Below are 72089 nucleotides of genomic sequence, written 5' to 3'. Positions count from 1 at the left end.
CCTTGACCTCGTGTCATGCTAAACCATGGAAATGTGTCCTTGGATACAATTGTCACAAGATGGTTTTGTGAGTTATTCCTAATTAACTCTCACTGGCACTAGAATGGTACACTCAGCTGAGATTCAGAAACTATTGCACGTCTCGCTAAGGGCCAAGTTAACTTGTTAACTTGAAAAACTGTATTGAGATCTTTGAGCGAGCATATGCAGGGGCTAACATAAAAAATAGTCAAGAATAGTTCTCCGATACTCAACAAATCGCAATGCGTTTGTGACAACCCGAACCTTTTTCCATTACCGTTAGTCAATTTCCATTAATAAATTTTGAATTTTATTAATTTCCTGTCAAACTTCTTGGTTTAGAAAATCATCTAGTTTTATATAATTAAATTTATATACGAGTCGGAACCAAAAATCGCGCGAAAAACCTGAATCTTCTTGAAAAATCAAACAGTTTTCGGCCTAAGTGAGTTTACGGCCGTAAACCCATGTACTGTCGTACACTCGTTTACGGCCATTGTCGGGTGGACCCCACCACCGACCATGAAAACCCTTATAAATGCGAGACTTTATCCCTCGTTCACACTTTTCTAGCCGGACACACTCTCCTTCTCTCTCTAAACTCTTGACCGTGCACCCCAAAAACACACTTATTCTTCCGAGAATCATCGAAAATCACCGTTGGGAGTCATTTTGGAGCATCTTCATTGACCGTACACCAGTTCACGGACTGTACACCCTTGTTCTTGAATGTACGACTGTACACCCTTAAAGTCTGCAAATCTTCATTGACCGTACACCAGTTCACGGACGTACACACTTCAAACCTTCAAAGGCTGTACACCCTTCGAGAGGAGTTCACGGCCATAAACAGTTCACGGCCATAGACAGTTCACGACCGTAAACCCCATTCACGGCCGTACACACTTCCTAAGTGGTGCATTAGACTGAAAACCCACTTTCCTCGATTCAATCAAGTCCCGGTAACATTCGTTAATCGAAAGCAAGTGTTTTTCTAACACTTTATCTAACGAAATAGCTAATTTAGATACATATACATATTTAACTGTTATTAGGATTCCGTTAAGTGCCACACTACAACTCGAGGGTCTTCATTTCAGTCCGTTAATTCTACGTTTGCATGCAACTAACAGTGAGTTCATAGCCCTATGCCTTTACTGTTTTTAACGTTTTCAGGGGGAATACAAGCCAAACATAAATGATTTTGTGAAACTTATACAAAAAGGATTTCAATAAACTTAAAACGGATGCAATTGATACAATCATACAGTTTCTATACTTTTATAAAGCATATAGATATTTTATCTCTTTTGTATTATGCAGAGCATAAGGGAAGTTTTCATCATAATTTCAGAACTTTCAATGTAAAACATGAATTGAATGCATGAAGGAACACATAAACTATAATACGTATAGTTTATGGAACAACTGACATATCAATGTACAAAACATAGATTCAATGCAATTAAATATATAAACTATATAATGTGTAGTTTATGAGATATATAGAAAGCAAGTTAAATTCAATGGATTCATTTTATTCTACACCAAACCGTGAGTATAGCATTTTATGAGTGAGCATTCTTCACGTACTTACCTAGGTACTAACAAAAGTCCTAAGATTATAACCAGAATCTCCTGGCAGGAGAACGTGAGTTTGTGTATAGATCTATACGGGATTGACAATCCCGCACCATAACTACTAGCTACAGTTAAGACAGCAGGCATGGGTGACAAAGCCATTTCATTTCCGACACCTGAAGAACGTCATTCAGGCAATTCAATGGTCAAGTATGGTTATAACAACTCATAAATTTGGTATCAAGAATATACGATTAATGTATGAATGGTAATAACTTTAATTAGTTTTATTATAAAGTAATAGAACTACTATACATATTAAAGTTTTCCGAGCTTACTATACATACTGGTGATTGTTGGATTAATGTCTAAGTCCATAACTATATTTGGTATGTACTTGACCCGACCCGGCATGGTCCATTTGGGTTGCACTTCACCAGCACAATTTATATGGATAGTCTTTTGAGAATAGTATATTTATGATTTATATTAATATATTATAAGTTCTAATATATTAATATGGAATCATATTATTTAATTAGTATTGATCAAGAATTAATTTAGAATTAATTAAGTGATCAAAAAGAACTAATTAAATATGGACTCTTATATATATGGAATGGGCCAAGTTCATTTAGGTTGGGCTAAGCTTTCATGGATGGTCCATGGAGCTTTTAACCCATGGATCCTATGTAAATGAAAGGTCATGGGTATTAGGGTTTAGATGGATGTAACCCTAATCCTCCATAATATATAAAGGGGTCCTTGGCTCACAAAATTGGCACAAGTGTGTGAAAATAAGAATGGGCCGATTTTAGTGTGCATACATATTCTCTCAAGTTCTTCCAGGGTATTTTGGTGATTTGTGATTCCATTTGAGGCTTCCACACTATTGGGGCTAAGCTCTTAAAGCTTGAAGACATCAAGCTACATCAAAAGGTATGTCATCTAACTAGAACTTTGTAGTATAGGTGCTTCATAATATGCTAGTTAGGATGAAACCTTGGAATAGTTAATATTTGCATGTATAATAGAGAAAACATAGATCCAAGGTTTATAGGGTTGCATGTACACCATAGGAGTGGTAGTATACTAAAACCCAACAGTGGTATCAGAGCCATGGGTTGTTTTCTGTTATATTGATGAAAATGTTTTATTTTCAAGTTGAAAAAAAAAGGAAAAAAAACATGACGTTTGTCAAATTTTAAGATAATTACTTGTTGTGTGAAAAACTAATTATTTGTAAAATTTGAATCATTTGCTATATGAGTTGAATTAGGTCAAATTTAGTAAAAGATAAAATGATATGATTATTTTATTAGTTTTAAAAGTTTGATCTAAATGTTTTAAGGAGTTACATATTTTGTCATAAAATTTTGGAGCTCAAAAGTTTTTTTTAAAGTTGTGATCTTAAGGGTTTTTGAAACTTCCATAAGTTATGGATATGAAAGTTTTTTTTTAAAAAAAAAAAATTGATTCAAAGTTTTTATGGAGTTACAAAATTTGGTGTTAATGTTTTAAAGAGTCCATAACTTGTTCTTAAGTTATGGAACATGGAAAGTTCCATCATAAAACACCATTAATTCCATAAGTTATGGAATCCAAAGGTTTTCAAGAATTACAAAACTTGCCCTCAAGTTTTGGAATTTGAGAAAAGTTTTTAATGAAAAAAAGAATTGAATTCTAAAACTCTTGGGTTCATAACTTAAACAATTAATTAAATGGTTTTAATTTTGAGTTTAATAATTGGAATTATGATGTTTTGTTGAATAGTTCAAATTAACTCTTATGGACTTTATTAATAGTTAATTAAAGCGTTTAATTAAAAGAATATTATTAATCCATAAATATATCGTTTGAGTTTAATTAAATTAAAAGTCTAGTTTAATTAATAGATTAAGCCACCAAGTATTTTAAATGTCTAAAATACACCCTTATACTATTATAATATTAAAAGTTTAATATATTATATGTATAAGAGCAAGTCGTCTTACCATTAGTAGGCATCATTCACGAAGCCGGTCTATAAGGGGGGTATAAGGTTACTGCCTATAAAATGACAGTTTAATGGGTGTCCACTCTCACTCGCCGCTTCCTTGACCGGTGGAGGGTCGTTAGCCGAACAGGTACGACAAGGACTATAATTCTCCCTTCATTATAAGTATAATGATAAATACTAAGTAACTAAACACTTATAAATTCCCAATCTTAGTTACTTAGGAAAATGTGAATAAGGTGCTAATCCATGAAATTACACTTTGCCCTTTGTTTAAGCTGTTAGTGGAGCGTGTGTGGTTAACCGGCACACTAACCTGGACTTAACAAGGTAGGCAAAGGGTAACTTAATATTTATCATAGTATCGTTGGAGCGTGTGTGGTTAACCGGCACATCGATTGAGGGGTAAATATTAAGGGTACCAATTATATTTGCATGGTTACTTCACACCTTGTTTTGTGATCCTCGGCATCCCAGTCACAAAACCTGAAGGGCACACTCGAGATTGAAACATGTCATTGAAAAGTTCAATGAATCTCAAAAGAATCTAGGAGTTTCAAAACCAATTAAAACCTAATAATACATTTTGTTTATCTTGGTGGAAATTGGTGAATCGTCATTCACCTACATTCAAATATTTTATAGCTTGGATTACGACATCCCTCTTCCAAGTTATAAAATAGTTTGTTGGGTCCTAGCCTTAATATATCATATTGGGTGTTATATTAAGGACTTAAATCAACTTTACGTGAATTTCTCCCATTGTTGATGTCTGGTTTAGACAACAATGATCTTCCCAAACCAAGCTTTCCTAATGAATATGACTTCCCGAGTTTGGCTCATGGAAGTCGTACTTTTCTTCCTCCACCTCCTCCGATTATTCTCCCTAACCCACAAGTTTAAGGTCACTAAAGCCCTAATGGCAAGCAAGGTCTATGTGTGATCACATCTTAAAGATGAAGTCACATATTGACAAGCCGAGAGAGTTAGGTGTCAAAGTCTTGAGAAAGTTGGATGTTCAATCACTTTCTAAGTCACATAGTGAGTTCCTTTGGGACTACTATGAAACAGACTATGACATGAACCTTAATGATCATATCTATTTGCTTGGTGCTGCTGAATCAGCAATGATTTGGAACGATAGTAAAGAAAATTTGATTAGAAGATCAACTTCCCAAAAACTTTATGGAGAGTGACAATGGTGACACTGGAAATCCAGAAAAAGCATTCTCTTCCCAATGGAAAAGGATTGACCATAGTCAACCCGGTTGACCAAATGGTAAAGAGAAAGGCTAAGTCTGAGATAGTCCCATTACCAAAGGGTCCATATGTTTATTTTGCCAAAGGAAGGGGCGTTGATTGCAAAGCTGCCAAATTTACCTAAGGATGTTAAAGTCAATAAGTTTGACTCTACATCAGGTAGAGCCCATTATCTAACTCTGTTAAGTTCTATTCTGAGATCCTCATTACATGATGTGTCTGGGTCACATGTTGATGTTTTAAGAATCAAAGAATAGAGATAAATCTTAAAGGAAGTATATGCTGATTCTGATCGCGAAGATGGATTTCGATCGCATCAGAATTTTTAGCAGTTGCTTAAGAAGTTATGATATATTGCTAAGGAATAGATAACAACAATTTTCCATGTGGATTGTAAGGATAAGTTTTTCCACAAAGTTTTAAAATAAAAGAAAATTGTTTAATTTTATTTATTTGAAGTATCCTTACAATGACATTTGTGGAAAATTGTTGCTTATATGATTCCACCGACAGCAATATTGGAAAATGGATTTGATTCTTTCATTTGTGGTAGTGTCTAAATTTACCAAATCAGTAAAGTTCCTCATCGCCCAAGTTTCAATTGGACCGAAACTTGGAATCATGCAAGTTGAATAGTATGATGAATGAGAACTTTCAAGCATTGGAAAATCAAGAATAATTACTTGTTCACATGGATGTGTGAGTCAAGTGAAGGACTAAAGGGATCGAGTACACATTCTTGTGCACTGGTCATGTCCACCACAAAGCTCGTTAAGACTATTTGATTTACTAAAGTTTAGTAAATATGGTTATACTTACAAGTTTAAGTATAATTCTGAAACATTGGAAAAGTCTCAATGTATGGCAGAACGAATGGAAAGAATCAAATTAGGCAGAAAGATAAAAGTTTCTCAAATCTGAAAAGATAGGAGAGTACTTTAGTATCATGTTTGTGATCATCTTAATGATTTAGAAATCATATCACAATTAGTCCTCTAAAGGTCATATTAGTGCATTCTTATGACTAAGAAGAGCAGTCATGAATTGTTGAAATGGTTAGATCAGGAAGATGAGTCATACTTCGTTCCAAAACAATTCTTAGAGTCATACTCCAAGATTGTAACTTGAGTCACATATCTTAAAGAAAATTTTAAAACACTTGTCAAATGTAAGAGTAAAAGTGTCCTACTCTTATACATTTGAAATTGGTAAGCTGTGATGTTTTGGATAAAACAAAGACCAACTAAGGCCAATTGTGTGAAGTGTTTGTCTTGATAAAGAATCCGCACTATCTCTTGAATATTTGGCAAGATAGTCTTATATGTCAAGAGGATAGTGGGAGTCTTAAAGATCCTAAAAAGAATTTCAAGAACTAATCAAGAATAAAACCTGAGGTGTCACACCCCGAAACCGATGGCGAAAACGTTCCGGGGCGGAGGACGTCATGTAAAGTATCACAACCAATGTATATAGCAAGCATAGTAAACACAACCATTACATTACATAGAAATTTTTACATTCGTTTGAAGGCAAAGTAATACATGTTTTATAGATACATTAGTTTAAACAAAAGTAAAGACGTGACTTCTATATGCTCCGTCTTCTCCAAAAGAACGCGTGATACCTGTCTAACGGGAACTTGAGAATACAAGCAGTTTTAAAATATCAGCATAAAGCTGGTGAGTTCATAAGAGGTTAGTTTCTGGTGAAAGAATCAATTTTCCTTTAGTTTTATGAATGAGTTGTTATCCAAGAAAATCCCATATTTTCTTATAAAAGAAGTTTGGTTATCCATTAGTTAAGCAGTCTGTTTATGAAAAGTTAACTTATCCCAGGAAAAACCCTTATTTTCCTTAAAAGTTGGTGGTTGGTTATCGATTCGGAATAAAGTGTACAAGTATCTACCATACTCTTAACGTTTAAGTGAAGTATCCTGAAAGCTTGTTTATCCTTGAAAAGTAAAATAGTTTTAACACGTATATAAAACTAATAAGTAGGTAGTTTTATTTCATAAAACTATAGAAGAAAGAAAGGAATCTGTGACCAAAGTTAGTTTGTTTAATACGTACAGTGAGTCGTATAACCATACTGATTTGACCCGTGACCTCCTTGACGTTCTTCAGGCATCGTTCGATTTCCAAAATTTGTCACCACGGGCGTGCCCGCCTAACTGTAGCTAACAGTTAAGGTGTGGGATTTTCAGTCCCGAATAGATCTATCTACAAATTTCATGTTCTCCCTCAAGGAGACTCTGGTTATACTTCCGGAGAGGATTTACTGGTACCCCGAAGGGTATGACGAAGACAAGTCTCAGAAGCTAGTATTAACTAATTCGCGTGATAATTGGTCGTTATCGAGTTTCGAAATCGTTTGGAACAAAGTAGAAATAATTAAATACAGGGTAATTATTTAGCATGATACACTAGATTAAACATGAATAAACTAAATCAGACATAGTTTATATACATTGACTTTGCATGAAATCTGAATCCGTAAAACAAGTAGTAAAGATCCCAAATTATTTAAGTTTCCACGCTGTTTTGAAAACTATGTAATTATATTCAGAAAACGTCCCTTATGCTCCACATATTACAAAAGGGATACAGTATCTAAAGTTTGTCAGGAAATCGTATAATTACATCAGTTTTTAAGTTACGAAAACCTTTATAATTTGCTTGTATTCCTCCCCCCCCCTGAAAACATGAAAAACTCGGAAAAAGTGTAGGGGTATGAACTCACCAGACGAGAAATGTGCCGATTAGGATGCTAAGTATCAGTTTAGGGCTTTAACACGCGCAAGGTTCCTATGTAACATAAGGAGATACATAATTGTATCTAATTAGACTTTGAACTACTAATTAAATAGGATATTACATTCCGAGGCGCGAAAACACTTTATCTTAAATGTTAGGAATGATCTGGGTTGTATCTAAGGGAATGTAGGGCCTAGATATGGAGTTTGCTCTTCAAGAGTAAACTCTTAGAAGAGTTTTTGGCCCAATGACCATATCCCCATGAGTTTACGGCCGTACACTCATGGGTGGTGTGTTCTTGGATGCTTAAAGGTCTTACAACACTTGGGGAATTAAGCTAGGTTCAATTCTAGGGCATAGGAAGTGGTTAAGTCCTCAAATGGACCATTTATAGGAGTTTATGGTCGTAAACATAGAGTTTACGGCCGTAAACTCTTACTTGTCTCCTCACTTCATGTTTTAATTGTTCTAGGGTTGATTCAATGGCTTAGGAAGTGATCAGGACTTGAAATGACCTTGGAAATGGAGTTTGCTGCTCTTGAAGGACACTTGGGGAGTTTACTACCGTAAACACATGGGTTTACGGCCATAAACTCATACTTGGTCCAAACTTGCATGATTTAAGGTCTCAAATGAAAGAATAAAAGGTCCTTTGCATTAATCCAAGCCATAAGGGGAAGTTAGGGCACCACTTGACCTCCTTAGAGGAGTTTACGGCCAAGGGACCATTCCTTGGGGGGATTATGGCCGTAATCTCCTAAGGTCAAGGTTTATTTGGTGCTTAAGGTCCCTACTTCGATGGTGGTTGATTCTAGACATTGTTCCAAGCCATAGGAGGTGTTTAAGGGCAATTTAACACCTTAAAAAGGTGTTTACGGCCTATGAAGGGGTGTTTACGGTCCAAGCATGCTCTTGAGCCGTAAACTCATGTTTACTCCCCAAATGATAAGATTTTGGTGTTCTAAGTCCACTCATGCAAGCCCCTAAGTCATAGCTAAGCACTAGGAGTGATTTGGGAGGGTTTTGGGGGTTCAAAACCCTATTTATGGGTGTTTGTGGTTTGGGGTTGTTCCTGGGCCGTAAACACATGATTTTCATACATTTGGATGATTTAAACACGGATTTGCATGATAAACAAGCTAAATAACAAGCTAGGATAGGTCACTTACCAATTTAGAGCTTGAAAAGGGGTGTTTTTGGATCAAATTCGAGTTGTAGAGAGAGAGTGTTATGAGTGGGAAAAAAAGCTTCAAATGAAGTCCACCCACCCTTATATAGGGTTTGAGTCTGTGGCCCGGTGGAAATCTACCTGATACTGACGTTAAATGGAGCTTATGGTCGTACCCGATTAAATGTTCGTAACTCGACGTGATTCTGAATTTGAAACCTTTAAGAGAAAATATCGAGGGTGTTTCACGTGTTTTTAATGCATTCCAACACTTATGAAGTCATAATAATAGTCACAATTAATTAATCTAATTTAAAAATGTCAACGGAAAATTTAATAAAAACGGGTTTTATTAACGGAAACGGGTTACAGTGATGGAATAAATTTCAGGTTGTCACATGAGGTTCTTCACTAGCACACGACTTGAGGTTTATAACCTATCGTGTTGACATATTCTGTGCCCATTCCAGTTAAAGTTGGCTTTGCATAGGAGTTCTGAAAGTTCTCAATTGGTTGCATAACAACTTGGAAGCAATGGCAGGCCCTGTACTGCCAGGTGGCAAGAAGTTAAGATTGCATAAGTTCAGTCCATATGAGTTTGGATTTGTCATTATCCTTGTCCTGTGACTATGGTTTTGATGATTCACATGGATAAGAACACATACACCATAAAATATAAGGGTCATAAGGTTTCTCTCTGATTCATGAAAATGATGGTGAGGAAACACTTCCACCAAGTAGATTTGAAGTAGATGACAAAAGGTCTAAACAATTGAGACTATGATTACGGCATCCCTTTTCATAGTTCTGAAATTGTTTAGACACACATGCATGCTATCTAAGGAAAGCTGTATGATTTTGATAAAGTTTTATCAAAGCATCTCGTATCAGAAATCTGAACTTTGGTAAGAAAGTCAATAAAGTATTGATTTCTAGAAGTCCAACTGATTTCTGAGTTCATGTCAAAGCTAGTGGTAGCATAAGTGTTATGCTAATAATCATCATGTTAGTGGGAGCATGATAATTATTGTTAGTGTTGCAAGTTAGCAATGTTAATTATAGAAAACAAAAGTTTCAATTCGTGAGGCTGCAGGGATTGAAAGAGTTGTTTTGCTATAATTAAGGGAGAGGATATACTTCATCTCAGTTCTAAAGGCTTAGATTGAGACCTTAATCATCTTTAGTCAAGAATATATATATATACATATGAATTTCATGTTGGATTGGTTCAACTTAAGGAAATTCTATATATTGCGTTTTCAAAATTCGATTATGATTACGGCATCCCTCTTCATAGTCAACTTTTGAAAACATGGCAAATAAAAATATTGTAGCAAAAGACTGGTCTAGAATCTTGTCTTTATGTGAGACATCATGAATCGTGTACCATTTGCTTTGGGTACAGGATCAATTGCATGTGCTATAATATTTGTCATTTCTAAATTTTTCCAAATGCCCAGAGGCATTAAGAAGGTAAAAGGTCTAGAATTGGATATGACTAAAATGATTAAGCAATTGTCGAGGACAATCTGAGGTTTACCAAAGATTGGTTGCTCAGGGACAGTTGGAAGTATAGAGCTAATTTTGGAAGGACCATATTGACATATTCTGAAAAGAGGCATCTCTTATTCAGAAGTGATAGTCAAAATGAGAATATGGAGTTGTCTCCATAGGTGGAAGTTATTTGTGTAAGATTAGAAAACTTAATGCAAGAATCATGTCCAAAGCAATGTACTTTGAATATGAGACTTAGTTTCCATGGAGTTGATCTCCATTAGAATACCTTATAATGACTGTTGACAAGTTTTTGTGACTTTGTACATATTTATTACAGGAGGGTCAGTGCATATAAGTTTAAAATCTAAACAGATTTCGATAAATGATAGGAATTTGAAATTCTCACATTTTTCGATAAGGATTTGGGAGTGTGAAATTAGAATCATTGAAATTATGTTCAATTGGTTTATTTCACAAAGTAAGGATCATAAACAAACATAGAGTGCATACTTGGTGTATGGCAAAGCTATTGTTTAAGAAAAACATAGTGTAGATGCTTGGAGCATGGGACAACTAGTGTTTTTAATTCAAGTATAAAGTTGATAAAACCGAAACAATGAATAATGAGTAATCAGTATGGTGATAAATAAAAGTGTTTATTTATATTCATAGGGTTTGATACCATATTTGATTCATTTATTCTTGTGTTTCACTTTGCATGTTCTGACTTCCAGAATAACTAAGTCGCTCTTCCTGAATGATTAAGTTATTCAAACCATCCACAGTCGGTCATATGTTGGAAGTAGATATGAATCAAGACTGTCATGGGTTGGTTTGTAGAGGTCCAAGTTGGTGGACAAAGTGGTGCTACAACACTCATGAGTGCTCATAAGTTCTGAGTATTGGATTCAACCCACTCTCATTTGAATCACTTCATGGATTTTATCACGAGTGATCATGAGACGATAATATCTTATATTCTTAAAACCTAGAGATATGAGTTGTTACTATGAGTTGGTTATACATTGATTGCACGAAAACGCATTGGTAACTCGATGTTATAAAACGTGCCTTTGTGTATGATTCAACAAGTAGTAGAACAAGCAATATGAGTCGAAGTTTATCCATTCCTTTTACCTTCGGGATAAAAGCGATATTTGTGGGCCCCTCGATGATTTAACGATGACACATGTGAGTGCTTAGCCAAGCCAGGACTGATTTGATTTGTTCAATCAGTCAGTCATCATAAATCGAAAATCGGGAAACAACAAATGGATAGAGAGAATGATTATAATCCATGTCTCAGTCCATATGATATCTAGAATGGAGGAATATATGATCCCTTATCTAATGGACAAGTCATTGACAAGGTCAGAGTTCAACAGCGGATTTAAGAGCTACGATTGCTAGTTACGTTTTGAAGTCATACTCAATAATAGTTTTAGACTTATCCAAGTGGGAGACTATTGGATTAATGTCTAAGTCCATAACTATATTTGGTATGTACTTGACCCGACCCGACATGGTCCATTTGGGTTGCACTTCACCGACACAATTTATATGGATAGTCTTTTGAGAATAGTATATTTATGATTTATATTAATATATTATAAGTTCTAATATATTAATATGGAATCATATTATTTAATTAGTATTGATCACGAATTAATTTAGAATTAATTAAGTGATCAAAAAGAACTAATTAAATATGGACTCTTATATATATGGAATGGGCCAAGTTCATTTAGGTTGGGCTAAGCTTTCATGGATGGTCCATGGAGCTTTTAACCCATGGATCCTATGTAAATGAAAGGTCATGGGTATTAGGGTTTAGATGGATTTAACCCTAATCCTCCATAATATATAAAGGGGTCTTTGGCTCACAAAATTGGCACAAGTGTGTGAAAATAAGAGTGGGCCGATTTTAGTGTGCATACATATTCTCTCAAGTTCTTCCAAGGTGTTTTGGTGATTTGTGATTCCATTTGAGGCTTCCACACTATTGGGGCTAAGCTCTTAAAGCTTGAAGACATCAAGCTACATGAAAAGGTATGTCATCTAACTAGAACTTTGTAGTATAGGTGCTTCATAATATGCTAGTTAGGATGAAACCTTGGAATAGTTAATATTTGCATGTATAATAGACAAAACATAGATCCAAGGTTTATAGGGTTGCATGTACACCATAGGAGTGGTAGTATACTAAACCCAACAGTGATAACCAAGGTTTTTCATGTAAAAAGAGGTTTCTTATTCAATCAAACAAAGGCACAACACATTCAATGGTAACTAGACGTATGAACTATTACGATATAAGATTTAATCACAAACATGTTAGAAAATAATGGATTTTCTTGGAAGCATACGAATACATTCATTGACTCATTAACCGATTTTCCTCTCAAAAACATGCCTATGAACTCACCAACTTTATGTTGATACTCTTTCAAAACTGCTTGTATTCTTAGGAAATCAATAGGCAGTTACCTCCTGGAGTTTTGAGAAGACGGGGCGTATAGAGTCACGTCTGTTTCTTTTGATTATACTTTTGAAGTGTATAAACGTGAATCATAACGATGTAAATATTTTACTTAATTAATGTAATGGTTGTGTTTACTTTGATTACTGTAATGCAATGGTTGTGATACTATACATGACATCATCCACCCCCGAACGTTTCCGCCATTCCGGTTTGGGGGTGTGACAGATTGGTATCAGAGCTCTTATTTATAGTGAACTAAGTATACCGAACCTTACATGGTATACAACTATAAACACCAAGGGGCCAAAGTGCTCTGAACTAAAAGTATACTTTTAAAATATAAGTATTTTATAAGAAGTATACAAGTATACATAAGTACCAGAAACAATATCATGAGTAGAACAAAACAAAAGTATTTGGATGTTTGACACTGGGTTTAACCTGGATAGTTATGTAATCATGTCTGGGATCAATATACCCTGCTCACCTATATTTATTTGAGACATGATCAACATGTGTTTGGGAGTGATCATGGTGTTGCAACAAGCCTAAAACTTACCAAGATATATACATTAAGATATCGATAGAACAGAGCATACAACTTAAAATACTATAGGATTATTTTAGCTAGAGTCGAATACAGTATAGAGATTCATTCCAAGTGTTGCTACTTATTTCTTCCTAGCGATAGTTTACTTGCATTGGTAACCATCCTCTCTTTATCCCTTAGTAGAACACTTTATCTATCAGGATGAGATATATCTTGTTTCATATCTCTTGATTTAAGATCTAGGGGACTTACCATCCTCTTCTTCCTAATTATTTTTCTAGAAAAAGATGCCTCCCAGAAAGAGACCCAATATAAAGAACAACGACCCTCCGACGCCACCACCTCCTCAGTTCGATCCTACCATATTCCAGGCAGCAGTTACATCCGTCGTGACTGCAGTAATGGCGCAAATAAACCCCGATGGGGCTAGCGGATCCGGAGGTGGTACTCATCCCCATAATCTCGGCGATCAAGGACATCAAAGGGAGTGTTCCTATAAGGACTTCATGAACGCGAAACCCAAACCCTTCGATGGAAATAGAGGAGTCATTGCCTTAACCCAATGGTTCGAGAAGATCGAATCCATTTTCAAGATTTGTGCATCTTCAAAGGCAAACAAGGTGAAGTTTGCCGCATGCACCTTCACCGACAGAGCGTTAACTTGGTGGAATAGTCGGTTCAAATCCCTAACCCTGCCGGTAGCAAATGCCATGGGTTAGGAAAGCTTAAAAGAACTCATGCTTGCTGAGTACTGCCCAAGAGGCGAGATGCAGAAGTTAGAGCACGAGCTCTGGAACCTGAAGATGAAGGGTTCCGACATTGCCGCTTACACACCTAGATTCTGCGATCTGGCTCTTCTCTGTCTGGGGATGGTCACCCCTGAAAGCAAGAAAATAGAGAGATACATTTGGGGATTGACTCCCCTAACACAAGGAAATATCTTGGCTGTTAAGCTTACCACATTTTACAGCGCCAAGTGCCTGGCACAGACCCTGATAGATCACGGGGTTGATCTTGGTGAAGTGACAGCCGCTCCCGAACCACTAAAGGAGAGTGGTGGGAAAAAGAAATTATGGAACAAGCATAAGGGCTAGTCTTTGCAGGAGCCCTTCAAGAAACAACAAGTAGTGGCAGTTCATGTCGCTACCACTCCTGCTTCTATTCGCACTACTCCAACAACTCCCAGCCGCTATGCTGGAAACCTACCTTTGTGCAACATGTTGAGAGAAAAACTTTGTGACACACTTGAACCAACGTTAGAAGAAGTATATTGCGGAATATTTAATCTCGAATGATCTAAAAGCTCAACAATAATATTTAGAGTTAGATGGTTAGAGAGTTAGTTGCGGAAAAGTAAAGAAATGGAAATGACAACAATTGTTATATCAAGTATACACATAAGTTGATTCATAACGAGGAATGCATTCAAGCTAAGTTAATAAGTGAGATCAAACTTAGTGATTAAGTCACAAAAGACGTGCTCCGAAGAGAGATTGTAATCGGTTATGTGAGAGTAAGAAGTGTGAGTAAGAGAGATAGAAAAGATAACTTCAGAGATGTGTATTCAGAATAATAGATACGTGTGTTAATACAAGAGAATGAGCTCTATTTATAGAGACTCAAGAAGTTACATTAGATTCACTCTCTAAGAGTAGCCATGCAAGGCATATTGGACAATAGAGAGGATTATAGTAAGACAAAATGAACTAAGTAACAAAGAGTGACTGCGGTAGATAGAGACTCCGGATGCGGTTGCTGATTAAGGAGCTTGACTGCGGGTCCTTGTCGGCTGCGGTAGCTGAAGTTTAAGAGGTTCACTTTTTATGATTCAACAATTTGCCCGTAAGTGACCTCTTTAGCTTTTGTTCAGCTATCAAGTTTAAGAAACTTGATTAGGATCCACCAAAACTTCCTGATGTTTTCCAACCAGATGATTCTCCTTAAAATCTCAAACTTGACTTCTGTAGTAGTGTGCTTCGATTTTTCAACTGCATTTCGGCAGATATCAAGTTGCTTCCTGGTGAGGCGATGCATGGCAGTCATAGGAATGAAGTATTTGACATTATCGATCTTCCTTTTGAAAATGACTCCGAGTTCAGGGAAGTTGGTTGCACCTAAGGATCTTTCTTCATAGCCTTCGGAAGGCATTGGTGCAGGGTCGAGTGGTGTCAGATCAAATTTATTGGCAATGGTGGGGTAGATGTCTGCGTCGATTTTAGCAAAATCACAGACTGTTTCCTTAAAAAAAAAGTATTGGCCCTTTCAAGCGCAATCTTCATCTTCAGGTGCTTCTCCGACTTGTTCTGGAACACCTTTGCAATGAGAAAGACTTCTTCCGGATTCATACAAGGGAAGTCAGCTTGGGTGCGGACATAGTCGTGTTCCCTTCTAGTGAGAGTATACTGGATGAAGTCAGCCTTCTTGAACTTCTGAATCTTGTAGTTCTTGACTGCGGATGGTCTATCGTTAGACCATCTTTTCTCAATGGGAGAGGCATGCTTAGCATAAAAAAGATTAAGTCTCTCAAATTTCATTGGCAGTCTTTTGAGGTCTGGAAGGCTGCGGTCGAATTGCTCAAATAATGTGAAGCATCTGGCATTTGGAGAGATTGGGACATCCCAGTAGCCATCCGAAGGGGGTTCAGTATAGGTGAAGTGAGGTCTGTAATCGTCATCCATCAGTATGCGGTGAGGATTGATCCAAGAGTTTATCAAGGATTCATCCATGATAGTATCAAAACTGCATTCTCTCCATATGAGCTCCGCAAGTTTACCTGCCTTCCAATCTTTTTTCCTTTGGGTGGTGGCAGGAGAGTCATTTGAGCTTGGAGAGGACATGTGCTCCGCAAGATTTTTGAAGTGAGGGGGAGTCTCTGGTTTCTCAGGAGTGATCTCTTCTTGCGGTGGAGTGTTATGAGGTGGAGTATGATGAGATGGTTGCGGTGTAGGAATTTTTTCTGTAATGATGGGGGGACTTTGATGTTGTGAGATGGAGTGATTGGAGTGATGGACTTCTTCTTCACTTCCCCCTCTTGAGGAAAGCAACCCAGGAGCTTCCTCAAGCCAGTCTCGAAGGCCATCAACTTTGGCAAAAACTTCTTGAAATTGAGCTTTGAGGGCATCTGCCAGTTGTTGATTGTTGGGGATGGTGGAGTTGAAGAGCAGTCGGTGAATTTCCTTGGTGAGTTGAAGGATTTCAGGACGATGGAAATTTGTGGACAAAGATCGCTGCAGGCGGTTGATGGTAGCTTGAAGGACTGAGATAGTGGACTCATAGGCAGTGTGAGTCTCAGCTATCATCTTTTGAGATTAGGAGGCTTGATCCGCAATGGCTGCTTGAAGGTCTTTCTTGATTGCGGTTACCTCAGAGATGAGGCGTTCCGCAACAGCCATGAAGTCCTTGTGATCTTGTTGTCGATTGTTGTCAAGGGACCGGATTCCCATTTCTACTTTGAGGGAGATACGGTCAGCAGCCAATCTCTCACGAGTTTACAAGCGCTCTATCCGTTCAATCAATGACTGCGGTCCGATGGTGTCTTCTGGTTGCGGTTGAGTTGGCTTGACCGCAACAAGGATTTGATCAATCTTTGCTTGTAGGCTAAAAAATTCTTTCCGAGTGACAGCATTCTTTTTCTTTTTCTTCTTCTCTTTGGGCTTTGAAGTTGAATGGTGAGAGCCACTGGATTCTTCTTCTTCATCAAACATCATAAGATCATTATCAGAGGGAGAGGGTTTGTTTACCTCTTGTAGATCAGCATCATCGAGACCGAAGGTGGGAGCAGAGCTCACTTCTATTGCGGTTCCTTCGTCTTGTGATTCTTGGACAGTGGGAGTGCGAGGAACTTTGGAAGTATTTTGATCAGCAGGTGCTTCCTGAGCCTTGTGGAGAGTTTCGACCATCTCAGACATCCAGTCTTGAACTTTCAATTTGGTGGCTACGGTATTGGCATTGTTAATTGCATTTGCCCAATACTTAGCCACAATTTGGATTTGTTGTTCCTTCTGTTGCTGTTGCTTGATTTGTTGATCTTTGTGTGCTTGGAATTCCCTACGGAAAGCGGTATAGTTCTGAATGTCGGCTTCAGATACCGGATTGTAGTTCAACCAAGAGTCATTCGAGTCTTCACCGTCAAATCCTTTGTATCGCACCGAAGTGTCCTTCGGGTCAACGGATCCTTGCACATTTGTGCTCACCGTGCCTAAACCACCTGTTACAGATGTAAGCAAAGTAGGATTTCCTGAGCTTCCTTAGTCTCCTTGACCCGTAGTCAAGTTTGGCCTCAGCTCAGTTCCGGCATGGGCAAAAGAGGTTCCCTGCGGTTGGAAAGGCGTTTGAAGTGTATGGGTTACGTTCAAGAGGATGGAGTTCAACTCCTCAGGTGAAAAGAAATGCAGTCGGGAAGCCCTGGAGACCTTAGGGTGAGAACCAGTATTATCCTCTTGGGATAGAACTAGGGGGAGTCTCCACGATGTAGTGAATCAGACTCACTTTCTGAGCTTGAGTGGTGTTCGATGGTGGTGTTGAATGGGTCTGCGGCCACCCCAAGGACTACCGGAGCCTTTTGAGAGGCTGAGGTATCAGTCCGGTAGCGCATATGCCTAGTGGGATCGGTTTTGCGTTTCTTGAAGATTACAATGGGTTGATCATCCTCGTTAGAGTCACTTCTGGAGATATGTTTACTTGGTTCGACTATAGTGATCATTGGTGGAGTTTTTCTTTTCTGGGAGGGCTTGGAAAGCTTGGAAGCATCCTTTTTAGGAGTTCCTTGTTTCTTCTTGGAGGCCAATTGCTTTCTTCTTTGGGAAAGATTGGAGACAGTAGTGGAAGAAGGGACTGCGGTGCCTTCAGGGTTAATGATTGCGGATGGATTTTGAAGAGACGAGGTAGGAAGGTATGGGTCAATACCTTCGGTAGCCTCAATGTGATTTGAGACATCAGCAGTCTCAATACCGAGGGTAGAAAGAATGTGGGTAGGAAGTCTTCGAATTGTTCCAAAAATAGATTGATCAGATGAGGGATTGTACTGTGACAACCCGATATTTTTCAAGTCAATGTAACATTCGAAAAGTCAAGTATAATAAACTATTTGAAATCAATAAAATTAGCGTCAAAAATGAAGTGTTCTGAAAACTACATTGGGATGCATAAAGTGTTAGATATTGTGCCAAAGTTTCTAAAAACATAAAGAACACTTAAATCCGAGTTATAACGAAGGAGTTATGACCAATCGAAAATCCACGACACACCCGGTAAAACACTACTAAACGTAAAAAGTGAAACTTCAATAAAATGTTTTTCAGCCTTAGGTATCTAAACGAAAATCATAGATTTCGTTAAACCGTGAGCATACATAAAGCGAACGCCCAAATCTGACTTCGTATGATGAAGTTATGATTTTTCTAAGTTTCGGAACAGCGGTAGACAGCTAAAAATTCGGAATAAAGATCGAGCTATTTTTAGCCAACGCAACCTAAACGAGAATTGAATATCTCTACAATAGTAGTACAATGGTAAAAAGACAGACGAAAACGGACATCGGATGAAGAAGTTATGGATTTTTAACGAAATTTTCGTGTCCCGGCCTATTAAATAAAATATAATTAAAAATAAAATCAAAACTAGCCAACGAAGTCTAAATGAAAGTTGTAGAGTATTTTCTCACCTTCGCGTTCATATAAATAACGTAAAAATCGGAGCTCGTATGAGGAAGATACGGATTTCACAAGTTCGAGGTGCCCAAACCGAGAGGATTTACGCCCATCGTACCCTCGTATGCCCAGCGTACTCGGATGCTAGGCTCCGGATCGACCACGTCGCCCCCCCCCTACGCCTCTACGTCGTCCCGTCCGAAGTCTGGCAGTCGAAGACGCGGTCATGCATGACGCACGAGTACGCCCCGCGTACCCTCGTAAGCCCAGCGTACCGAGGGCCTCCCGCCACTATAAAAGGGATGCGAGGGTTCCGGGAATTTGTGCTCAATTTCTCTCCTTGTCTTGCGTTTTCACTCCGTTTTGCGTGCAAGAAATATCCCGAAGCCCCGGTTTTCATACCCAAGCCCCAAAGGAAGTTTTACGCCCTCAAGATTCCCGAGAATCCCGAGAAATCCGTTGTCTCCTGTCAAAGTTCTGCCCGATTTTCGTCTCACTTTCTTCAATCTATCAGGTGAGTTCATACCCCTACTTTTTCACGTCTTTTCATGTTTTAGGGGGGGAAATACAAGTGCAATACGAGAAAACATATCGCTTTATACAGATTCAAATACAACATCTACATTTTTAATAACTTCGATATCAACATTATACTTTACATGCAAAGTTAGTATTACATCGAGTTTTATCACCAAATGGAACACACTTCCGGAAAAACTATAATGGGTATAGTTTGCGAGTTATTCATTACATCTTTACGTAAACATTGTGAAAATGAAATACTTTCATCTACAAGAAATATAGACTTTCTTTTCGTAAATCTTTTAATACTAAGTGTTGTGAGATATTCAACATCAACGTACTCACAAGTACGCATTTCAAGTCCTGTATTATAAACCATAATCTCTTGGAGGGAGACCGTGATACTTGTGTATAGATCTATACGGGGTTGACAATCCCGCACCTAAACTGTTAGCTACAGTTAGAACGATGGGTCTGGGGTGACAAACGTCATAACACTACAACGCCTGAAGAGCGTTGTCACAGGCAGTCTGGGTCAATAGCATGGTTATAAAACTCACACGGAAGTATTAAAATAAGTTTGATTTATGAGACTCTTGAATGCATTCAGTAAATACATTATTTGAATATAAATACATTTTCACCATTTCAGTATGAAAGACACTATTGCACTTCAGCCTTTGGAACTTTTCAAACTATATGTAGAAAATATTGGATTTTCTGGGAAACACGTTCAGTTATTTTTTTACTAAAGGACATAAAAATTCCAGTACAAAAACGCTTATGAACTCACCAACTTAATTGTTGACACTTTTTTCAAAACTACTTGTATTTCTCAGGGAATCAGTAATACAGGTAACCATCAGCTTTTGGAGAGGGAACGCTAAGGCGTCTATTATCAAAACGTTTTGAATCATCATATTTGTAACATTATTTTGAAACATGTATTACACGCAACAATGTAAGTTTTTATTATATTTATGATGGTTGTGTTACTTTCTTTACAATATTCAACTGTTATGGTACTACGTGAAGTCATCCGGCCCCGAATGTTTCCGCCATTCTGGTTTGGGGGTGTGACAGATTGGTATCAGAGCATTGTTTACAGTGAACTAAGTATATCGAACCACATAAGATATACAAACTATAAATGCAAAAAGGACTAAAACCCTATGATTTAAAAACGTTTTCATAAACAATACTTTTAAATTAAAGTGATAGACATTTTTTTTTATAAAAGCATAAATACATGCATACAAAGAGTCATTTTCATAGTAGAACTATACAAGAAGTATTAAGACAAGTTACGACACTACGACTAGGCCTTGGGGTATGTAATCAAATCGAGAATGAATATAGCCTGATCAACTATATTTATCCTCGATGTGACCAACGTATGCCGAAGAATGGTCGTAGTAAGCAACAAGTCGAAAACTTACCAAATTTAAATAGTAGCATCAAACTCGCAAATTTGAAATACTATAGGAGTATTTTAAAACCATAAAAACTATAATAATAATGAGAACCCCAATGGTTAGTTAAATTTAGAATATCGTCGAATAAAACTTATCCTTATCAAAAATTTCCCTTCTTACTCCCAAGTTCTATATATAATTCTCTTACCCCTATTCTCGACCAGGGGAAATGGCAGGTCTTCACATTCCCGGGGATCCCTACTACCCTAACCAGGGTAATGGAGGCTGGATTGAAGAAGAACCCGAAGAAGAATCCGAAGAGGATGAGGAACCTATAGAACTGGAGGAAGAGGATGACTCTGGGACAGATACAGAACCAGAAGTAATCAACCCACCCGTAGCTCAACCTCCCGCAGTTAGGAGAAACTTTCAAGGACCAACTCCCGTATGGGGAAGCCACTTGCACCATTGGAGCCAAAAGCAAGGATTACGTCCTCCCTACGGTATGTGTCGGGGACTTCTACGACGTCAGGAATAGAGGTTCAGCCGACCGAGCACTCCCAGTCCTAGTGGGCAAACTAGCCAACCAGTCCTATCAATCCGGGGTTCAAGCTAACCGGCTTCGTGAAGTCAACGTGGAAGTACAAGTTCACACTTCCGACATCCGTCGACTGGACAGGTTGCAGGATGAAGCCCAACTCCGCACCGACGCACTCCAAGCACAACTGACTGCAGCACTCTCTGAGATAAGGGAGCAGCAAGCCGCCTTCGATAGGCGTCTCATGGAAGCAAAGCAATCAGACACGGAGTCGAGCTCCAAGCGCAGCCTACGGTGCAAGTAGTACTTGCCCAAATCCCAAAATTTTGATATAGAATAGGAACTCGGCTAAATGTCTTACGTTTCTTAACTTCTGTATCGGAGACCCTTAGAGGGGTCGAAATTTTCTTAACTCCAAGTGTAACCCAACTTATGTTTAATATATATGAAGAAATTCCTTTGTGTGTTAATTCTTCGAATACTACTCAGATTCATAAATTTATCTATCACTGTGCAAACATTTATTATGAATAAAACTTTAAACTTTGGGTAGGTCAGTCAAATTCATTCATAAAAATAACAAGTTTATTAACACACAGCTTCCAATCATTAAAGGCTTACATTCTTCGTTATATTTCTCTAACAGAACAATGCCGCCCCGTAGATCTACACGCCGTGTCAACAACGAAACACCTCTACCACCACCACCTCCATCAATGGACGCTGCTACCTTTCAAGCTGCCGTAACAGCTGCCGTAACCGCAGCAATGGCACAAATGAGTAACAATGGATCAGGAGGAGGAATAAATAGCTCCACTAATGGTCAAAACCATGGTCGTTCCGGGGAATGTACCTATAAGGACTTCTCCAACAGCAAACCCGTCCCCTTTAATGGAACTGGGGGAGTGATGGCTCTATCCCAATGGATAGAGAAAACGGAAGCTGTGTTCGAGATATGCTCATGCCCCGAAGAAAGCAAAGTAAAATTTGCCGCCTGTACCTTCTTTGAACGAGCCCTAACGTGGTGGAATGGCCACGTCAAGTCACTAACTCTGGTGGTGGCAAACTCAATGGGTTGGGAGAACCTGAAACGGATGCTACTACGAGAGTACTGCCCAAGGGGCGAGATCCAGAAACTTGAAGAGGAACTTTGGGAATTGACTATGGTAGGCTCGGACATCACAAGCTATACAAATAGGTTCAGTGATTTGATGATACGTTTCCCAGGAATGATGATTCTGGAAAGCCAAAAGGTGGAAAGGTATATTTGGGGGCTGTCGCCCCAGCTTTGAGGAAGTGTGCTAGCTTCCAATCCCACGACATTCGACAGCGCCAAGGAATTGGCACAATCTCTCGTTGATCATGGGGTCTGCCAAGATGTCATGACAATCGTCCCGGAACCAACCAAAGGAAGCAACAACAAAGACAGCAATGCCAACAACAACAACAAGAAGAAGTTTTGGAACAAGAGGAAAGGCCAAACTTCGCAAGAACCATCAAAGAAACAAATAGTGGCGGTCCATGCCGCTACTACCCCCACCATTGTTTCCGCTACCCCCGCGCCGACAAAACAATATGCGGGGAATCTGCCAAAGTGCAACAAATGCAATTACCATCACAACGGTAATTGCCGGGAGATGCACTGTAAAAACTACGACAGAAAGGGGCACACTGCTCGTTTCTGTAAGGCACCGGCGCGACCCATCACCCAAGTTCCTGGTACTGGAGTAAGCCAGGCATGTTATGGGTGTGGGGAAACTGGGCACTTCAAGAGGGATTGCCCTAAGGCAAAGAATTTTGGCGATGTAGGAAGAGTGCTGACAATAGGGCAGAACGAGGCAATAGCCGATCCCACAGTGGTTACGTGTACGTTTCTCCTCAACGACATTTATGTATGCATACTCTTTGACTGTGGAGCGGAGAGAAGTTTTGTGAGTCATAAATTCAAGCACTTACTAAATCAAAAACCCCAAGCACTCAATAAAACATTTACAGTAGAAATGGCAAACGGTAAAACAGAAAGCACAAATGACTTGTATGTAGGCTGCACACTAGCTCTAAATGAACACTTTTTCCAAATCGATCTGATGTCGATTACTATAAGAAGTTTTGATGTCATCATCGGTATGGACTGGTTAAGCCTTCACCATGCCGATATACTTTGTCATGAAAGGGCCGTTCGACTCAATCTGCCAAGCGGCACAACTCTTGTCATTTATGGTGACAAACCTAGTACAATTTACAAATCATCTCTTGCGTCAAAGCCCAAAAATACCTTCGCAAGAAATATCATGCCTTTCTAGCCCACGTGGTAGACAAGAAACGCAAAGTGAAGGACATTAAATACATTCCGAAAGTCTGCAATTTCCCCGACATTTTCCCTGAAGATCTTCCAGGAGTCCCACCAGAACGTCAAGTCGAGTTCAGGATCGACTTGATTCCCGGAGCAACCCCAGTAGCAAAATCGCCATACCGTCTAGCACCGGCTGAAATGCAGGAGTTATCCAGCCAGCTGAACGAACTTCTAAGCAAAGGATTCATTAGACCGAGCTTCTCACCATGGGGAGCACCGGTCCTGTTCGTAAAGAAGAAGAACAGATCTTTTCGCATGTGCATCGATTACCGAGAGCTGGACAAACTCACGATCAAGAACCGATATCCCTTACCACACATAGACGATCTATTCGACCAACTACAAGGAGCGAGCTACTTCTCAAAGATCGACTTAATATCTGGGTACCACCAGCTGCGAGTCCTGGAAGGAGACATTCCCAAAACGGCATTCCGAACACGCTATTGTCACTACGAGTTTGTAGTGATGCCCTTTGGTTTGACAAATGCACCGGCGGTGTTCATGGACTTGATGAACCGAGTATGTCGTCCTTTCCTGGACAAATTTGTGATCGTATTCATAGATAATATACTCATCTATTCAAGGAGCAAGGAGGAACATAGCCAACATCTCCGACAAGTCTTAGAGACATTAAGGACAGAAAAGCTTTACACAAAATTCTCAAAGTGCGAGTTTTGGATTCGGAAAGTAGATTTTCTAGGTCACGTGGTCAGCAAGGAGGGGATACACGTGGACCCTTCCAAAATCAAGGCAGTCGAGAACTGGACGACTCCAAGGACTCCAACGGAAATCCGACAATTCTTGGGCCTCGCCGGGTACTACCGAAGGTTCATACAAAACTTCTCGAAGATTGCTAAGCCACTTACCACCCTGACTCAGAAGGGTGTAACCTTCAGCTGGGGAGAGAAACAAGACGTTGCATTCCAAACATTAAAGCGAGCCCTATGTAGTGGACCTATATTATCTTTGCCAGAGGGAACAGAAGACTTTGTGGTCTACTGTGATGCGTCAAACCAAGGACTTGGATGTGTCCTGATGCAACGAGGGAAGGTCATCGCATACACCTCGAGACAGCTCAAGACGCACGAGGTCAATTATACCACGCACGATCTAGAACTAGGAGCCGTCGTTTTTGCTCTAAAGATCTGGAGGCACTATCTCTACGGCACGAAATGTACAATCTTTACCGACCATAAAAGCCTTCAACACATCTTCAGTCAGAAGGAACTCAACATGAGACAGAGACGGTGGGTAGAACTACTAAACGATTACGAATGTGAGATTCGTTATCACCCGGGAAAAGCTAACGTGGTTGCGGACGCTTTGAGCAGAAAGGAGTACTCAGGCCACCGAGTAAGAGCATTAACAATGACCATCCACTCACACCTATCCGCACAAATCAAAGAAGCACAGGAAGAAGCCTTGAGGCCAGAGAACGTGGCAGGTGAAGCATTGAGAGGGATGGACAAAAACCTTGAACTCAGGAATGACGGAGTTCGTTGTTTCATGAACCGGATCTGGACACCAAAATTTGGTGGATTCAGGGATGTTGTCATGAACGAAGCTCATAAAACTCGCTACTCCATACATCCCGGCTTAGACAAGATGTACTTAGACCTCAAGAAGTTGTATTGGTGGCCGAACATGAAAGCCGAAATAGCTACCTATGTAGGCAAATGTTTGACTTGCGCCAAAGTCAAGGTGGAATACCAAAAGCCATCGGGATTGTTGCAACAACCGAAAATACCCGAGTGGAAGTGGAAGCGGATAACCATGGACTTCATAACCAAGTTACCCAAGACGGCAAGCGGACTCGACACCATCTGGGTGATCGTCGACAGATTAACCAAATCCGCGCACTTCCTACCAATCAAGGAAACGGATAAACTGGAGAAACTAACTAGAACGTACATCAGAGAGATTGTACGAGTGCATGGTGTACCAATATCTATTATCTCGGACCGAGATAGTAGATTCACCTCGAGGTTCTGGCAGTCGCTACAAAAATCTCTAGGAACGAGGTTAGACATGAGTACCGCTTATCACCCACAGACCGACGGCCAGAGTGAGAGAACCATTCAAACCTTAGAAGATATGCTAAGAGCTTGTGTGATCGATTTTGGTAAGGCATGGGACACCCATTTACCATTGGTCGAGTTCTCGTACAACAATAGTTATCACACTAGCATCAAAGTTGCCCCATTCGAAGCCCTGTAAAGCCGTAAGTGCAGATCACGTATGTGCTAGGTTGAAGTGGGTGACACCCAACTAGCAAGAGGACAAGCAACTAACAGCACTCTCACTGGACCAGAAATCATAAGGGAAACTACGGAAAAGATTGTTCAAATCCGGGAGCGACTGAAGGCTTCCAGAGACAGACAAAAAAGTTATGCGGACAAGAGAAGGAAACCCTTGGAATTCCAGGTTGGAGACCGGGTACAACTGAAAGTCTCACCCTCGAAGGGATTAATACGTTTCGGAAAGCGTGGGAAACTAAACCCAAGGTATATCGGACCATTCGAGATCCTTGCCAGGATCGGCCCAGTGGCATACAAACTTCGATTACCGCAGGAACTCAATAACGTACACCCTAGCTTTCACGTATCGAACTTAAAGAAGTGCTTGCCTGATGAGACCCTCGTTATCCCTCTAGACGAAATTGAAATCAACGAGAGTCTCCAATTTATGGAAGAGCCAGTAGAGATCATTAATCGGGAAATTAAGAGAACTAAACAAAGTCGCATATCCATTGTGAAGGTCCGCTGGAATGCCAAGCGAGGACCTGAATACACCTGGGAACGCGAGGATCAGATGAAACAGAAGTACCCGCATCTTTTTACTAGAACTCTACCTTAGATTAAAATTTCGGGATGAAATTCCCTCTAACAGGGGGATTATGTGACAACCCGATATTTTTCAAGTCAATGTAACATTCGAAAAGTAAAGTATAATAAACTATTTGAAATCAATAAAATTAGCATAAAAATGAAGTGTTCTGAAAACTTAATTGGGATGCATAAAGTGTTAGATATTGTGCCAAAGTTTCTAAAAACATAAAGAACACTGAAATCCGAGTTATAACGAAGGAGTTATGACCAATCGAAAATTCACGACACACCCGGTAAAACACTGCTAAACGAAAAAAGTGAAACTTCAATAAAATGTTTTTCAGCCTTAGGTATCTAAACGAAAATCGTAGATTTCTTTAAACCGTGAGCATACATAAAGAGAACGCCCAAATCTGACTTCGTTTGATGAAGTTATGATTTTTCTAAGTTTCGGAACAGCGGTAGACAGCTAAAAATTCGGAATAAAGATCGAGCGATTTTTAGCCAACGCAACCTAAACGAGAATTGAAGATCTCCACAATAGTAGTACAATGGTAAAAAGACAGACGAAAACGGACATCGGATGAAGAAGTTATGGATTTTTAACGATATTTTCGTGTCCCGACCTATTAAATAAAATATAATTAAAAATAAATTAAAAACTAGTCAACGAAGTCTAAATGAAAGTGGTAGAGTATTTTCTCACCTTCGTGCGCATATAAATAACGTAAAAATCGGAGCTCGTATGAGGAAGATACGGATTTTACAAGTTCAAGGTGCACAAACCGAGAGGATTTACGCCCAGCGTACCCTCGTACGCCCAGCGTACTCGGATGCTAGGCTCTGGATCGACCACGTCGCCCCCCTACGCCTCTAAGCCGTCCCGTCCGAAGTCCGGCAGTCGAAGACGTGGTCATGCATGACGCACGAGTACGCCCCGCGTACCCTCGTACGCCCAGCGTACCGAGGGCCTGCAGCCACTATAAAAGGGATGCGAGGGTTCCGGGAATTTGTGCTCAATTTCTCTCCTTGTCTTGCGTTTTCACTCCGTTTTGCGTGCAAGAAATATCCCGAAGCCCCGGTTTTCATACCCAAGCCCCGAAGGAAGTTTTACGCCCTCGAGATTCCTGAGAATCCCGAGAAATCCGTTGTCTCCTGTTAAAGTTCTGCCCGGTTTTCGTCTCACTTTCTTCAATCTATCAGGTGAGTTCATACCCCTACTTTTTCACGTCTTTTCATCTTTTAGGGGGGGAAATACAAGTGCAATACGAGAAAACATATCGCTTTATACAGATTCAAATACAACATCTACATTTTTAATAACTTCGATATCAACATTATACTTTACATGAAAAGTTAGTATTACATCGAGTTTTATCACCAAATGGAACACACTTTCGGAAAAACTATAATGGGTATAGTTTGCGAGTTATTCATTACATCTTTACCTAAACATTGTGAAAATGAAATACTTTCATCTACAAGAAATATAGACTTTCTTTTCGTAAATCTTTTAATACTAAGTGTTGTGAGATATTCAACTTCAACGTACTCACAAGTACGCATTTCAAGTCCTGTATTATAAACCATAATCTCTTGGAGGGAGAGCATGATACTTGTGTATAGATCTATACGGGATTGACTATCCCGCACCTAAACTGTTAGCTACAGTTAGACCGGCAAATCTGGGGTGACAAACGTCATAACACTACAACGCCTGAAGAACGTTGTCACAGGCAGTCTGGGTCAATAGCATGGTTATAAAACTCACACGGAAGTATTAAAATAAGTTTGATTTACGAGACTCTTGAATGCATTCACTAAATACATTATTTGAATATAAATAGATTTTCACCATTTCAGTATGAAAGACACTATTGCACTTCAGCCTTTGGAACTTTTCAAACTATATGTAGAAAATATTGGATTTTCTGGGAAACACGTTCAATTATTTTTTTACTAAAGGACATACAAATTTCAGTACAAAAACGCTTATGAACTCACCAACTTAATTGGTGACACTTTTTTCAAAACTACTTGTATTTCTCCGGGAATCAGTAATACAGGTAACCATTAGCTTTTGGAGAGGGAACGCTAAGGCGTCTATTATCAAAACATTTTGAATCATCATATTTGTAATATTATTTTGAAACATGTATTACACGCGACAATGTAAGTTTTTATTATATTTATGATGGTTGTGTTACTTTCTTTATAATATTCAACTGTTATGGTACTACGTGAAGTCATCCGCCCCCGAATGTTTCCGCCATTATGGTTTGGGGGTGTGACATGTACCTTTTGAGATCCTTGGTGACAAAGAAGTTGATGTCACTGCCCATGTTGATCCCTACATCCGTATGAAGGTTTGAAATGCAGAGGGACCAGAACCTTACAAAAGTGAGTTCGGCTGGGTTCTCCCTTGGGCTCTCCTTGGGAATGTATTCAAGAAAGTCATCCCATAGGATCTTCCCGTAATTCACGTCATGACCTGTGACCATACTCCACACCAGCTCTAGAAGTTTGAGTCCCATATTATATGTGCCTCAGGTTCTGCCGGATATACTGCGGATGACGAAATGGCAAACGAATTGCCAGACCGCAGGCAGTTGGTTTTTCTTGAATTCCCCAATTTCTCTAATCTTCTTCTGATATCCCATTTGGTAAAGTGCAGAAGTAACGTCCGCCATAGATGGGGTGAAAATCTTGATGGAGGGATGAACAAGGAGGTTAATGGCAGAAAGAAACTTTTCTTTGGACAGAATGACCAAAGAATCGTTCACCAGGTTAAGATGAACTTCTTGTGGGTTTTCGAGTGGGCGATAGGCTGAGAAGGAACATTTGAAAAGGGTTGAGATTGGGACAACGTCTGTGAAAGTATCGAAGGGGTCAAACAGGGGGTGATTCTTCAGAAATTTCATCATCAGCTTGATTGGAGCATTGTAGGATGAATGATCTTCGAACAGTACTTTGAAGTTGCTTGAAGCAATCGTGGGAGAGTCTGAACCAGTAGGATTCACTGATCCAGATGCCTTGGATTGTTTCTTGGATATACCGGATTTCACCATTGTAGAAAAATAGAGTGCTTGAAGGAATTTGAGAGGAAGGATTCAATGTTCAGATAGCATAAAGTGGTTTTGGGGAAGAAGAAGGTTTTATAGAGGGACGAATTTCAACTGTAACTAGTTTTTACCCTAGGTAAAAAGAAAGGATAAGCTAAAGGTCCTTTTGGGGGGAATCTTTTGAATTGGAAATTAAATCTCAGCCACATAAAATGAAACGGTTTTAAAAAGTTTTTGAGATTTATCAAAAAGGATTTGCATTTAATGAAAAATCAGATGTACATCATCACGTCAGGTGATCGTGTGGTGAGGGGAAAAGAAGTTGTAACGGATGGGACGTGCTGGGTATGAGGAAAAGACAGATTAAGGATGTGTTTATGGAAAAACGTTCCTTTTGTCATCATACCTAAAATAGGTCTGACACAAGGTCTATAAAAAAGGAGAATGAGACAGTTTCTCAAGGAATGTTTTTATTTAATGTTTTATTTAATGAAGGATCATTAAATAGCACACTATGTTTTTTTTTGTTTTACAAAAGAATGTAACAGTCTGAAAATCAATTAATGTGACTGCGGATGGACACATCATTACAGATGGATCATATGATGTATCATTGCGAATGGATCATATGACGTCGGATGGATGACTGCGGTAGATGAACTGAGATGAACACTTGGAGCAAAGATTAGTAATAACGAACAATAAGGACCTTTGAAGTATAATTATGATATATGGTTGCGGTACATAGAATATACCAAAACCATCTAACATAAATAACTTCAAATAGAACTGCAACGGAGACCAAGGATGGTCTGCGGTACCTATCAATTCAAAAAGAATTGTGGGTCCGGATTCATCATTCCTAACATTTGTAAGAACGTGTTGAGTTTGGTAGAGTCAAGTGCCTTAGTAAATACATCAGCAATCTCTTCATGAGAATGGACAAAAATTAGTTCAATGTTACCTTTCAGAATGTGGTCTTTGATGAAGTGATACCGTAGTTCAATAGGATTGTGAGAAATCGCTATAGCACTTTCAGAGTCACAGTAAATTGGTATTCGCAGTATTCAGTAGTCGTAGTCTAACAGTTGTGTTTTCATCCATAAGACTTGAGAGCAACAGCTGGCTGCGACCACATATTCAGCTTCTGCGGTAGACAATGAGACACAGTTTTGTTTCCTTGAGGACCAGCTGACTAGTCTTCCACCCAGAAATTGACATCCACCTGAGGTGCTTTTTCGATCCAGTTTGCATCCGGCATGATCCGCATCGGTAAATGCTTGAAGGCTGAAGTCATTTCCTGCGGGGTACCATAGACCAAGAGATTTGCTTCCTTGCAGATACCGAAGAATTTGTTTGGCTGCGGTCATATGAGACACTTTTGGGTCAGCCTGATACCTCGCACATACACCAGTTGCAAAGCCAATGTTTGGTCGGCTTGCGGTGAGGTACATTAGAGAGCCTATGGTACCTCTATAAGTCTTGCGATCCACAGATTCGCCTGAGGGATCAGCAGAGATCTTATATCCGAAGGCCATGGGGACCTTAGCCGAAGAACAGTTGTCCATAGAATATTTCTTCAACAGCTCAATGGTGTATTTCTCTTGATGAATGAATATCCCTTGCCGAAGTTGTTTCACTTGAAGTCCTAGAAAGAAGTTAATCTCTCTATTCATGCTCATTTGGAACTTGTTGGTCATGAGCCTAGCAAATTCATCCACCATTCATTGATCAGTCGATCCGAAGATGATATCATCCACATATATTTGTACAAGCATAAGGTGGTCACCATTTGCTTTTCTAAATAAAGTGGGATCAATCACTCCTCTTTTGTAACCTGAAGAGACAAGAAATTCAGAAAGAGTCTCATACCAAGCTCTAGGGGCTTGTTTTAGATCGTAGACTGCCTTTTCAAGTTTGTAGCAATGGTCTGGGAATTCAACTCTTTCGAAGCCTGGAGTTTGCTGAAGATAAACCTCTTCTTTTAATTCCCCATTGAGAAATGCACTCTTAACGTCCATTTGGTATACCTTGACGTTTTTGTGGGCTGCGTATGCTAAGAAGATTCGGATGGCTTCCATTCGTGCCACTAGAGCATACGTTTCATCATAGTCAACACCTTCAAGTTGACTGTAGCCCTTTGCAACTAGCCTTGCCTTGTTTCTGACTACCGCACCAGAGTCATCCAGCTTGTTCTTGAATACCCATCTTGTGCCAACAACGGTGTGGCCTTGAGGTTTTGGAACGAGTTGCCATACCTTGTTCCTTTTGAATTCTTCCAGTTCTTCTTGCATTGCGGAGATCCAGTCTGGTTCGAGTAATGCTTCTTTGATCGATCGAGGTTCGAATGAGGACATGAACGCTGCGTAGTGGCAGTGATCGGATAAGTCCTTGGATGACCGAGTCTGGATCCCTGCAGATGGGTTGCCAATAATTTCACCTGGTGGGTGGTCTCTTGTCCATACATGTAGACGAGGTTGTAGATGATCAACAGCTGCGGTAGAGGGAATGTCTTCAATATCAGAAGTTTCTTCGGTTGAAGATGGCAGTTCCCCCTGGATTTGAGAACATCCTACAGAATCATCTTGGTTTGTTGTAACGAGAATGGAATTTTCTTGAGCAGTTTGGAGAGGTTCCCCCTGGATTGCTAATGGGAGTTCCTCTGGAACCTGAGAAAGTTCCCCTGGACTGCGGATGGGAGAGTGATAATCCTTGAATCGGTTCTTGTGTCAATGTTCTCTACGAGTTCATCATCCGAGTCCGAAGATACGTTTGATGGTAATGATTCTCTGCGGATAGGAACTTGAGCAGCATCAAGTACTGGAACCTCGATGGTTGTTGCTTGATCCGGAGTAGAGCTTTCCCCCTCAACCGGAGAGGTGAAAGTATTGAGACACGCTATTTCGAATAGAGATGGACCAGAAACATCAGAGTGTTGTTGTTGAGCGGCCGGTGACACAAGAACTTCGGATAGTTTCGCCGTTTCAACAGGGTCGAAAAGATCGTCATAATTGACTTCAACTAGATTTAAAGGACCGGAAGAGACAGGAATATCGCTTTCCATGATTGCGGTGGTTTCAGTGGATGGAGGGGCGTTGCGGATGTGAGAATCATCAAATTTCACATCGAAGCTTTCATTGATTTGCCTTGTACGTCTGATGAGAACTCGATAAGCAACCTTGTTAGTGTAGTAGCCAAGAAAGATGCCTTCATCCGACTTCGGTGCAAATTTGTTAAGCTGATCTCTGTTGTTGATCACAAACCATCTACACCCAAAGATATGAAAGAAGCATACATTTGGTTTGCGGTTGTTAAGGCCCTCATACGGTGTTTTCTTGAGACGTTTGAACACAATGCTTCGGTTTTGTACAAAGCATGCGGTTGCTACTGCTTCAGCCCAGAAGTAGAGAGGAAGGTGTGCAAAGTTGAGCATGGATCTGGCTGCTTCGACTAGTGTGCGGTTCCTTCTCTCTACTACTCCATTTTGTTGTGGTGTATAAGGAGCTGAAAAGTTGTGAGTGATGCCTTTGGACACCAAGAAACTGTTGAGAGGATGATTAGTAAACTCAGTTCCATTATCACTGGGGATACGTCTTACTGGCAGCTTGATCTGAAGTTCTATTTCCTTGATTAAGTTGATGAGAATTTGCGGTGTTTCTGACTTGAGTATGAGGAAGAAAACCCATGTGAAGCGTGTGAAGTCATCTACTATAACCAGTATGTACTTTTTGTGATGGAGACTGGCTACGGTTGATGGACCGCAGAGATCAATGTGCAGGAGCTCAAGTGGTTCAGAAATTGAAGAGTCAATCACCATGGGGTGACTTGCTTTGGATTGCTTACCACATTCACATGCAGGACAGAGAGTATCATTGCTGAACTTGAGAATAGGGAGTCCTCTGACCAGTTCTCGAGTGACCAAAGTGTTGATGTATCTGAAGTTGAGATGAGCTAGCTTGCGGTGCCATAGCCAGCTGACTTCGGATACAGCTTTGGAAAGGAAACATAACTGCGGTTTGCCTATGATCAGAGAGACATCCAGAGGATACATAGTACCCTCAGATCGAGACTTGATCAAACATGTTCTCCTATCACTTGTCATTACATAACAAAATTGATCATCAAATTCAACTCGATGGCCTGCCTTACATAGTTGGCCAACACTGATGAGATTGTGTTTAAGGCTTTCTACATAAGCAACCTTTTGAATAGAGAAGTTCTCCGTAGTGAGTACACCGTAACCTCGGATGATTCCATTCACATTGTTGCCGAATGTAACATTTCCACCCTTGCAAATTGGCCTGAAATCCTGAAGGTATTCTAACCTTCCGGTCATGTGCAAGGAGCAGTCACTGTCGATTAACCATTCATCTTATTGTTCCTCCTTGCACAAATCCTGAGAATTACACGGTTAGTTTAGGCATCCAAACTAGTTTGGAGCCTGGAACAACAGATGAGTTTCTGAATGATGCATGGACCGAGGTTGCAGGGACTGGTTTCGTGTTAACTTTTAATCCTAGTCCTAGGTGTTTGTGTAGTTTTGGAGTGTTGTCTATTTTTGAAGAGTTACGAGGTGTCTGATTCCAACTAGATTTAACATAGGACAAATCTTTTTGGCAACTACACTGACATTCACAGGTTGAGATTTTGTCTTTTGTTCTGACACCACGTTTGGTCAGCGGTCTAAAGGATGAGTTGTTGGGCTTGTGACTAGTCCGAGGTTGAAAAGTTTTGACATGAGTGTTGTTTGGTTTCTGAAAAGTTTGTTTTGAAAAATGTTTAGCACGTGTAGATCTTTGTGTCCTTTTTGTTGGATTTGGTAGAATACCCTTCCATTTGTTAAAATTTTGATGTGACTTTAAAAGTGTTGGAGTGGGTATGATACCTTTCCATTTCGGATCATCTGAGGAATAGATTTGAAAAACATTGTTTCGAAAAGACTTTACACCTTTTTGGGTTGTGTCAGATTAATTAGGAATGACTGTTGAAACTGTACATTCCTTTTTGTATGTTTTCTTGATTGTAGAGTTTTTTGAAAAATAATGAGACAAAACAAATTTTTCTGGACCTTTGGACTTTTGAAATCTGACATGCTTCTTGTTTTTTGAAAAAAATTGTCTATTTGTGCCTCAGGAGCGAATTTCCTCTTTGAAAGCCCTTTTAGCTAAGGATTTTGGTGAACCGCAGTCTCTGTTGTTCAACTGCGGTTTCCTAGAACCCTTTGAAATTTTGTGAAAATGTGGGCTTGAGTCATCCGAACTTGAAGATTCAGGGATTTGAGAACATTGACCCACTTCAAAGTTTTATGTGGGTAATTCATGATGAATTGTTTGAAGAGTGGCAGAACTTTTGTTCGAAGACTACGGTAGGGATGACTTGACTACCGCAGAGTAAGTCTTAGTTGGGACTTCAGTGAGACTTTTATGGGACTTTTGACTACAGTGTGAAACACTGTGGTCTGAGGACAGAGATGGAAAGTCTTTCGAGACTTCGGGACTCTCAATGACAATTTCTTCATCAACTACGGATGAGGTTTGAGAATTTGGGTAAGTGATGCCACAGATAGGAATTGGATCACATGTGTGACCCGAAACCTCAGGCACAATTTCCTCAATGACACAATTATTGCTTAGATTATGCAGTCTACCGAAGTGAGTTTTGATATATTCGGGAAAGGTCTTGTCATTGACTGGGAAATAAAATTGTCGGTCTGGAGGGACATACAGTCTGTCTTTGCTGAACCGGGGTGAGGAATCCATTGCGGTAGGATATCCATTTAACCAACCCCAATTTTATGTGTTGTCCACGGTTCCATTATTTACCAAATTTTCAATAGCTTCACTTTCATTGAACAATTTTTCGATTAAGATATTTAAGCGTACAATTTCACTCTAAGCTAAATCTCTCTGGTTCAAACCTATCTCTAATTGTGTTTCACTCAAAATTCTTGCATCTTTTTCTAACTCTAAGTCCTTTTCTAACATAACCATTTTGAGTCCTTTGTTATCCAGTCGTCCTCTCACATGGAACATCTCCTGGGACGCAATGTTCTTCTCATCTAAGGCTTTGTTATAGTCTATAAGGACGGCAGCACATGTGTCATTAAGATCATCTATGTAAGGTTGACAGTCATGCATGCTATAGTTTAGAGTTTGGATCATGAGTTTTACCTGTTCGACGATGCTTAGAGTTCCATCCTTTGCCATGTAGCAATAGTTCTTGTCCAGCTTTGTAGACCCATCATCATCCGCAGTCGCCAGCATGCAAATCTTCCCTTTTCCTTTGACACTGCTGATGTCTTCATCTTCGTCTCCGGATGACCAAACTTGATGGTCTCTTTTGACATGGGCTACGTATGCCCTTGCCTTTTCCTTATCTTCCAACTCTTGAGCCATTCTAAGGTAGAATGCTCTGTCTTTTACTACATTGGCCTTACAATCTTTTTCAAATTGATTCTCTTTGTTGCATTTGTGGCAAATTACAACATCAGTTTTGTCTTCTGAGGGAGTACCGGAGTCAGTGGTTTGACTAGACTGCGGTGCTTCCTTTGATTGAGTATTTTGAGATTGTGGTGGATAAGAACTTTTAGGATAATGAGAGTGATTGTTTTGTGGGTTGAAGTTACGATTGAAAGATGGTTTGTTGAATTGTTGATTTTTGCGAAAAGAGTGAGGTGGTAGTCGGTTGAATTGTTTGCTAACTAGAGCAATCGCCTTTTGAAATTCTTCTTCATCATCATACTCTGAATCAGCTTCATATGACTGCGGTGGAGTGTCATACGAGGGAGAGTAACATTGATTATGTGGAGCTTGTGCTATGAGAGCAAGAGGACCTCCGAAGTCAGCACAGTCTTTGAGTATGGTGGATTCTTATGCTTGCAGTTCTCCATAGAGCTTATAGAGTGACAAAGAATGAATCTTTCTATCGCTTTGGACTATCATCTTAGCCGTAGTCCAATGTCTTCCCAAACCATTAAGAAACTGAAGATTTGTTTCATGGGTACTGTGGATGGTGCCCGCATTAGATAACTTGGTGACTATCAGGTTGAACCTTTTGAAGGAGTCTTCCAAACTTTTGCCAGTATGAGCTTTGAAGTTGTTGAACTCATTGAGTGCGGTTGTAAGCTTCTTGTCTTGTGCTTGTTCTGAGCCTTCGTACAGATTCTTGAGAACTTCCCAGATCTCGTTTGCTTATTTGCAATTTATGATAATATCGAAGTTGTCAGGAGCAACTCCACAGGAGATTTCATAAAAAGCAACAGCATCATTTTCCATTTTATCGAGATCATCCTTGGTGAGACGGTTCATGACTGGTTGACCTCCCTAGTCTGGATGTGGCACCATCGGTTTGAACAGGTGTAACGACTAGGACATGTGGTCCTTCTTCTACGGATCGCCATACGTCTCTACCAAGTCTCCTTAAATATCTTTCCATTCTTTGTGACCAGTGATGATATTCATTTGCTACCAGTATTGGGGCTCGATTAGAACCACCAACACTGTTGGAAACATTCAGAGATAACGATTATGCCATGTTTTTGAAGTTTTTTTTAAGAAATGAGCTTCAGTGGTATAGAAGGCCCTTTGAAAATCAGAGTTCCGTTTTCAAAAAGCAACCACTATGGCTCTGATACCAATTGTTGAAAGAAAAACTTTGAGACACACTTGAACAAACGTTAGAACAAGTATATTGCAGAATAGTTAATCTCGAAGGATCTAAAAGCTCAACAATAATATTTATAGTTAGATGGTTAGAGAGTTAGTTGCGGAAAAGTAAAGAAATGGAAATGACAACAATTGTTATATCAAGTATACACATAAGTTGATTCATAACGAGGAATGCATTCAAGCCAAGTTAATAAGTGAGATCAAACTTAGTGATTAAGTCACAAAAGACTTGCTCCGAAGAGATTGTAATCGGTTATGTGAGAGTAAAAAGTGTGAGTAAGAGAGATAGAAAAGATAACTTCAGATATGTGTATTCAAAATAATAGATGCATGTGTTAATACAAGAGAATGAGCTCTATTTATAGAGACTCAAGAAGTTACATTAGATTCACTCTCTAAGAGTAGCCATGCAAGGCATACTGGACAATAGATAGGATTACCGTAAGACAAAATGAACTAAGTAACAAAGAGTGACTGCGGTAGATAGAGACTCCGGATGCGGTTGCTGATTAAGGAGCTTGACTGTGGGTGCTTGTCGGCTGCGGTAGCTGAAGTTCAAGAGGGTCACTTTTTATGATTCAACACAACAAATGCAACTTCCATCATTTGGGAAATTGTAGAGAAATGCAATGCAACAAATGTGGCACAAAGGGGTACATGGCGCGATTCTGCAAGACACCAGCTTAACCGACCAACCAGGCTAATGAAGCGGGCGTGGGTCAGGCCTGTTATAGCTGTGGGGAGGTTGGGAACTTCAAGAGAAATTGCCCCAAGGCAACAACAGCTGGCAACACAGGGGGAGTGCTAGCTATGGGCCAGGAGGAAGCAGTTGCTGGTCCCATTGTTGTTTTCTTTTCGATCCTGGTGCGGAGAGAAGCTTTTTTATTCATGTATTTAAACATCTACTCAAGTGTAAACCCCAACCTTTAACCAAAACATTTACCGTCGAGATGGCTAACGGAAAGAATGAGAGCACTAACGACATATTCATTGGTTGTACCCTTACCCTAAACGATCATTCCTTCCCAATCAACCTTATGCCGATTTCCATAAAAAGCTTCGACGTCATTGTCGGCATGGATTCGTTCAGCCCCAATCGTGCTGATATTCTTTGTTATGAAAAAGCAATTCGTCTCAACCTTCCATCCGGCGATATCTGCGAAAAGAGTGCCATGCCTTCGTATCATTTCATGTTTCCAAGCCTAGAAATATCTGCGAAAAGAGTGCCATGCCTTCCTAGCTCATGTCGTTAACGAAAAGCAGGATGTTAAGGACCTCGAGATCATCCCCGAAGTCTGCAACTTTCCTGATGTCTTCCCCGAGGATCTTCCAGGAATCCCTCCCGAGCGCCAAGTCGAGTTCGGTATCGACTTAATCCCCGAAACTACTCCTGTAGATAAATCCCCATATCGTCTAGCGACGGCAGAAATGCAAGAGTATCCAGCCAGCTCAATGAGCTGCTCAGCAAGGGATTCATCTGACCAAGTTCCTCACCCTAGAGAGCCCAGATCATATTCGTGAAAAAGAAAGATGGATCCTTTCGGATGTGCATTGGTTATCGAGAACTGAACAAGCTTACCATCAATAACCGTTATCCCTTACCCATAATTGATGACCTCTTCGATCAACTTCAGCGAGCCAGTTACTTTTCGAAAATAGACCTAATATTAGGGTACCATCAGTTGCGAGTTCATAAGAATGATGTTCCCAAGACAACATTCTGAACTCGTTATGAACACTATGAGTTTGTAGTAACGCCCTTTGGTCAAACCAACGCACCGGCGGTATTCATGGATCTTATGAATTGGGCGTGCTGCCCTTTCCTAGACAAGTTTGTAATCGTGTTCATTGATGATATACTTGTCTACTCTCCGAGCGAGGAAGATCATAGACAGCACTTGAGACTAGTGTTAGAAACACTAAGGGCGGAGAAACTCTATGCAAAGTTTTCAAAGTGAGAATTATGGATCAGAAAAGTAACCTTCCTTGGTCACATGGTTAGCGAGGAAGGAATACACGTGGACCCTTCGAAGATCAAAGCGATTGAGAATTGGTCAGCACCGAAGACACCCACAAAAATTCGTCAATTCTTGGGTCTCGCAGGCTACTATCGCAGATTTATCCAGAATTTCTCCAGAATTGCTAATCCTTTAACCACACTGACAAAGAAAGGTGTAACCTTTAGTTGGGGAGAAAATAAAGACATTGCATTTCAAACATTGAAGCAGGCCCTATGCAGCGCACCTATCTTGTCTATGCCCGAAGGGACGGAGGACTTCGTTGTCCACTGTGATGCATCCAATCAGGGCCTAGGATGTATGCTTATGCAGCGAGGAAAGGTTATTTCCTATGCCTCATGATAGCTGAAAACACACGAAGTCAATTACACAACTCATGATCTAGAGTTGGGAGCAGTGGTCTTTGTGTTAAAGATTTGGAGACATTATATCTACAGAACCAAGTGCACTGTCTTCACCGACCATAAGAGCCTACAACATATCTTCGATCAGAAAGATTTGAACATGAGACAGCAGCGATGGGTAGAGCTACTCAGTGATTACGAGTGCAAAATACGCTATCATCCCGGCAAGGCCAATATGGAAGCAGATTCCCTCAGCCGAAAGGAGTATTCAGGTCGTAGAGACTAAATACTCCGTTCACACATGTCCAGGCAAGATGTATCTGGATCTCAAACAACTCTATTGGTTGCCGAACATGAAAGCAGAGATCGCTACCTTCGTGGGAAAGTGCGTGACTTACGCCAAGGTGAAGGTGGAATATCAAAAGCCCTCAGGTCTACTCCAGCAACCAGAAATACCTAAGTGGAAGTGGGAAAGGATTACTATGGATTTCATCACTAAGTTTCCCAAGTCTCCGAGTCGGCACAACGCCATCCGGGTAATTGTTGATCGACTAACTAAATCCGCTCACTTCCTACCAATCCAGAAAACTTTAAAATGGAGAGACTTACACGAATCTACATTCGAGATATAGTCTGCCTGCATGGTGTACCTGTATCCATTATCTTCGATCGAGATAGCAGGTTTACCTCAAGATTTTGGCAGTCACTACAGAAGGCTCTTGGAACTAAGCTGGATATGAGCACAACTTACCATCCACAGACAGATGGACAGAGTGAGAGAACCATTCAGACATTTTAAGATATGTTGAGAGCCTACGTCATCGAGTTTGGCATGTCGTGGGACACTCATTTTCCCTTGGTCGAATTTTCCTACAACAACAGCTACCATACCCGCATCAAGGCTGCGCCGTTCGAAGCCCTCTATAGCCGTAAGTGCAAATCCCCTCCGTGCCGGGCTGAGGTGGCTGACACGCAGCTAGTCAAGGGTGAAGTCCCCGATAGCAGTCTCACGGGCCCAGAAATCATCCGAGAGACTACAGAAAAGATTGTACAAATCCGGGAACGACTAAAGGCTTCAAGAGATAGACAAAAGAGCTACGCCGATAAGAGACGAAAACCTTTGGAGTTCCAGGTTGGTGACCGTGTCCTTTTGAAGGTCTCACCCTGGAAGGGCATGATAGGCTTCGGAAAGCATGGAAAGCTAAATCAAAGATACATAGGACCATTCGAGATCCTCGCTAGGATCGTTCCCGTAGCATATAAACTTCGCCTACCACGAGAACTTTGCAACGTACATCCCGTCTTCCACGTGGCGAACCTAAAGAAGTGTCTGTCCGATGAGACACTTGCGATACCCCTCGATGAGATTGAACTAGACGAGAGCTTGCACTTCGTGGAAGAACCCGTAGAAATCATGGATCGGGAAGTCAAAAGAACGAAACAAAGCTGTATCCCGCTAGTAAAGGTTCGCTGGAATGCCAAGCGGGGACCTGAATTCACTTGGGAGCGCGAAGATTCAATGAAACAGAAGTACCCTTATCTATTTTCGAGTCCATGATTTGTATTCAGTGTTTGAATTTCGGGAGGAAATTCTCTCTAACGGGGGGATGATGTGACAACTCGAACCTTTTTCCATTACCGTTAGTCTACTTCCGTTAATAAAATTTGAATTTTATTAATTTACTGTCAAACTTCTTGGTTTAGAAAATCATCTAGTTTTATATAATTAAATATATATACGAGTCGGAACCAAAATTCGGGCGGAAAACCCGAATCTTCTTGAAAAATCAAACAGTTTTCGGCCAAAGTGAGTTTACGGCCGTAAACCCATGTACGACCATAAACTGGTTTACGGCCATCGTCGGGTGGACCCGACCACCGACCACGAAAACCCTTATAAATACGAGACTCTATCCCTCATTCACACTTTTCTAGCCGGACACACTCTCCTTCTCTCTCTAAACTCTTAACCGTACACCCCAAAAACACCCTTCTTCTTCCGAGAATCATCGAAAACCACCGTTGGGAGTCATTTCGGAGCATCTAGAACACGTTTTTCATCCAACCCAACACCCTTTTTCTTAAGTGTACGGTCGTACACCTTTCAAGACTGCAAATCTTCATTGACCATACACCAGTTCACGACCGTACACACTTCAAAACTTCAAAGGACGTAAACCCTTCGAGAGGAGTTCACGGCCGTAAACAGTTCACGACCATAGACAGTTCATGGCCGTAAAATCCCTTCACGACCGTAAACCCCATTCATAGCCGTACACACTTCCTAAGTGGTGCATTAGACTGAAAACCCACTTTCCTCGATTCAATCAAGTCCCGGTAACATTCGTTAACCGAAAGCAAGTGTTTTTCTAACACTTTATCTAACGAAATCGCTAATTTAGATACATATATGTATTTAATTGTTATTAGGATTCCGTTAAGTGCCACACTACAACTCGAGGGTCTTCATTTCAGTCCGTTGATTTTACGATTGTACACAACTAACAGTGAGTTAATACCCCTATGCCTTTACTGTTTTTAACGTTTTCAGGGGGAATACAAGCCAAACATAAATGATTTTGTGAAACTTATACAAAAGGATTTCAATAAACTTAAAACGGATGGAATTGATACAATCATACAGTTTCTATACTTTTATAAAACATATAGATATTTTATCTCTTTTGTATTATGCAGAGCCTAAGGGAAGTTTTCATCATAATTTCAGAACTTTCAATGTAAAACATGAATTGAATGCATGAAGGAACATATAAACTATAATAGGTATAGTTCATGGAACAACTAACATATCAATGTAGGAAACATAGAATCAATGCAATTAAATATATAAACTATATAATGTGTAGTTTATGAGATATATAGACAGCAAGTTAAATTCAATGGATTCATTTTATTCTACACCAAATCGTGAGTATAGCATTTTATGAGAGAGCATTCTTTGCGTACTTACCTAAGTACTAACAAAAGTCCTGAGATTATAACCAGAATCTCCTGACGGGAGAACATGAGTTTGTGTATAGATCTATACGGGATTGACAATCCCGCACCATAACTGCTAGCTACAGTTAGGCCGGCAGGCCTGGGTGACAAAGTCATTTCGATTCCGACACCTGAAGAACGTCGCTCAGGCAATTCAATGGCAAATATGGTTATAACAACTCATAAATTTGGTACTAATAATATACGATTAATGTATGAATGGTAATAACATTAATTAGTTTTATTATAAAGTAATAGAACTACTATACATATTAAAGTTTTCAGAGCTTTCCCAACTTACTATACATACTGGCGATACCCAAAGTTTTTCATGTAAAAAGAGGTTTCTTATTCAATCAAAACAAGGCACAACACATTTAATGGTAACTAGACATATGAACTATTACGATATGAGACTCAGTAACAAAATATACATGTTTGAAAACAATGGATTTTCTTGGAAGCATATGAATACATTCATTGACTCATTAACCGATTTTCCTCTCAAAAACATGCCTATGAACTCACCAGCTTTATGCTGACACTCTTTCAAAATTGCTTGTATTCTCAGGAAATCAATAGACAGGTACCTCCTGGAGTTTTGAGAAGACGGAGCGTATAGAGTCACATCTTTTTCTCTTGATTATACTTTTTAAGTGTATAAACATGAATCAAACGATGTAAATCTTTTACTTAATTAATGTAATGGTTGTGTTTACTTTTATTACTATAATGCAATGGTTGTGATACAATACATGACCTCATCCACCCCCGAACGTTTCCGTCGTTCTGGTTTCGGGGTGTGACAGCGTTCCTCCATGTTCACACAGATACTGCGAGTAGCCTCCATATGAACCAAGGCTAGCTCCTTGAACAACTGTGGTGAGAAGGGTCTTTATGACTCTGTGATCCACAGGGACTTTTATGTTGGGTTATTAGCATTCTAACACTCCTAAGTGTACATGCAACCCTAAATACATTGGATCTATGTTTTCTCTATTATACATCCAAATATGAATATTCCAAGGTATTACCCTATCTAGCATACAATCTATGATACTTGGGTAATAAAACAAGTTAGAATACATACCTTGTTGATGTAGCTTGTCTTTATGAAGCTTGAGTGCCTAGTGCCCCAAGTGTGACACCTCAAATGGTTCACACAACATCATGAACACTTGGAATAACCTTAAGAATAAGGATACTTTGGTTCTCTCTAGTGAAATCGGCCTTGCCCATTTTGTGTACACACACTAGTGCCAATTTCACCAACCAAGGACATCTTTATATAGTGTGGAGATTAGGGTTAAACCCTAATACCCATGACCATTCATTTCATATTATCCATGGGTTAAACACTCCATGGACTATCCATGAAAGCTTAGCCCAACCTAAATGAACTTGGCCCATCAGACATATCTATCTAAGAGTCCATATTTAATTAGTTCCTTTTTGATCACTTAATTATAAATTAATTCTTGATCAATACTAATTAAATAATATGATTATATATTAATATATTAGAACTTATAATATATTAATATAAATCACTAGTATCCTTTTTCCTCATCTTGTCTATCCAATTGTCCTGATGCCATGCAACCCAAATGGACCATTCCAGGTCGGGTCAAGTCTTACCAATTATAGTTATGGACTTAGACATTAATCCAACAGTCTCCCACTTGGATAAGTCTAAAACTATTATTGAGTATGACTTCAAACCCCGACTAGCAATCGTAGCTCTCAAAAGCTTCTGTCGAACTCTGACCTTGCCGATGAACTCTGACCTTTGTCAATGACTTGTCCATTAGATAAGGGATCATATATTCCTCCATTCTAGATATCATATGGACTGAGACATGGATTATAATCATTCTCTCTGTCCATTTGTTGTTTCCCGATTTTCGATTCTTAACGACTGACTGATTGAACAGATCAAATCAGTCTTGCCTTGGCCAAGCACTCATATGTGTCATCATTAAATCATCGAGGGGCCTACAGAGGCACGTTTTATAACATCGAGTTACCAATGTGTTTTCGTGCAACCAATGTACAACCAATTCATAGTAACAACTCATATCTCTAGGTTTGAAGAATATAAGATATTATCGTCTCATTATCACTCGTGATAAAATCCATGAAGTGATTCCAATGAGCGTGTGTTGAATCCAATACTCAGAACTTATGAGCACTCATGAGTGTTGTAGCATCACCTTGTCGAACATCTTAGACCTCTACAAGCCCAACCCATGACAGTCTTGATTCATATCTACTTCCAACATATGACCGACTGTGGATGGTTTGAATAACTTAGTCAATCCGGAAGAACGACCTAGTTATTCTGGAAGTCAAAACATGCAAAGTGAAACAAAAGAATAATCGAATCCAATATGGTCTCAGAACTTATGAATATTAATAAAACTTCTTTTATTTATCACCATATTGATTACACATTATTCATTGTATACTGTTTCAGTTATCAATTTTATTCTAGAATTAAAAACCTAGTTGTCCCATGCTCCAAGCATGTACACTATGTTTTTTCTAAACAATAGCTTTGCCATACACCAATTATGCACTCTATGTTTGTCTATGATCCATACGTTGTGAAATAAATCGATTGCTCATAACTCCAATGATTCTCATTTCACAGTCCCGAATCCTTACCGCAAATGCAAGAATTCCAAATTCATGCCATTTACCGAAATCTGTTAGATTCTAAACTTATATGCATTGATTCTCTTGTAATGATTATGCACAAAGTCACAAAGACTTGACAACAAACATTATAGAGCATTCCAAAGGAGATCAACTCCTTAGAAACATCCTTCTTGCATTAAGTTTCCTAATCTTACACAGATTTATTGAACAACTTCCATCTTCCCATATTCCCATTTTGACTATCACTTTTAAACAAGAGTTGCCTCTTTTCAGAATATGTCAATATGGTCCTTCCAAAAATTAACACTATACTTCCAACTGTCCCTGAGCAACCAATCTTTGGTAAACCTTAGATTCTCCTCGACAATTGTTTAATCCTTTTAGTCATATCCAATTCTAGACCTTTTCCCTTCTTAACGTCCCAGGCATTTGGAAAATTTTAGAAAGGATGAATATAGCACATGTAATCGATCATATATCTGAAGCATATGGGACACGATTCATGATGTCTCACATAAAGACTAAACGAGTCTTTTGCTATAATATTTCCATTTCAATTTGCCAAGTTCTCATAATTCAGATTATGAAAAGGGATGTCGCAATCATAATCGAATTTTAGAACGCAAATAATGGACCCATATATAGAATTTTCTTATGTTGAGCCATTCCAACATAACATTCATATATATACTTGACTAAATTTGATTAAAATCTCACGATCTAAGCTTATAGATTTGAGATGAAGTATAATTTCCTCTCCCTTAATTATAGCAAAACGACTTTTTCAACCCCTACAGCCTCACGAATTGAAACTTTTTTTTTTCTATAATTCACATTGCTAACTTGCAATACTTATCATAATTATCATGCTCCCACTAACATGATGATTATTAGCATAACACTTATGCTCCCACTAGCTTTGATATGTACTCAGAAATCAGCTGGACTTCTAGAAAAGTAATACTTTATTGACTTTCTTACCAAAGTTCAGATTTCTGATACTAGATTGTTTTGATAAAAATTTATCAATATCATACACCTTATCTTAGATAGCTCACATGTGTGTCTAAATAATTTAAGAACTATGAAAAGGGATGTCGTAATCATAGTCTCGATTGTTTAGACCTTTGCCACTTCTTACAAGTCTATGTTAGTGTGTCGGTTAACCACACACGCTCCACTAACGACTTTGAGAATGCAACTATCACAATTGCTATCTAGTTAAAATCTACTTAGTGAAAGTGTTTCCTCACCATCATTTTCATGAATCGGAGAGAAACCTTATGACACTTAGATTTAATGGTGTATGTGTTCCTATTCATGTGGATTTGTCAAAACCATAATCACAAGAGAAGGATAATCACAAATCCAAACTCATATGTACTGAACTCAATCAGAATTTCTTGCCATCTGGCGGCTCAAGGTCCTTCCATTGCTTCCAAGTTGTTGTGCAACCAATTAAGAACTCTAAGAACTCATATACAAAGCCAACTTTAATTGGAATGGGCACCGAAATAGAAATATGTCAACACGATAGCTTATAAACCTCACGTCGTGTGCTAGCGATAAACTTACAGGTTTTTATTCTTGATTATCCTTTCAGGATCCTTAAGACTCCCACTATCCTCTTGACACATAAGACTCACTTGCCAAATATTCAAGAGATAGTTTGGATTCTTTATCAAGACAAACACTTTACACAATTGGCCTTAGTTGGTCTTTGTTTTATCCAAAACATCGCAACTTACCAATTTCAAATGTACAAGTGTAGGACACACTTTACGTAAATGGCAGGAATTAAGAAACCTTGCTTTAAGATATGTCACTCAAGTTACAATCTTGGAGTATGACTCTAAGAATTGTTTTTGGAACGAGGTATGAATCATCTTCTTGATTTGACCACTTCAACAATTCATAGCTCCTCTTCTTAGTTATCAGAATGCACTTAGAGGATGAATTGTGATAAGGTCTCTTAATCATTAAGATGATCATATAAAATGATACTAAAGTACTCTCCCATCTTTTCAGATTTGAGAAACTTTTATCTTTCTGCCATAATTTGATTCTTCTTATTCGCTCTGCCATACATCGAACTTTTTTTCAATGTATCAGAATTACACTTAAACTGCTAAGTATAACCATATTTACTAAACTTTAGTAAATCATGACGAATAGTCTTATCGATCTTTTGTGGTGGATTTGATCAGTGCACAAGAATGTGTACTCGATCCCTTAGTCCTTTACTTGACTCAGATATAAATGTGAACAAGGAACTAGTCTTTATTTTCCAAAGCTGAAAGTTCTCATTCATCATACTGCACAACTTGTATGATTCCAAGTTTCTATCCAACTGAAACTTGGGTGATGAGAATCTTTCCTTATTTGGTAAATTTAGACACTACCACAAATGAAAGAATCAAATTCATATTTCCACTCTTGCTATTAATGGAATCTTATCAACAACAAAAATTTTCACAAATGCCATTATAAGGATACTTTCAAATAAATAAAATCAAAATTTTTCCTTTTATTTTAAAAAACTTTGTGGAAAAAACTATCCTTACAGTGCAAAAGCACATGAAAACTTTGTTGTTATCTATTCCTAAGCAATATATCATAACTCCTAAGAAGTAGCTCAAAAATCCGATCTTCAAACTATACGATAGAAATCCATCTACGCGATCAGATTCAGTATATTCTTTCTTTAAGTTTCTTCGCTTTTCTTTGATTCTTAAAACATCAACATGTGACCCAGTCACATCATGTATCAAGAATCTTAGAATAGTGTTGAAAATATACGATCTGATTACCACGAATAAATGCTCGGATACCAGTTACTGGGTGACAGATATATATATTTAAGGATTTTGAACAAGTGATATTAAAATGAAATTTTTACAGAAAAGCTTATGGAAGGTTTATAAATGCTAACCAAAAGTTTTCGACAAAAATTTCAAGGTAAATCACACAAGCTCTGATACCAATTGTTGAAGATTTTTTTTTAATTTTTTAATAAATTTTTTTTAAAGGATTTTGAACAAGTGATATTAAAATGAAATTTTTAAAGAAAGGTTATGGAAGGTTTATAAACGCTAACCAAAAGTTTTCGACAAAAATTTCAAGGTAAATCACACTGATATTTTTTTTGTTTAAGATTTTTTTTTTTTAAATTTTTTTTTAATTTTTTTTAATAAATTTTTTTTATTTAAAAAAAAATATATATATTAATAAAAGACTTGCCATAATAAGCTTTTATAGAACCTTGTGATTAATCTTCTCTTGACTTAATTTTCAGATGCTTATGCTCGATGAAGATTTTAAGTCATATTGATTCTCAATTGGAGTGAAGGTTCAAATATCCTACTTTTCATAATGTATATAACTTTATTTCATTCGATTTTATTTCATTATTGACGATTTTAAACAATCAAGGGACATAAGGTTAGGAGGTTCAGATGAAAACAAAAACCCATGTGAGAATTTGTGCCTCGTCGATCTAAATCATTGTGGAAATCATTTCTTGTGAGCTTAGGTGTGTCACTATTGCTTATAAGGTATACCCAATTATATCTTGTCACGGTCTCATTTTTGCTTAGATATCAAAATGACCAGGGACGATACATTCATTTCTTACATACTAGACAAACTGTCTTTTATGCCACCTATCCCTACCTAGATAAAAGCCAACCAAAAATGAAGACTTGCGATCCCATGATCCATCAAGCAAACAACGACATATCCTTACAAGAAAACCAAAGGAAAAACAAATATCTATCAACATCCAATCCTCAAAGACAAATCAACAAGAAAACAAATGGATTCAATAAAGATATACCAAACAAAACAAAAAAAATATATTCTATATTTGGTATTTTCAAACAAACTTTCAACCAAATGGTTATTTCAAAACAAAAATCATAAAATCCCGCGATTTGTTTTAACCATTTTTCACAAAAGAAGGTATCTCAATCACTCAAGTCAAATACTCTTAAAAAGGTCTCAAATGTAGCAAATTCTCAATGCTAAAACAAAATATCTTTTTACAATAAATCGATATTGATCAACAAACAGGATACTATCAAAGAAGAAGCTGCAACAACAATGGATTTCCCGGGATACTGTAGCCTTCATCACTGAAGAATCTTAGTTGCAAACTGCACTATGAAAATTGCTAAACCCCTCTACATGTATTTACCGACGGAGAGAGAGTGAACTTTAATGGCATGAATGAAGAAACCCGCTGAGTAATGCCGAAACCAGTCTTATGTGATTGATTATCTAATAATGCGACTAAGTGACTTTACAGGAAAAGCATAGTTGAACACCTCCGATATGAGTGTGAGTCGTCAAAGAGAGATATCACTCATTTTTAGTGATCATTAACTTGTTCTGCTGCCAGAACAACCAAACACCCAAGTGAAGTGTGAGCTATACCTATGAGCGTTCATCTGAATCGACCTGTTAGACCACTTGTCGTCATTAATAATGCTATAAAATCTAAGGAAATTTCTTTAGATACATATATGACTACCCTTTGATAACCGAACCCGAGACTTTGATTCGGAAACAAATTTCTGAAAATCTTTTACATAAGATATGTTAAACCAAGTCACAAACTTTCAAAACGATTACAATGGTTATATATATATATCTTCTCATTGACAAAACTTTTATCCCAAATCTTCAAGATTAAAACTGTTAATGTGATTATATCTATCCTTATTTCATCAATGATCACATAGGGGGAAATTGTTGAAAAATGTTTTTATATGTGATCATCACTGAAATAAGACGAATTGGTTTTATATTATCTAACAAATATTATCAGTTATTTCAGGTTGCGTGGATTCGTGCTTAATTATGAAATAGAAAAATATGCAAAAGACGAAATACGCAAAGACGGAAAAATAGACGCAATATTTGGTCGTTTGAAGACAAAACAAATCAAGACTAAAATTGTCAAGAATTTAAAAACCTCAAGGGTCAAAAATGGAAATTCAATTCAGAATTGGATATATATATATATATATATATATATACAAGTGTTCGTGTGTGTATATATATATATATATATATATATATATATATATATATATTATATATTGTATATATTGTGTATATATATATATATATGTATGTATATTGTATATATTGTATATATATATATATATGTATGTATATTGCATATATTGTATATATATATATATATATATATATATATATATATATATATATATATATATATATATATATATATATACATGAATCATGCATATATATATATATATATATTGGAAAGAAATCTTCACAAAAGCAAAAGTACCAAACATCATGTGTGCTTCCAACCTTTACAATCAATCACTTCATTACTTTTCCTTAAACAAACAAGAGTTGCTTGATTCCTTTGCATATATATAGATGCATGTTTACATGAGTTTTTGTGTGTGTTTTGTGTTTCCTTGTAATATATCTCTTATTACTCTCTCATATCCAGAAGAATAAACACATAGCCAACCTCAAAATACTCTCCAAACACCCTCCAAATACCCTCCTTAAACCTCCTCCAAAAACCCTTTCAAATCACCACAACCATCATCACCTTGTTGATTTTCGACATCAGAATTTGCAAGTTAAGAAAAAATTCACCGAGCACAACTCAACAAGATAATACGGGAGAGATTTGCACCGCAAATTATTCAGGACCTCACCTACATCCAGGAATTTTCCTCGATTTTTTTGACCACTGCAAACCCCAGAGAGACGCGAGAGAGTATTAGCTATCCAGAGAGATTTACTACGAAAATCTATATTTGTACCCACCCAAAGCTCTTTCAACATCACCCTCTTTGTTACCTTATACCACCAAAACTACAACCTTATTACACCTTCTACCACCCTCCAAATACCCACTTCAACCTCATCAAATCACCTTAAAAAACCCCATACCCACATACAAAAAACATTACCCGTGTATTTTGTATCGTTTTGTAAACAATTTATTGTTACATAAAAATAACTTATTGTTACTTACCGGATTGAACTTTGAACAAATAGAGACACAGTCTATTAAGATCCAGTCCAATTCTAAACCAGTTCAGTCAATTTATTGACGAACCGACTTTATATATATTTATATATTTATATTTTTTATTACAGCTTTACATCATTTAAATACTGTCATTTATTTCATTTATAGCTTGCAGTCATTTATAGCTTTCCAGTTTATATTTATTCCGCACTTCTTATTTTTTCTGCATCTTATCTCCTTAAATATATATATCTGTCACCCAGTAACTGGTATCCGAGCCTTTATAGCTCTGATACCAATTGTTGAAAATATACGATCTGATTACCACGAATAAATGCTCGGATACCAGTTACTGGGTGACAGATATATATATTTAAGGATTTTGAACAAGTGATATTAAAATGAAATTTTTAAAGAAAAGCTTATGGAAGGTTTATAAACGCTAACCAAAAGTTTTCGACAAAAATTTCAACGTAAATCACACAAGCTGTGATACCAATTGTTGAAAATATACGATCTGATTACCACGAATAAAGGCTCGGATACCAGTTACTGGGTGACAGATATATATATTTAAGGAGATAAGATACGGAAAAAAATAAGAAGTGCGGAATAAATATAAACTGGAAAGCTATAAATGACTGAAAGCTATAAATGAAATAAATGACAGTATTTAAATGACGTAAAGCTCTAATAAAATATATAAATATATATAAAGTCGGTTCGTCAATAAATTGACTGAACTGGTTTAGAATTGGACTGGATCTTAATAGACTGTGTCTCTATTTGTTCAAAGTTCAATCCGGTAAGTAACAATAAGTTATTTTTATGTAACAATGAATTGTTTACAAAACGATACAAAATACATGGGTAATGTTTTTTGTATGTGGGTATGGGGTTTTTTAAGGTGATTTGATGAGGTTGAAGTGGGTATTTGGAGGGTGGTAGAAGGTGTAATAAGGTTGTAGTTTTGGTGGTATAAGGTAACAAAGAGGGTGATGTTGAAAGAGCTTTGGGTGGGTACAAATATAGATTTTCGTAGTAAATCTTTCTGGATAGCCAATTCTCTCTCGCGTCTCTCTGGGGTTTGAAGTGGTCAAAAAAATCGAGGAAAATTCCTGGATGTAGGTAAGGTCCTGAATAATTTGCGGTGCAAATCTCTCCCGTATTATCTTGTTGAGTTGTGCTCGGTGAATTTTTTCTTAACTTGCAAATTCTGATGTCGAAAATCAGCAAGGTGATGATGGTTGTGGTGATTTGAAAGGGTTTTTGGAGGAGGTTTAAGGAGGGTATTTGGAGGGTGTTTGGAGAGTATTTTGAGGTTGGCTATGTGTTTATTCTTCTGGAGATGAGAGAGTAATAAGAGATATATTACAAGGAAACACAAAACACACACAAAAACTCATGTAAACATGCATCTATACATATGCAAAGGAATCAAGCAACTCTTGTTTGTTTAAGGAAAAGTAATGAAGTGATTGATTGTAAAGGTTGGAAGCACACATGATGTTTGGTACTTTTGCTTTTGTGAAGATTTCTTTCCAATATATATATATATATATATATATATATATATATATATATATATATATATATATATATATATATATATATATATATATATATATATATATATTCATTTATATATATATATATATATATATATATATATATATATATATATATACATACAATATATACAATATATATACATATATATATATATATACAATATAACATATATACAGATATATTTATATAATATATATATATATATATATATATATATATATATATATATCAAATTGTGAATTGAATTTCCATTTTTGACCCTTGAGGTTTTTAAATTCTTGACAATTTTAGTCTTGATTTGTTTTGTCTTCAAACGACCAAATATTGCGTCTATTTTTCCGTCTTTGCGTATTTCGTCTTTTGCATATTTTTCTATTTCATAATTAAGCACGAATTCACGCAACCTGAAATAACTGATAATATTTGTTAAATAATATAAAACCAATTCGTCTTATTTCAGTGATTATCACATATAAAAACATTTTTCAACAAATAGAAACTTAGCAGAGTTAGATAGTGGACTTTACCTGAAGTAGAGTCAAACTTATTGACTTTAACATCCTTAGGTAAAATTGGCAGCTTCGCAACTAATGCCCCTTCCTTTGGCAATATAAACATATGGACCCTTTGGTAATGGTACGCGGGACTATCACAGACTTAGCTTTTCTCTTTACCATTTGGTCAACCGAGTTGACTATGGCCGATCCCTTTCCATTGGGAAGAGAATGCTTTTTCTGGATTTCCAGTGTCATCATTATCAATATCCATAAAGTTTTAGGAAGTTGATCTTAGCAAATAGATAAGATCATTAAGGGTCTTGTCATAGTCTGTTTCATTGGAGTCCCAAAGGAACTCACTATGTGACTTAGAAAGTAATTGAGCCACCAACTTTCTCATGACTTTGACACCCAACTCTCCCGGCTTGTCAATATGTTACTTCATCTCCAATATGTGATCACACCTAGACCTTGCCTTGCCAATAGGGCTTGAGTGACCTTGAACTTGTCGATTAGGGAGAATAATTGGAGGATGTGGAGGAAGTGTGAAGTTCCAAGAGATTTGGGAAGATCATAGATGTCTGAATTAGACATGTTTTGGGAGATATTCAAGATAGTTGATTTAAAATCCTTAATATAACACCCAATATGAAATATTAAGGCTAGGACCCTACAAACTATTTTATAACTTGGAAGACGGATGTTGTAATCCAAGCTATAAAATATTTGAAGGTAGGTGAATGATGATTCACCAATTTCCACCAAGATAAACGAAATGTATTATTAGGTTTTAATTGGTTTTGAAACTCCTAGATACTTTTGAGATTCATTGAACTTTTCAATGGCATGTTTCAATCTCGAGTGTGCCCTTCAGGTTTTGTGACTGGGATGCCGAGGATCACAAAACAAGGTGTGAATAACCATGCAAATATACTTGGTACCCTTAATATTTACCCCTCAATCGATGTGCCGGTTAAGCACACGCGCTCCACCGATACTATGATAAACATTAAGTTACCCTTTGTATACCTTGTAAAATCAAGCTAGTGTGTCGGCTAACCACACACGCTCCACTAACCGACTTAAACAAAGTGCAAAGTGTAATTTCATGGGTTAGCATCACATTCACATTTTCCTAAGTAACTAAGATTAGGAATTTATAAGTGTTTAGTTACTTAGTATTTATCATTAATACTTTTAATGAAGGGAGAATTATAGTCCTTGTCCTACCCGTTCGGCTAACGACCCTCCACCAGTCAAGGAAGCGGTGGGTGAGAGTGGACACCCATTAAACTGTCATTTTATAGGCAGTAACCTTATACCCCCTTATAGACCCGCTTCGTGAATGAGGTTTACTAACGGTAAGACTGACTTGCTCTTATACATATATAAATATTATTAATTTATAATATTATAAAGTATAAGGGTTGAATTTTAACTTTTTTTAAAATTCTAAGGGCTTAACTTGGAATTAAAGTATTCATAAGTGAAAAATAATCAAATTCCAAAACTTGAGGGCAAGTTTTGAAAATTTTCAAAACTAATTAATTCCATAACTTATGAGTTTAAAGTAGTTTTAATTAAGAACTCTTCAAGTTCCTTAACTTGAGGACAAGTTATGGAAGACTTTAAACTATTAAAGAATGTAACTCTTCTTCTTTTGTAACTTATGGAACTAATTAAGGCTGCACATTTTTATTATTTAATGAAGAGACTCTTGAACCTCCATAACTTGAAGACAAGTTATGGAGTCATAAAACCATTTAATGAGGACAAGACTCTTCATTTTGTAACATTTGCCAACTTTTATGAGTTTTAAGAAACTTATATATGACCTTTCATGTAACTTTAGGACAAGTTACACAAACACATTTTAGAATCAACTCTTAGATTAAAATGGATTGAAAACACAAAATCAATTAACTTTTCCTATTAATCTAAGCAACTCATAAGAACAAAGATAATTCATATCAAACTTTTTCATGTAATTAGCATAACTTTTAAACTAATACAAAACATGAATCTATTGACAATTATCTTTGAAATTGGATTAGCATGAACATTACCACATCAAAAACAAGTTTATAAGGTCAAAAATAGCTTAGGGTAATGTTCCTAGTCCAATTCCAGCCAAAACAGTCGAATATATGTTGTCTGGGGTTCCAACTCGTCGAGTTCAAGAACAAACTCGGTGAGTTGGATGCATTTTGCCTTGGACTCGTCGAGTCCCTTTATGGACTCGGCGAGTCTGTTGTGCAGACAGCAACAAAATTCAAATTTTCAGCAAAATTTGCAAGTATAACAAGAAAACAAGCCTAGTCTCTGATACCACTATTGGGTTATGAGCATTCTAACACTCCTAAGTGTACATTCAACCCTAAATACCTTGGATCTATGTTTTCTCTATTATACATGCAATATGAATATTCCAAGGTATTACCCTATCTAGCATACAATCTATGATACTTGGGTAATAAAACAAGTTAGAATACATACCTTGTTGATGCAGCTTGTCTTCATGAAGCTTGAGTGCCTAGTACCCCAACTGTGACACCTCAAATGGTTCACACAACACCATGAACACTTGGAATAACCTTGAGAATAAGGATACTTTGGTTCTCTCTAGTGAAATCGGCCTTGCCCTTTTGTGTACACACACTAGTGCCAATTTCACCAACCAAGGACATCTTTATATAGTGTGGAGATTAGGGTTAAACCCTAATACCCATGACCTTTCATTTCATATGATCCATGGGTTAAACACTTCATGGACTATCCATGAAAGCTTAGCCCAACCTAAATGAACTTGGCCCATCACACATATATATCTAAGAGTCCATATTTAATTAGTTCCTTTTTGATCACTTAATTATAAATTAATTCTTGATCAATACTAATTAAATAATATGATTATACATTAATATATTAGAACTTATAATATATTAATAAAAATCACTAGTATCCTTTTTCCTAATCTTGTCTATCCAATTGTCCCGATGCCATGCAACCCAAATGGACCATGTCGAGTCGGGTCAAGTCTTACCAATTATAGTTATGGACTTAGACATTAATCCAACATTTTTGTGACAACCGTCAAATTCTGGTCTAGTCAAAGTCTAATAAAGTCAACAAGTCAAACCGGTCAACTCTACTAACTCTTGTATACTAGGGTTCACTTTATGTAATTACTGTACAACTCACTATTTTAATAAGAAATCACCACTTGAAAAGTTTGTATTTTTAGATTTCTTGAACCCTAATCGGGGTAAGTGAGGTAGCAAAGCAATAAAACACTATTACATACCCTTCAGAGGTGTGTAAGACTCTTAAACATGACTAAACGGGGTTTTGCGGACCTTGCGTTTCAAAGCAAAACACTCAAAAAGGCCACAAAAGAAATTTCTCTCAAATCTCTCCAAACATGTGAAATCTCTCTCAAATCTCTCCAAGCGTGTGAAATCTCTCCTAAATCTCTCTATGTATGTGAAATCTCTCCTAAATCTCTCTAAGTATGTGAAATCTCTCCTAAATCTCTCTAAGTTTGTGAAATCTCTCCCAAATCTCTCTAAGTATGTGAAATCTCTCCTAAATATCTCTAAGTATGTGAAATCTCTCTAAGTATGTGAAATCTCTCCCAAACCGCTCGAAAACGGAAGTCTACACAAAAAACAGCTCTTAGGAGTCGAACCCTCTTAGGAGCCGAAACCCCTAAGGAGCCGAAGCCCCTAAGAAACCGAAGCCGATGGAGGAAGAGCCGAGAGAAGCCTGAGAACCGAACCTGAGAAGGAATCGAACCGAACCTGAGAAGGAATCGAACCTTACCTCCTAGACTCGCTCCTCACCTCCCAGACGAACCTCCTCCCTCTCGGTTCCAATGCACCAGCCGAACTCTACCTTCGGTTCTATGCTCTTAAGGAGCCGAACCTTCGCACCTTCGGCCTGGATTTCGGAATTTAGCAAATTCTACCCGGTTTTCAATATTTTTAGCATTTTAAGCCCGTTTTTCATCATTATAACGCGAGATTTTCACCCAAAACTCTATTTTAACATATAAGGCCCCATATTTATTAATTAATCATGTTTTTGGGGGTAAATCTTATCCAAGAAGAGTGGGTGAAGTACTAGAGGTGGAGTGTTGACTTTTCTTTAGTTTATGACACAAGCAACCATCCATACCCACTCTATGACCAACCCACACCCCTCCCCACGATACCTAGTCACTTCGTTGTACTTTTCCATCAATCTCCAGCCATTCCCACGTCCTAAGAGCTGGACAACCCACCCTCTCTCCTCACACTTCCTTCATTCTCTCATTTTCCTCCAAGGATCACACTCCAAATTCTCTCACCATTCTCTCTCAATTTTGAGACTTCCAAGGCTGATCATCAAGCTTTCTTCCACTCTTGGTAAGTATAATTCATTCTTCTTATGATTATTACACATCCTTCTACTCAAAATCATAGGAATCTTACACAAACATCGTCACCTTCATGTTAGGTTCTCGATTCATCAAAGCATCTTCTAAGTATTCTTGAGTTGAACACTTCTTTTCTCCAACATCCATCCTATAAGAACACATAAGGTGAGTTCATGCCCCCATCTTTTAACGTTTTCTTAAGTTTTAAGGGGGGAAATACAAGTTTAAATAACAACAACACAACTAAACTCTTCCAACAGCTTTCATCAGAAAAGTTGGACTCCATTCACGGACTGTTTTCGACAACTTAAACATTTTAGTTCTCAAAACTGTACTAGGTGCAAATAGTTCAAGTTCTTAGCTTTAAAATGACTACTTTCACATTTCCATACGATTTTTCTACAATTTATGGTGATTTTTACAAAACTGCCTATCATTTCAAGAACAAATCTTAGCTTTAAAATGACTACTTTCACATTTTCCAAACTCCCAGAATTTACGGATTCTGATTTGGACCTTTTATGAATTTTCTATAAATTTTCTAAGAACAGGAAACAGAAATGCTATTACAAGAAAAATGCTATCATTTCATTTACACCTCGTAACTTGTTGAGCAAGGTGTATATCATTATGTTATCATATATTATTAGATTATATGTCATTTGTCTTGGTAATTAGACATACATCAGTAGACAATGGATTTTTGCTACATTAGGCATGCTAAATGATAGATTGTTTTAAACAATGTTTACATCCATTATACACAAACATTTAGTAAACCATGACAACTATAGTTTATGAACACTACTACTACCCTTGTTGTGATAAACTATAATAAGTATAGTTTATGATACATTTACACATAACAAACCCATTACTAAAGGGTACATTTATAAATAAAGGGAATTTTCATTACATTACACGTAAATTCGTTAATGACTTTTGTGAGATATTCGCTTCACTTTATAAAATAAGTCTTGTATTGTAACCAGAGTCTCCTGGAGGGAGAGCGTGATAGTTGTATATAGATCCATATTGGGTCCGACAAACCCACACCTTAGCTGCATGCGACAGCTAGACCGGTAGGTCTGAGGTGACAAATGTCATAACATTTCCGACGCCTGAAAAACGTCGTTTCAGGCCATCTAGGTCATAGCATGGTTATAATAACTCACATTAAGTATTAATAAACATAGGATTTACGGGAATTTCATTGAAATCAAACGAGTTTACGTCGATTTTAAACTTGCATTATTTATTATAAGTAAGGAATTTTACTTATACAATTTGGTTTTGGATTTTAAAACTACATTTTATGTATTAAGGAAAATATTGGATTTTCTGGAACGAACACTACTTTTACAAGAAAAGATTTTCAAAACTACATACAAATGCTTATGAACTCACCAACCATTGTGTTGACACTTTTTCAAACAACTTGTATTCTCAGGAAATCACTAAACAGGTAACCAAGTGCTTTTGAGGATGGGACGTTAAGGCGTCAAACATTCGTTTTGTCAACATAATGTAATTGATTTGGAAACATGTAAACTCATACAACGATGTAACTCTTTCAATTATATTTATGTTGGTTGTGTTTACTTTAATCACTATTGCAATTGTTGTTATGATACTATACATGAAGTCCTCCACCCCCGGACGTTTCCGCCATCCTTGGTTTGGGGGTGTGATAGATTGGTATCAGAGCACGGTTTATAGCGAATTAAGTATATCAAACCACATAAGATATACAAACTATAAACACATTTGGGACTAAAAGTCTCTGATTTGAAACATTTTTTCAATTGGTTATACTTTTAGAAAATAAATAGTTTTCTTGTTTAAAGTATACATACATGCTCGCATACTGTCGTAACTAGGGAGAACATAAAGTAAAAGAAGAGGAGTTGAACACTACGAGTATGCCTTGGTATGTGTAATCAGTTCTGGGAAGGATATAGCCTGATCAACTATATCTGTCCGAGAAGTGACTTACACATACTGGGGGATAGTCGTATTGGGCAACAAATCTAACAACCTAACATCACCCTTTAAGGTCTGCGCTAAAGATCCAACATAACATTTAAAAATACTATAGGAGCATTTTTGTAACTTTAGAACACGGCATTTTAGATTCATTTTATATCTCTTGCACCTCTATTCTCGTACATACGACATGGTAGGATTCCACCTACCAGGAGACCCTTACTTCCCTAACGAGGGAAACGCTGGATGGATTGAGGGAGAACCTGAGGAGATGATCGAAGAAGATCCTGAGGAAGACCCCGAAGAGGCTGACGAAGTAGAAGAACCCGAGGAGGAAGAAGAAATGGAGGACGAAGAAGAGGAATCCGAAGCAGAAGAAGAAGAGGAACCAGAGGAGGAAGTCATCAACCCTCCCTACATCGCCAGGGTGCCTGCGAACCATTTTGGGTACAACGGGCCCGAACCCCGTTGGGCAACGGTGATCGAGCGATGGAGCCGTCAGCAATGACAACGATCACCATTTGGCGATCAATGAGGTTACTACAACCTCAGCCACGGGGGACTGACTGACAGAGCCCTCCCCGTCATGGTCCAGCATATCACAAATTTGGGGAACCAGAGTAGGGAAATGGCATATCAAGTTCGAAATCTCAGAGCTGTCACAGAAGCCACCGATGCACGCACCAGGGAGTTGGAAAGGGACTTCTATCCAGTGGACCAACTTATCTAGGACCTTGCTACCACTCGAGCGGAGGTAAGGGAGTACGAGGTGAGGCACGCAACTCTCGAGGGGAGAGTGATCGCATCCGAACGCCGGATTGTGGAGCTACAGGGAGCCTCGACCTCATCTCAGGGCCACCATGGACCAGATGCCAATCGCCACGAGTAGTGCTTACACTGCTCTTGTTTTGTTATAAAATTAGGATTTCGAGTATGCGTTGGTGCTACTCTTTCGTGCGAATAGGTTGACCCCGCGATTAAGTGATTACACTAGTCAAGGGCTTTTGTGCTGCCAAGAATTATCCTTTACATTGATGTAATGTGGACCCCTATGAGGTCAATTTTTTTTTCCCGAAACATTATGTACTAAAAGTTTATCAATGAAATTGGCATGCATTTTATTTCATTGGATATTTGGCACTAGATCTCACTACTTACTATTACAAACAACTTATAACTAATAAATCGAAGATTCTTAAGGTATACCCGAAGTTATGTGTAATTAAGAAATGATCGACCTAGAAACGGTGAGTCCGCCTTAGGACATGTTCCTTGTTTGGTTGTGGACTTAGGGCAGACTCATTAGGTTCAACAGTTTATTAAAATTTTAATTACACACAACTGGGGCACGTCAAGTGAATCTTAGGAGTGGGTCAGATATGAAACTGAACACAAGACTCCATTTGAGTCACCACTATCAAATTCATAAGTTTATTTGTATAGACTTTTATTATGAAATACTTGCAAATGCAATAAAGTAGGGACATAATACAAATGAGTTAGATCAAACAACACTCGACTCATTATTACTATTGAAGCCTTACCGACTTGTCATCTTTAAAAATTTATGACAGAACCATGCCACCAAGGAAAAGACCAATACCTTCCAGCAAAGCAGCACCACCTTCTCCGCCGCCACCCCCACAGTTTGATTCCGTGATGTTCCAGGCTGCAGTAACAACAGCCGTGGCGGCCGCAATGTCGCAGATAGGTACAAACGGTGCTGGTGGTTCTGGATCTGGTGCTACACACTCTAACCACGGGGACAGTACAGGGCGTACAAAAGAGTGTTCTTACAAAGACTTCACAAATGGCAAACCCGATCCCTTCAATGGAAGTGGGGGCGTCATATCACTAATGCAATGGTTTGAGAGAACCGAAGCAGTCTTCGAAATCTGTGCTTGTCCCGGAATGAGCAAAGTCAAGTATGCGGCCTTCACTTTCACCGGCAGAGCTCTCACTTGGTGGAACGGCCGAGTTAAGTCACTTACTCCTAGAGTGGCTAACTCTATAAGCTGGGAGGATTTAAAAGCTTTGATGCTAAAGGAGTATTACCCGAGGGGCGAAGTGCAAAAACTTGAAGAAGAACTCTGGAACCTCAAGACGTCGGGCACAGATCTTGAAACTTATATCGCTCGATTCAATGACCTAGCACTCCTCTGTCCAGCAATGGTCACTCCAGAGGAGAAGAAGGTTGAACGATACCTCTGGGGGCTATCATCCCAGATTCAAGATAATGTGTTGGCCTCGAAACCCACTACTTTTGAGAGTGCCAAGGAATTGGCCCAACAACTTGTCGACCACAGGGTCAGCCACGGTACTACTATTGCCTCCCATGATCAAGCTAAAGGGGGAACAATAAAAGAAAATTCTGGAACAATAAAAAGAAGCAATCGGCCCCAGACGCCGCAAAGAAACAGCAAACTGTTGCCATTCATGCTGCCACTACTCCTTCCACTCCGGCGCCACTGAAGCAATATGCTGGAAATCTTCCCAAATGCAACAAGTGCAACTATCACCACATAGGTGCTTGTCGGGAAATGCACTGCAGAAACTGCGACAGGAAGGGGCATACTGCTCGTTTCTGTAAGGCGCCAGCTCGACCAATCAGTCAAGTCGCCAATGCAGGGGTAAGTCAAACCTGTTACGCTGTGGAGAGGCAGGGCACTTCAAAAGAAACTGCCCAAAGGCACGAGCCCCTAATACTGGCGGAGTGGGAAGGGTCCTGGCTATAGGACATGGAGAAGCGGTCAAGGACGCCACGGTGGTTACTGGTACGTTCCTCCTAAATAACTCTTATGCATGCGTACTTTTCGATAGTGGGGCAGAAAGGATTTCCTGAGCCACCAATTCAAACGTTTATTTAAACAAAAACCCCAGTCATTAAATGATCCATACGTCGTAGAAATGGCAAACGGAAAGGTCGAGCGCACTAATGATATTTACACAGGGTGTACCCTCACTCTAGACAACCATTCGTTCAAAATCGATCTAATGCCGGTCACAATAAAAAATTCCGACATCATCATTGGTATGGATTGGTTAAGTTCTAACCATGCCGACATTTTATGTTACGAAAGGGTCGTCCGCCTTAATCTGCCAAATGGCGAAACTTTTCTTATCTACGGCGATAAACCTAATACAAATCTACAAATCATTTCTTGCGTCAAGGCCCAAAAGTATCTCCGAAAGGAATACCACGCCTTCTTAGCCCACGTGATAGATAAGAAGCAAGAAGCGAAGGACATCAAGGACATCCCGGAGGTCTGTAACTTTCCCGACGTGTTCCCAGAAGACCTTCCAGGCGTACCTCTGGCACGACAAGTCGAATTCCGAATCGACTTGGTTCCCGGAGCTACCCCCGTAGCCAAAGCTGCATATCGCCTAACACCGGCAGAAACGCAAGAACTGTCGAGTCAACTGAACGAGCTACTAAGCAAAGGATTTATAAGGCCAAGCTTTTCACCTTGGGGAGCACCAGTCCCATTTGTGAAGAAGAAGGATGGATCCTTTCGCATGTGCATCGACTATCGGGAGTTAAACAAACTTACCATCAAGAATCGATATCCGCTACCCTGAATCGACGACCTCTTCGACCAACTACAAGGAGCTAGTTATTTTTCAAAAATCGATTTGAGGTCGGGTTACCATCAACTGCGAGTTCAAGAGGATGATATTCCCAAGACAGCTTTCAGAACGCGCTACGGCCATTACCAATTTGTGGTGATGCCTTTTGGACTAACAAACGCACCTGCGGTGTTCATGGATCTGATGAACCGAGTGTGTCGACCCTTCTTAGATAAATTCGTAATCGTATTCATCGACGATATCTTGATCTATTCCTGAAGCAAAGAAGAGCACAGCCAACATCTGCGACTAGTATTGGAGACTCTAAGGACTGAGAAGCTTTATGCCAAACTTTCAAAGTGCGATTTTTGGCTCCAAGAAGTGGGATTTCTTGGCCATGTGGTTAGCGAGAAAGGGATACATGTGGATCCCTCAAAAATCAAAGCGATCGAAAACTGGGCTGCACCGACAACACCAACAGAAATCCGACAATTCTTAGGGCTTGCTGGATACTACCGAAGATTCGTCCAAAACTTCTCCAAGATCGCTAAACCACTCACCACCTTGACTCAAAAAGGTGTGATGTTTAAGTGGGGAGATAAACAAGAAACTGCATTCCAGACGTTAAAACAAGCCCTACGCAGCGCGCCAGTCTTATCTCTTCCAGAAGGAACCAATGACTTCGTGGTATATTGCGATGCTTCAAATCAAGGTCTCGGATGTGTGCTCATGCAGAGAGGAAAGGTCATCGCTTACGCGTCAAGGCAACTCAAGACACACGAAGTTAATTATACTACCCACGACCTTGAGCTGGGAGCAGTAGTGTTCGCCTTAAAGATCTGGAGGCACTACCTCTACGGCACAAAGTGCACTATCTTCACCGATCACAAAAGTCTTCAGCATATCCTCAATCAAAAAGAGCTCAACATGCGACAAAGAAGATGGGTAAAGCTGCTGAACGACTACAAGTGCGAAATTCGCTATCATCCGGGAAAGGCAAATGTCATAGCCGATGCCCTAAGCAGAAAGGAATATTCGGGTCGCCGGGTGAAGTCATTAACGATGACGATCCATTCACACCTGTTCACACAAATCAAGGAAGCTCAAATTGAAGCCTTGAAACCAGAAAACGTGACAGGTGAGGCCTTTAGAGGGATGGATAAAAACATAGAGGTCAAGGAAGATGGAGCTCGTTACCTCATGAACCGGATCTGGACACCGAAGTTTGGTGGGTTCCGAGACGTTGTCATGAACGAAGCACACAAGACGCGATATTACATCCATCGAGGTTCGGATAAGATCTATCTAGACCTCAAGAAGTTGTACTGGTGGCCGAACATGAAAGCTGAGATTGCTACCTATGTGGGCAAGTGTCTGACTTGCGCCAAGGTCAAGGTATAATATCAGAAACCCTCGGGACTGCTACAACAGCCTGATATACCTGAGTGGAAGTGGGAACGTATAACCATGGACTTCATAACCAAGCTACCTAAGACGTCGGGCGGGCTTGATACCATATGGGTGATCGTAGACAGATTGACCAAATCAGCACATTTCCTTCCGATAAAGGAAACCGACAAGATGGAAAAATTGACTACAACGTACATCAAAGAGATTGTACGACTGCATGGAGTGCCAATATCTATTATATCTGATAGAGATAGTAGATTTACTTCACGATTTTGGCAGTCTTTACAAAAATCTCTGGGGACTAGGCTTGACATGAGTATGGCCTACCATCCACAAACTGACGGACAGAGCGAACGAACCATACAAATGCTAGAATACATGTTGAGAGCCTGTGTGATAGATGTTGGTAAAGCATGGGATACCCATTTACCACTTATCGAATTCCCCTATAATAACAGCTATCACACTAGCATCAAAGTCGCTCCATTCGAAGCTCTTTATGGTCGCAAGTGCCGATCACCCCTGTGTTGGGCAGAAGTGGGGGACACACAACTAGCTAGAGGGCAAGTCCCTAATAGCACCCTCACTGGTCTTGAAATCATAAGGGAGACCACAGAAAAGATCGTTCAAATTCGGGAAAGACTGAAAGCATCCCGAGATCGGCAAAAGAGTTACGCGGATAAGCGACGCAAACCCTTGGAATTCCAGGTTGGTGATCGGGTACTGCTGAAAGTTTCCCCTTGGAAAGGAATGATATGTTTCGGTAAACGTGGGAAACTAAACCCAAGGTACATCGGACCATTCGAAATCCTTGCCAGGAATGGCCCAGTGGCGTACAAACTCCGATTACCACAAGAACTAAATCAAGTACATCTTACCTTTCACGTGTCAAACCTAAAGAAGTGTCTGTCCGACGAGACTCTCGTGATACCCCTCGACGAAATTGAAGTTAATGAGAGTCTCCACTTCGTGGAAGAACCGGTAGAAATCCTGGATCGAGAGATCAAAAGAACTAAGCAAAGTTGTATTCCCATTGTGAAGGTTCGTTGGATCAGATGAAACAAAAGTATCCACATCTCTTCCCAAATTCTTGTAGTCCCAGTCAAAAAGCTAATTTCGCGACGAAATTCCTTCTAACAGGAGGATGATGTGACAACCGTCAAATTTTGGTCTAGTCAAAGTCTAATAAAGTCAACAAGTCAAACCGGTCAACTCTACTAACTCTTGTATACTAGGGTTCACTTTATGTAATTACTTTACAACTCAATATTTTAATAAGAAATCACCACTTCAAAAGTTTGTATTTTTAGATTTCTTGAACCCTAATCGGGGTAAGTGAGGTAGCAAAGCAATAAAACACTATTACATACCCTTCAGATGTGTGTAAGACTCTTAAACATGACTAAGCGGGGTTTTGCGGACCTTGCGTTTCAAAGCCAAACACTCAAAAAGGCTACAAAAGAAATCTCTCTCAATTCTCTCCAAACATGTGAAATCTCTCTCAAATCTCTCCAAGCGTGTGAAATCTCTCCCAAATCTCTCTAAGTATGTGAAATCTCTCCCAAATCTCTCTAAGTATGTGAAATCTCTCCCAAATCTCTCTAAGTATGTGAAATCTCTCCCAAATCTCTCTAAGTATGTGAAATATCTCCCAAATATCTCTAAGTATGTGAAATCTCTCCCAAATCTCTCTAAGTATGTGAAATCTCTCCCAAATATCTCCAAGTATGTCAAATCTCTCCAAGCATGTCAAATCTCTCCTAAATCTCTCTCCCAAATCTCTCTCAACTTTTTATAATCACTTGGGGCATCCCGACCCTCGATTTAGTCAAAAACCGCTTGAAAACGGAAGTCTACGCAAAAAACAGCTCTTAGGAGTCGAACCCTCTTAGGAGCCGAAACCCCTAAGGAGCCGAAGCACCTAAGAAACCGAAGCCGATGCAGGAAGAGCCGAGAGAAGCCTGAGAACCGAACCTGAGAATGAACCGAACCTCGCCTTCTCGCCTGGACTGAGACTCGCTCCTCACCTCCCAGCCGAACCTCCTTCCTCTCGGTTCCAATGCACCAGCCGAACTCTACCTTCGGTTCTATGCTCCTAAGGAGCCGAACCTTCGCACCTTCGCCTGGATTTCGGATTTCAGCAAATTCTACCCGGTTTTCAATATTTTTAGCATTTTAAGCCCGTTTTTCATCATTATAACGCGGGATTTTCACACAAAACTCTATTTTAACATATAAGGCCCCATATTTATTAAGTAATCATGTTTTTGGGGGTAAATCTTCTCCAAAAAGAGTGGGTGAAGTACTAGAGGTGGAGTGTTAACTTTTCTTTAGTTTATGACACAAGCAACCATCCATACCCACTCTATGACCAACCCACACCCCTCCCCACCATACCTAGTCACTTCCTTGTACTTTTCCATCAATCTCCAGCCATTCCCACGTCCTAAGAGCTGGACAACCCACCCTCTCTCCTCACACTTCCTTCATTCTCTCATTTTCCTCCAAGGATCACACTCCAAATTCTCTCACCATTCTCTCTCAATTCCGAGACATCCAAGGCTGATCATCAAGCTTTCTTCCACTCTTGGTAAGTATAATTCATTCTTCTTGTGATTATTACACATCCTTCTACTCAAAATCATAGGAATCTTACACAAACATCGTCACCTTCAGGTTAGGTTCTCGATTCATCAAGGTATCTTCTGTATTATTGAGTTGAACACTTCTTTTCGCCAACATCCATCCTCTAAGAACACATAAGGTGAGTTCATACCCCCATCTTTTTACGTTTTCTTAAGTTTTAAGGGGGGAAATACAAGTTAAAATAACAAGAACACAACTAAACTCTTCCAACAGCTTTCATCAGAAAAGTTGGACTCCATTCACGGACTGTTTTGGACAACTTAAACATTTTAGTTCTCAAAACTGTACTAGGTGCAAATATTTCACGTTCTTAGCTTTAAAATGACTACTTTCACATCTACATACGATTTTTCTACAATTTATGGTGATTTTTACAAACCTGCCTATCATTTCAAGAACAAATCTGGACCAGTCTGTGATTATGGACTTTTTCACACAAGTTGGAGGTCACTAAAAATCATGAGAAAATTTATGAACAAACTAGACACATTTTCCAAACTCCCAGAATTTACGGATTCTGATTTGGACCTTTTATGAATTTTATATAAATTTTCTAAAACAGGAAACAGAAATGCTATTACAAGAAAAATGCTATCATTTCATTTACACCTCGTAACTTGTTGAGCAAGGTGTATATCATTATGTGATCATATATTATTACATTATATGTCATTTTATCTTGGTAATTAGACATACATCAGTAGACAATGGATTTTTGCTACATTAGGCATGCTAAATGATAGATTGTTTTAAACAATGTTTACATCTATTATACACAAACATTTAGTTAACTATGACAACTATAGTTTATGAACACTACTACTACCCTTGTTGTGATAAACTATAATAGGTATAGTTTATGATACATTTACATAACAAACCCATTACTAAAGGGTACATTTATAAATAAAGGGGGTTTTCATTACATTACACGTAAATTCGTTAATGACTTTTGTGAGACATTCGCTTCACTTTATAAAATAAGTCCTGTATGGTAACCAGAGTCTCCTGGAGGGAGAGCGTGATAGTTGTATATAGATCCATATTGGGTCTGACAAACCCACACCTTAGCTGCATGCGACAAATATCATAACATTTCCGACGCCTGAAGAACGTCGTTTCAGGCCATCTAGGTCATAGCATGGTTATAATAACTCACATTAAGTATTAATAAACATAGGATTTACGGGAATTTCATTGAAATCAAACAAGTTTACGTCGGTTTTAAACTTGCATTATTTATTATAAGTAAGGAATTTTACTTATACAATTTGTTTTTGGATTTTAAAACTACATTTTACGTATTAAGGAGAATATTGGATTTTCTGGAACGAACACTACTTTTACAAGAAAAGGTTTTCATAACTACATACAAATGCTTTTGAACTCACCAACCTTTGTGTTGACACTTTTTCAAACAACTTGTATTCTCAGGAAATCACTAAACAGGTAACCAAGTGCTTTTGAGGATGGGACGTTAAGGCGTCAAACATTTGTTTTGTCAACATAATGTAATTGATTTGGAAACATGTAAACTCATACAACGATGTAACTCTTTCAATTATATTTATGTTGGTTGCGTTTACTTTAAGTACTATTGCAATTGTTGTTATGATACTATACATGAAGTCCTCCACCCCCGGACGTTTATGCTGGGAGCGACTAGGAGTTTGTGTTGGGGCTAGCGACCGGTGGGATCTGGTAATCCAGATATTGATAGACTAGTAGGGACCAGGGCGGTCTCGGTTCATCCGGAAGGCGGATAGGGGACATCAGATTTTCAGTCAGTGGCAGTGGTTGTAAGAAGACTATGGTATAAGACAGCTTTTTGATCGGGGTGTGCTACGCCTCTCACAGTAGGGTTGGATAATCTCAGAGGGAAGGGTTTAACCCTGTTGCACAGCTCTCGTTTGAGTCTAACCATTGTAGGGACGAATCTTTTACTCGAAGGATTATCTGAACCATTCGCTGGGATAGGTGCTCGACACTATGTTATAGTAGTAAAAAGTATCTGGTGAGTACTTGCGGCAATGACCCACACAGGAAATAGCAGGAGTAATGGATTTGGTGAAGGATAGGTCCTTCACAGTGTCAGAGGAAGTAGTTGGTTATGGAACGTTGCTTTGGGAAGGCCAGTAAATGCGCAAGGAAAAGGGAGGTGAACCCCTAGGATGTCCAGCATAAGTACTCAGGGAGTACTGGAAGAATCGTCGGTTGAGAGAGTTGTATTCGCGGGATTGTTATTTGCAAGGTCTAGTGTCATTCTGAATGACCGGGCGGAAGGCCAATGGAAGTGGTCGATGGGTGTTACACTTTTCAAACAGAGTATTGAAAGCAGATTGCAGAACGATTGGCCGTGGAGAAACTTCGAAGACGAAGTTTAGTTTAAGTGGGGGAGAGTTGTAACACCCAGAATCAGAAAGACTAAGAAAGGAAAGGAAAACCATAAGTCAAGGGGTCAACTCGTCGAGTCCATAGGTGAACTCGACGAGTCGGAGCGGGATCCGGGTTATGGAATAAGTGACCGACTCGGCGAGTCGGCGAGTGGACTCGGCGAGTCTAGTCTGAACGAGAAAATCCCTAATCCGAGGGTTTGTACCCTATTTAAAGAACATTTCACCCTTTCCCCAGCCTCTTTACTCCTCTTTTGAAATCCATAAACCCTATATCGTGAGTGAGAACCCTTGGAAGCAAATTAGAACCTAGATAAGGGGTTATGTGAATAGATATTGAAGATCAAGAAGCTTGGAGCAAGGGGCTTTGCAGAGATTTGGATTACTCCTTAGTGGGAGGTCAACTTTGAGGTAATAAGCTGGCCTTATTGCATTTAGATCTATCTTATGTACGAGATTTGGAGCATTTTGCGTATGAATGAGATCTATGTCGAGTTAGAGACCTAGATCTGAGGTTGCTACCTCAGATCTAGACTTGTAATGATCCAGAAAGTCATAAAGTTTATGTCAATGAGTTGTTGGTGAAGCCTCCTTGTCATAAACCATAGCCCTAGAGTGTTTTAAGCCTATAGCTCCTTGGTTTTACATAAATTTTGCAACTTTACGTGAGGAATAGGCTTAAGAAGAGTGGATCTACAGTTTGGAGCCCCTGCATGGCTCGAAAAGCCACTGTATGGATTAAGAACTTAAGGTACTCGACGAGTCATATGGGTGGACTCGGCGAGTTGTATGAAGATAGGCAGGAACTCGACGAGTTGGAAGAACAACTCGGCGAGTCTGTTGAAGATTGTCGTGGACTCGGCGAGTCTGTTCTTGGACTCGATGAGTTGGATCGCAGAACCTCAACCTTTTCTGGTTAAGACCTAGATCGGTGAGTTGAGTGGTGACTCAGTGAGTTGGACAGGATGGGACTCAGAGATCGTTGAACTCGACGAGTCGGCGGGGTGACTCGGCGAGTTGAGGCGTATTGTGATAATTTCAGAGCATAAGGACTCGACAAGTCAACGGGTTGACTCGGCGAGTAGAGTCAGTGAGGAAAGTTGACTTTGACCAGGACTTTGACTTTGACAAGAATGGACTTAGTTGGCTTCTAGAGTTCTGTTTGGATATAAGTGATATATGTATTGATATTGGTAGCTCGGGGAGCTAGTGGAGCAGCGGTTCAGGGAATTGTCGGACAGCAACCAGAGGATTATCAGCAAGTTCAGCAGTGCAGGTGAGTTTCCCTTTGTGTGAATGCGTCTACGGCTATAATGTCGGCCCATGTACTTATGAGTAGGAAGATACGGGGGTTAGCCCTAGGCACAGTATGCCAGTATAGTATTCAGGACCAAGGTCCAATGGTAGCGGGCGGGTACCCAAGGAATGGTTTATATGATAGTTTATACTTGTTGTCTGTGTGATACATGTATGTGCCTGGTAGGGAGGTGAGTGTGGGCGAGGTCCCGTATCTCACCAATAGCAGAGTATGGACGGTGTTCCATATCTCATTAGCAGCAGAGCAGGGGGCGAGGCCCAAGTTAGGAAAGGAGTGAGTGTGGTGTGGGCCCGTATCTCACTATCAGAAGGAGTGTGGACGGGGTTCCACGACTCATTAATAGCAGGATAAGGGCGAGGCCCAAGATAGGCGAGGCCTTAGAACAGGATTCAGTAGTATATGTTCAGTTATGTGTTGTGGTATGTTATGTGTTAGTATATGTTAGCGGGCGGGGCCCAGAGACAGGCGGGGCCTAAGAGAAACATATATGTAATCGAGCGGGGCTCGAAGCCAGGCGGGGTCTGGAGCGGCGGGGCCGTTGTATCGGGCGAGGCCCGAGCTAGGGGGCGAGGCCCGAGATAGATGGTGTGGCCCAGTATGTGTTGTATGTGTTTGTGCAGGGTATGTGGTAGGTTGGGGAACTCACTAAGCTTCGTGCTTCCGGTAGCGGAGGGAAGAGCTCGGGGTGATCGCATGGCACACACCATTGATTCGTCAGCCTGGGATGTTTTAATCTGATAATGAAAATATGTTTTTGGAATTTATACTCTGAATTATGTTATGGTTTATGATATGTTTTTATGAATATGGTTTTAGTAATGATTTAAAGAAAAATTTTTGGTATGGATTTTTGGGACGTTTCAAATTTTATGAAAAAAATTTTATATTATG

The sequence above is a fragment of the Lactuca virosa genome, chromosome 3, assembly GCF_052849685.1.
Source record: "Lactuca virosa cultivar CGN04683 chromosome 3, Lactuca_virosa_CGN04683_v6, whole genome shotgun sequence".
Lineage (NCBI taxonomy): Eukaryota > Viridiplantae > Streptophyta > Magnoliopsida > Asterales > Asteraceae > Lactuca > Lactuca virosa.
This window is presented reverse-complemented; position numbering follows the sequence as displayed.